The sequence below is a fragment of the Ailuropoda melanoleuca genome, chromosome 11, assembly GCF_002007445.2.
Source record: "Ailuropoda melanoleuca isolate Jingjing chromosome 11, ASM200744v2, whole genome shotgun sequence".
NCBI lineage: Eukaryota > Metazoa > Chordata > Mammalia > Carnivora > Ursidae > Ailuropoda > Ailuropoda melanoleuca.
Window position 1 is genome coordinate 6,529,055 of NC_048228.1, and position 69,875 is coordinate 6,598,929.

The 69,875-nt window shown below is 53.7% G+C and overlaps 1 protein-coding gene and 1 long non-coding RNA gene across 4 annotated transcripts in view; both read left to right on the forward strand.

Annotated features, from left to right (window-relative positions):
- Positions 1 to 1,945, forward strand: part of LOC117804445 — a 4,500-nt gene extending 2,555 nt beyond the window's left edge. For 2 of the 3 annotated variants that reach the window (XR_004628903.1, XR_004628904.1), the window contains one exon: positions 1,826 to 1,945. This is a non-coding gene — a long non-coding RNA (uncharacterized LOC117804445). Of the gene's footprint in view, positions 1 to 787; positions 866 to 1,825 lie in introns of those variants that run through there. The other variant, XR_004628905.1, reaches the window with a different exon arrangement.
- Positions 1,946 to 21,292: 19,347 nt separating this feature from the next.
- Positions 21,293 to 51,297, forward strand: H6PD (hexose-6-phosphate dehydrogenase/glucose 1-dehydrogenase). The gene is made up of 6 exons (XM_034671176.1): positions 21,293 to 21,548; positions 25,485 to 25,697; positions 29,260 to 29,896; positions 30,957 to 31,074; positions 43,352 to 43,621; positions 44,761 to 51,297. Exons 1-6 carry the CDS (start codon positions 21,544 to 21,546, stop codon positions 46,122 to 46,124), a joined length of 2,607 nt encoding a protein of 868 aa, XP_034527067.1. The 5' UTR covers positions 21,293 to 21,543; the 3' UTR covers positions 46,125 to 51,297.
- Positions 51,298 to 69,875: the final 18,578 nt, after the last annotated feature.

The window sequence follows — 69,875 nt, forward strand, 5'->3', positions numbered from 1 at the left end:
CCCTCCTCCTCCCCCTTCTTCCCCCTCCCCCCCCAGCTGCCTCCTCCCATTGCCGCTGAGCTTCCTGCAGTCACTTGAAGGAGAAAGATTTCGCAATACGGCATTCTTAAAGCTGCAGTGCCCAAATTCTCCTTCAAACCCCAAGTGTCATGGACATCAGCTCACTTACGGGGTCCTTTGCAGATGGTGGGTGGGCAAGGAGATGGGGGCCGGGGGGCTTATAGAAGCCAGGCAGGTGGGAGTCAGAGACTCAGACTCTAGCAAGGGTAAAGAGGAGAAGCAGATCGCACCATGAGAGCCTCTGCAGCGAAACCAGGTTGCTGGGACTGCAGCAGGACTGCAATGGAGTAGAATTTTTTTTTTTTTGTAACCGTAAAACCCCCACCAAAATTTCCTCCACAAACTTACATTCTTTGCAGCTTAATTAACACGCAAGGTACAAACATGAAACCAACACGAGAAAAAAACCCATGAAAAAATAATAATTCGAACAGGATTTTGAAATTGTTTTGAAAAATGTACCCCTGTGAGCGACTGACTCAGCTTTCCCTGCACGGCTCAGCTGGAGAGCCATGCGGGGAAGGACCTGGAAGAACTTCACTGAGCCCAGAGTTTCCGCAAAGTGCAGGGAGAGGGCTGAAGCTTCTCAGAGGAGAAAGCTTTCTAAAACCCAAAGGAAAGGGGATCTTCCTGCCGGCTGCCTAAAGAGCTTTTGAAATGAGCTGATCTAGCATCAAGAAACCAACACACCCCTCCCGGAAAGTTACCTCTTTCCTCTGCTCATCAGCTTTGCTGTGCTGCCCGGGGATGCCGGCAAGTTGCAGAATGCCGCTGGGGAGGCAGGACCCGAAATAAGAAGTGTCAGCTGGGTCCCTGCACCCGAAATGATGCCCGGAGTCAACGCTGCAGGCGGCAGGGATGGTCTCTCCTCCTCCCCTCCGTTTAATTTAAACCCCTGACACTGCAACATGCCCGTTCCTAGCTCCTACATCCCGAAGAGCCTCCTCCCTCCCCACTTGCTCACTACCAGGTCCAAGGCTTTGCTCCACCTCCCGCATTTGTTCACCTGAAGATGCTTTTCTTGAAAAAAAAAAAAAAAAAAGAACAAGAAGGAGAAGACTGGGACTGCAGAATCCCTTAATTCTTTCCTTTCTGGGACCACATTTTGGAGAAGGTGGAACTTATTCTGAAGTTTGGGAATTGGAGCCTGATGCCCGGGAGGGAGCCGAGGGATGGTCGGCTTTGCCTCCGACAAGTCCACACCATCACTTTAACAAAAAAGGACAGAGAAAGAATAGGAAAATTCCTCTCTGTCCACTGGCAAACTTTCAACAGTTTGGAAATGTCTATTTTTGCTTTCCTTCAAGAAAATCCCATTTAAGCAATTTGTGTTCACATGAAATGTACAAGATGGCCACAAAGTGTAAATTTTGTCCTGACGTGTCTGTGATTCTTAAAAGTTTTTGGTCCTGCCTCTGTGCAAGTTAGTATCATTTGAGACTGAGACAGGGATTTAACTGGGAAAATTCCATCAGAGAGAGGCACTTTAAATGCAGATATGGTTAAAATAGCGCATCCTGGTCTAATCCACAAGAGATCACGCAGGATAGATGAACCCAGAAGTTGAAGAGGGTGCGGGGAGAAGTAAGTATCCCCAGATTTTGAATTTAATGCCAACTCAGAGTCTGAGGAAGGACAATAAAGGAGAAAGTGGGGGAGGGCAACTCAGACTCATATATAGATAGTTCAGAGCGACCAATTGCATCAATTCCATGTACATTTCATTACTGAAGGAAGACGTGGTGTGTGACTTGTTTCTAAACAGACCAGGAGGGAAGGCTCTTCTGCCTGCGTCCTGCCTGGGACACACTCGGCCACGCTGCTGCAGTGCAACCACGGCCACCACGGGCACCGCATCGCACCCGCCGCCCTCACCCACCTTCTTTTTTTTTTTTTTTTTTTTTTTTTTTTTTTTTTTTTTTTTTTTTTTTTTTTTTTTATTTTTTTATTTTTTTATTTTTTTTTTTTTTTAAGATTTTATTGATTTATTTGACAGAGATAGAGACAGTCAGTGAGAGAGGGAACACAAGCAGGGGGAGTGGGAGAGGAAGAAGCAGGCTCATAGCAGAGGAGCCCGATGTGGGGCTCGATCCCGGAACGCCGGGATCACGCCCTGAGCCGAAGGCAGACGCTCAACCGCCGTGCCACCCAGGCGCCCCCCTCACCCACCTTCTTCGCGCAGGGGCCTTGGCAGGCAGGTAAGGCCGTGCTGGCAGACAGAGCCAAGGACCAGCCGCAGTCAGGCCGTTGGCACCGTCCTCCATGCTGAACCCCTGGCAGCCGCGGGGGGGGGGGTGGCCACAGAGTCAAGTCACGGAGTGTCACAGTGGAAGGGAGCCCAGATGGCACGGAGCCCAATCCTTCCATGTCACAGATAGGAAAGCCGAGACCCAAGAAACGGTGGGGCCTCCCCCACAGTCACCTGGCTAGTACAGCACCTGGGTTAGAATTTGGATCTGCAGGTTCTTTGTCCTGGGACCCTCCCCCTGCACCTGTCACCACCCTCCCTTTGGTGAGCCATCTGCCTCTGCCACTTTCTCACATGACCTTGAGGATTTCTCTCTGCTCTGCCCCATGATTTCCCCTCCCTCGATGATAGGCGGACTTAGGCCAAGGATTTCGTCTTTGAGGTGGTGGTGGGGGGAATATCGTCACTTTCTTGTTGCCAGAGGCAAGGCCGTGCATAAGGCTTAGAAAGCTCTTTCTTCGGCTTCCTCCGGTTTTGAGACCCAGAACATCATCTGCATTAGTCTGCTAGGGCTGCTGTAACAATTTACCATGAAATTGGTGGCTTAAAGCCATAGAAACGTATTGTCTCACAGTTCTAGAGACCCAAAGTCTGAAATCAAGATGTTGGCAGGATGGGTTCCTTCTGGAGGCTCTGAGAGAGCATCCACTGCATTTCTCTCTCTGTCGGCTTTTGGTGGCATCCCCGCAAGTCTTGGCATTCCTTGGTTTGTAGACACACCAGGCCAATCTCTGTCTCCTTCACATGGTCTCCTCTCTGGGCGTCTTCCCTTCTCTTTTTGTCTTTCCTCTGATAAGGACACTTGTTCTTGGCTTTTGGGCCCACCCTAACCCAGCACAGTCTCATCCTGCGATCCTTAATTACCCCTACAAACCCCCTTCTCCAAATAAGGTCATGTTCACGCATTTCAGCTGGACAAATCTTTGGGGGGCCCATTATTCAACCCACCTTGTCCGATGAAGGTTTTCCTACGAGAACCAATAGTGATGAGATGTGATGCCTGCCAATCCCATCTCAGTCTTTAAAGATGCTGTAACGTGGGCCCCTTTGGTTAGAAGAATTGAGTGGCTACATCTGCGGAATGTTCAGCCTCTTTCCAAGGGCTCTGCTTGTGTTGACCATCTTAATTCTTACACCAACCCTCTGAGGCAGGCACTGCATTATCACGCCCGTTTTACAGTCAAGGAAACTAAGGCACAAAGAGGTGTAGGTCACACAGGTACCAAGTGGCAGGAGGGAGGCCACCAGGCTGCAGAATGTGTGCTCTTAACCACACTTCTGCTTACTCGTGCTGGGGTGGCAGACCCCACTCTCTCAACCTGACACCATTGATATTCTACCCAGCCCACACCTCGGATTTGTTTCTTTTGCAGACACTTACTGGGCATTCTGGAATGTGCTGATCTATGGCCGGACACCGTTCTTTGCCATGCCTGCCTAGGGTGGCCTCTACAGCCTTTCCACACATGGGACTGTGCAGAGCGTGTGGGTCACCCTAAGAACGGAGGGGTGATGTCTCTGCACAACTCACCTCGTCACTAGTGATTAGCAGAACACCTGCCCCTCAGTAACTAACATGAAACGAGCATTCATTTTTAAATCAATAGGAAAGGAGCACCTGGGTGGCTCAGGGGGTTCAAGCATCTGCCTTTGGCTCCGGTCATGATCCTGGAGTCCTGGGATCGAGCCCCACATCGGGCTCCCTGCTCAGCAGAGCCTGCTTCTCCCTCCCTCTCTGCGGTTCATGCTCTCTCTCACTCTTTCAAAAAAGTAAATAAAAAATCTTTAAAAAAGTCAAATCAATCGGAAAGAAGAAACTTAGGAACCACGTAGTTTTTTGGAACTGCCGGCATTATGGGTCCCGTGTTTTACCTCATCTTTCCCATGCTGGTTTAGCAAATCCACCAATTCTTTCCTCTCTTCAGGAGCAAGCTCTAACACATCGTAGATTTCTCCTTAGCCCCTAAGTCCTCGTATCTTTGGCATACAAATGACCCTGTCAACTTAGACCTTGGAAAAAAATATGTGCGGTTCCTCGTTGGGTCTCCCACGCTGGCCTTGAACGGTTTGCACGCACGGGGGTGGAAGGCGGATGCAGCCTTATGGGAGGTTAATACGCGACAGTTCTCTTTTATGTCCCGTAACAACAGGAGAAGACTGGATGACGCCTAGGGAAAGTGTTCCCACCGGCCGTTGTTCTAAAATACTACTCGAGAGTTGATTTCAGGGTCTTTCCCTTTTTGGGATGAGGTAGAAACCTTGAAGGGCAGGGAGGGGTGTTGGCGGGAGATAAGCTCCAGATTGCCCTCTGACTCAGGAAGATTCCCTACATCTTAACTCATAAAAAGTCCCTCGGACCTTTGGATAGCAAAACATCTGGGTTGGGACCAGGGACGTCGAATGTGCCACAGTGGTTTTTCTTTCCGGATGAGTAAAGCCTTCTGTGATGACTTCCATGCACTTGGGCCCTTTTCTTTCCCAACACAAACCACCATCCCCAGCGAGGGGGTAACGAGAGGGCGGCTTCTGTTTTCCACGGGAGATCACGGTTTTTTCCGCCTTGACTCTCCCACCCCGTGTATGCTGATTACCGTGCCATGTGGAGTTCATTCCGCCCTGGGCAATGCCTGTGAGGGCCCCGGGATGACAAAGCCCAAGACGTTGTCTTCTGCTGATGAGCACCGAGCCTTCCACCCCATATAGTGGCGTTGTCTCTGCCTCCTGCTTCTTCCTTGTCAGCAACCTCCTACCCTTCCGATCCGCCTCTGGGTATGTTTGAGCAGATTCATAAATGCTCGAACATCAGATCTGCCGGCTTCCAGAGGCACTGTGTGGGCATTCGCATTTGTTCGTTTAAAAAGTGTTTGTTGGGGCGCCTGGGTGGCTCAGTCGGTGAAGCATCTGCCTTCAGCTCAGGTCATGACCTCAGGGTCCTGGGATTGAGCCCCGCATCAGGCTCCCTGCTCAGCGAGGAGCCTGCTTCTCCCTCTGCTCCCCCTTGTGTTCTCTCTCTCTCTCTCTCCCTCTGGTCTCTGACTCAAATAAATAAATAAAATATTTTTAAAAATTAAAAAAAAAATAAAAAGTGTTTGTTGAGCACCTACTGTGTGCAGAGCAAGGAGAGACACAACTTCTGTCCACCCTGGGCTGAAGGTGAGTTTGCACGGCATAGATAGGTAACCTGTCCCTGCTGGAGGTTCACTGGCTGAGGCTGAGACGCTTCCCAGGAGTGTCCGTGATGAACAGGAGAGTGAAAACCAGAGCTGCAGAGGGCTGACGGGCATTTCCAGGCCCCGGAAGCCCGAGGAAAAATATTTCCAGCACAAGGAAGCATTCCTGGGTTTCTTGAAATGACCACCTGGTTATGGAACCCACATCTTTTGGTTTGTGCCCAAATGTCCCCTATCGGAGAGTCCTTCCCTTCTTCCAGACAGTGCACTAGCCCCACCTCCTCACTCCATGCCTCGCCCCGCTTTACTTCTCTTCTGAGCTGGTATATGGCACCTGGCATCGTACGCTTGCTGATCTGTAATCACACTGCACTGGAATGCCACCGTCCCCAAAGCACAGAAGTTGGCTGTCCCCTTACTGCCGTGTCCTCAGCACCAGGGTCACGCCCCGCACGCGGGAGAAGCGCATACGTATCTTTTTCCGTCTGTGCCCGCTGGAATTCTTCATCAAGAAGAATTAATGAAGAATTCCAGGCAAACCTGTGACCTCCACCACTTGGGGACTTCCAGTGTTCCTGCGTATGTGAACACTGGCTGCCCAGAAGCCCGAATTCTGGCTGCTCAGATCATGCCCTTGGGAGTCACCCCTGCGGTTCCCAACACAGCCGGAAGAAGCTCTCCTTCTCTCCCGGCACAGCCGTTCGGAGCTGCCCCTCATCGTAGGGTACGTGCGAGCCTCCCTGGGGCCCAGGCCCACCTCACCCACCCCCAACCCCCTCTTGGCTACTCTTCTTCATGCGGGGCTCCAGCAGCACGGCCTCCTTTGGGTTTTTTTAAAATGTCCCTTGTAGGGATGCCTGGGTGGCTCAGTTGGTGAAGTGTCTGCCTTCAGCTCAGGTCATGATCCCAGGGGCCTGGGATGGAGTCCCGTGTCGAGCTCCCTGCTCACTGGGGACCCTGCTTCTCCCTCTGCTTGTGCTCCCTCTCTCTCTCTCTGACAAATGAGTAAATACAAATCTTTAAAAAATAAAATAAATATAGATAAAATGTCCCTTGCAGTTTCCTCACCTGGAACTTTCCCCAGCTGGCACCTTCTCACGTGCCCCCCACCCTCGGAGCCTCTTCCGACTGGTTCCCCAAACCAGCACCTGTGTCCCTGCCCCTCACCCCCTCCCGGACACTCCCCAGCCTGGCACTTGCCACTCTGGTCTGTCCTTCACTTAGGCTTCTGTCCCCCTCACGGGGAGGACGGTGGTCAGTGCTGAGCTCCCCGACATCAGGAAGGACAACAGTAACCATAATAATATCTATCGCAGAAAGGGACCCACCACTGCGTCCAGGCACTCGGCCTGCGGCTGTCTTTCCACAGCCTTCTGCTCTGACACCGCTGCTAGTTTGCAGGGGCTGCTGTAACAGGGCACTGCGGACGGCACCGCTCAAACACAGAAATTTATCTTCTCAGTTCCGGACGCTGGAAGTCTGAGATCAAGGCATTGGCAGGGTTGGTCTCTCCAGAGGCCTTTCTCCTTGGTGTGCAGATGGCTGTCCTCTCTCCGGGTCCTCGCGTGGTTGCCCCTCTTGCGAGTCTGTGTCCTGACCTCTCGTCTTCTAAGGTCACCAGTCAGATCGGATCAGGGTCCACCCTAATGACCTCCTTGTAACTTAATCACCCCTTGAAAACCCCCAACCCAAATATAGTCACATGCTGAGGTGCTGGAGGTCACATAACAACACCCACGCTCGCCACTGCCACCACCCGCCCTGGCCGGGTGTGCGTCCTCATGCTCTCCTGTGACCTCAGCCCGCAGACCCGGCTGCCCTCCTCCGCATCCTCGTTGCTCATAGTTTACTCATAGAAGCTTTCTCCTTAGATCTTTGCTTCTCCAGTCTGATAATCCCAATGCTCAGCCCACCGCACAGCAATGACTGCATTTGCTCAGGGCGTGCTAAGGCCCACATTGAAGCCTCACACAGCCCAGGAGGCAGCTCTAACAAGCCCCTGTTCTGTGGGCAGGCATCCAAGCTCACACAGGTCTGATGAGTTACCCAAGGTCAAAGGGCTGAAAGTGGGGGGACCTGGGGGAGAACCCAGACTTCCAGCTCCAGCAGCTCTGAAAGCTGCTTGTCCACAGGTTACTGGGGCAGGTCATCAAGGCGGGAGGGGTAGGACAGGCAGGCCTGCTCAGAGCAACAAACAAAGCTACTGACAGACTGACAACCAAAGTAGGTAAGGAAACGTTATGAAGACTGGAATAAGAATGAAAAGCACGCCATCTGGGTCCATTTCACAGAAGGGCTAATGGCCCTCCACGCCTCAGTAGGCCCCCAAAGCATCACCAGACACATCATCATGAGTAACAGCAGGAAAAAAGGCTGCTCCGTTAGCACTGGCAGGGTTAGCAAATAAAAATGCAGGACTCCCAGTTAAATTTGAATTTCAGATAAACAACGAATTATTTTTTTAGTATGAGTTGGGTCCTATGTGATATTTGGGACATGCTTATACCAAAAAATTATCTGTTGCTTATCTGAAATTCAAATTTCCTGGGTGTCCTGTATTTTGTCTAGCAACCCTCTATGTTCACTACCCGCTTGGTTTAAAAAGGCAAGAGAGCGTGCGATGCATTCTGGAAAGATTTTTTTCCAAAATGGGTAAAAATAAAAAGACTGATGCTTAAGTGATCCTTTAGGACAGATGTGACAGAAAAGAACTGTGTGAATGACAGAAGCTGTAAATAAAGAGACAAATAAAATGGAAATTTCTTTTTCACATAAAAAAAATCTAGAGGTCAAAGGTTGTGGGATATTTTGGTGGCTCCACTGGGTGACCAGGGATCCGAGCTCCTCCTATCTTTCTCTTCTTCCACTCTTAGCCTTCCAGTCTCACAGTTGCCTCATGAGCCAAAAGAGTTGCTGAAGACCCGCTTTTCACATCAGCATTCCAGGCAAGAAGCAAGGAGCTGGTGGAAGAATATGAAAAAAGCACATGTCAGCGGTCTGTCCCTCTTTTCATCAGTTCTGACAACTTCTGCTTACATCTCATAGGCTAGAACTTAGTCATGGGGCCATATTTAGCTGCACGCTTGAAATGCAGTATAACAACTGTGTACGTTGTCACAATGAATAAAATCAAGTGTCTGTTACTAAAAGGACGGGCGAATCGATACTGGGTAGGCAAGTAGGCTCAGTAGAACACTGTGTCCTCTTTCCTCGTTTATTAGGGCACCTGGCCTTCACTGAAGGAGGACGTGAAGGGCTCACTTTTTAAAAATATGGGCACTTGTAACATGCCTACTGTTTTGTTTGATAGACTTTTCTGGTTACAGTTCTAAGCCACCAAGGGCACACTTTAATATATCAGAAGAGTGATAATATAAAGCATCAGATTGACTTTTTTATATCTTAAATCTAATTTAAAAAGAATGTTTTTAAGGAAAAGAGTAAACTTCTTGAAGAATAAATACCTGGTCTCTGGATCTCCCCACTTCCCATCCTTAGACTGTAATCCCACTGGGGTGGTGTCTAGATCCTACCATGTGCTAGGCTGGATGTTAGGATGGGGGGGGGGTTAGAATGATGGGGGAGGGGCCCACCGTCGGGGTGCCTGGGTCGCCTTCTAATTAGGCTGCATGTGTGTGTCAGTACCTGGGAAGGAGGCGCTGGTGGAATTACTCATATTCCTGACAAAACCCATCCATCGGAGAATTCCAGTTTGCCGGTGCTCCGTGTGGGCCGTGAAGACCCTTCACAAGCTGCGAGAGCTCTTACCCGTGACTGGTGTTTTGGAGCAATTTTCTGGGACCCCCGAAGTCACTCAGTGGTTTGCATGGGTCTCTGAGGTTCTGCTGAGAATTTTCCACCTTTTAGATTCAGTATGAAGCAAAACTCTTAGGAGATGAGAGGAAGAAATCCTTGCTTTGCCTTCCATCTTTGGTCATGAAAAGCGAGTGTAGAGGGATGGTAAACGGGACCCGGGCTCCCCTCAGCCTCTAGAGGCCACGATTCCCCGTTCCAGAGTGAGGCGTGGACAGCTGGACCACTTTGCGTCCCCTGATTTGAGGAGGAAAAGCAGGCAGCACCTCAGGTCGGGGGATGAACGTTTTCAGCGGTCGGCGCCTTGTGAGTATCGCCCCCACGTGGAGGAGCGGGGGCTTGTTTTCCCTTCCCTGCGGCTGACTGGAAGGATTTTTCTGGAAGGCAGGCACAGATCCCCCACGACCAGGGAGGCAGCCCTCACCCGAGAAATCCAAAGGTGGGGAGGGGGCGCCTGGCTAAAGCAGCCCCTGGTGGTGACATTCTTTCCCTGACAGCGGGTCTGAGGAGGGAGCTTCTGCAGACCAGCCGTGGCTCTGTGGATCTGGGAGCGTCCTTCGATCTCCCCAGCCAGATGAGATGGGAAGGCCTGGAGGGGGAGCCAGAGGATGAGTTCGCATCTCGGGGCGGGGAGAGGAGATGCCAGCTGAACCCCGAGAGCAGTCATGCCGACCCATGACCTCCCAGTCCAGGTAAACCTCGCCTGTCCCCTTCTGTCGTCTTCCTGCCCGGACTGTGATTCTGGAGGAGAGAGGGACTACAGCTAGCAGGTGCAGGCAGGCACCAGCCCTTCCCCCCACCCCCAGGAGCTGGGGGATGGGGAGAAGCTGTAACTTTGGGCGTTTGACCAGTATATGGGACTGGACATTTAAAATCCTGGCTGGAGAGAGAGGCCAGGAAAGTCAGATTTCATCCTTGGATTCCGTCCCCAGGGCAGTTAGAGCATCCCCACAGGTTGGGAACAGGAAGTTGTTTTCTTCTGCACCCGGTAAGTCCCACTGTTCACCAGCTACACACAAAAGCTTTGAGACGTGTCAGGGTTGATGTCCCAATTGCAGGGAAACACAATTAGCACGTGCATTAAGTAGGGCTCCATTTACACGTCCCGACTCACCTCTAAAGACCTGTCTACGTGGCACCCCACTCAGTAGGGTTCTAGTTGCAATTTGGATTTCTTCAAGTACCTGAGAGCCTCGCTCTCACATTACCCATTGTCCTGGAACTTAACACAGATAAGCTCATTTGGGGGCCTCACCCACGTGGTGTTTAATTCTAGGAGAATAAGGAGAGCATCCTTGTCGACTTACCCGACTGCATGGGTTCTGGGAACATTGTGTTTCAGAGCCCCTGGCGTGTGTTTGAAGTCCATGCCTTTTTATTTACTGACAGGGGCTTACATGTCCTCAACACTGTCCCATACTGGACTGGTCGTCAAGGCAAAGTGTCTGACAAAGCTAATACTTAATTACCTTTTACAATAAAATCGCAGCCAGACAGGCATTGTTGGGGCATTGAGAGGGACGGGGAGCAGTGGGGACAGGGGTCTGGTCCCTTGAAGAAGTTCCTGTTTCTGCCACATGAACATTGGCTGCTGTCCCAGCCCTGGCAGATGTCAGCCTCCGGGATAAATCTCCATGTGTCCCACCCTCCCAGACAAAGGTTAAAGGATGACTGGCTTGTCTGAATCCTGGGGTGCAGCAGAGATACGTGGCCACCTGGTTAAATGATGCTACCCGAGCCAAGAGCCTCTCAGCAACTTGGCCACAAGATGCTGTCCTGGTGTGACTTAACGTTCCCTTTTGGTGATTTTTAAAATTGTGACAAAGTATACATAACATTTACCATTTTAATCATGTTGAGCGTACAATTCAGTGGAATCAAACATGCACGATGTTGAGGAACCATTACCACCATCCATCTCCAAAACTTTTTTTCATGTTCCCTTACAGAAACCCTGTCCCGATTAAACACTATCTCCGCATCTCCCCTTCCCCGGGTCCTGGCAACCATCATTCTGCTTTGTGTCCCCTTAAATGTGCCTGTTCTAGGTGTCACACGTAAGTGGAATCATACAATACTTGTCCTTTTGTGTCTGGCTTCTTTCACTAAACATAAACGTCTTCGGCATTCATCCGTGTTGCAGCAGGTGTCAGAATGTTCCTCCTTCTTGTGTCTGATACTGTTTCATTGTGTGGATGGACCACATTTCATTTATCTGTTCATCTGTTGACTGACACTTGGGTTGTTTCTACCTTTCGAGTGTTGTGACTAACACGGCCACGGACGTTGGTGTACACGTGTGTGAGTCCATGCTTCCAATTCTTTTGGGTATATACCTAGAAATGGAATTGCTGGATCATATGCTAATTCTTTTTTTTTTTTTTTTAAGATTTTGTTTATTTATTTGTCAGAGAGAGAGCGAGCTCAAGCACGGGGAGCAGCAGAGGGAAAGGGAGAAGCGGGAGTTGACCCCAGGGGATCATGGGGTCATGACCCGAGCCAAAGGCAGACGCTTAACCCTGAGCCACCCAGGCGCCCCCTCATTTGGGAATTCTATGTTGAACTTTTTGAGGAGCCTCTAGACTGTTCTCTGCAGCAGCTGTTCCATACCCGTAGGCATGGGCATCTGAGTTCCGCTTTCTCTACATCCTTACCAACACTTGTTTTCCCTTTTCTTGGTTGGTTTGTTTGATGATAGCCTTTCTAGTGGGTGTGAGTGGGCTCTCACTGTGGCTTTGGTTTGCATTTCCCTAAAGACTCATGGTGTTGAGCATTTTTTCATGTGTTTGTGGGCCATGGGATACCTCATCCCTGTCTTCTTTGGAGAAATGTCCATTCCTCGTCCTTTGCTCATGATTGAATTGGGTTATTTGGGTTTTTTGTTGATTGTAAGAGTTCTTTCTTTCCTCTGAATATTGATCCCATATCAGACATATGATTTGCAGAGTCTTGTCCCATTCTGCAGGTTGTCTTTTCACTCTCTTGGTAGTGTCCTTTGATACACAACCAAATTGACTTTTGGCGTATGTTAAAAAGAAAAGTTGATCTGACAAAGGTCTGCCAGAGGACAGCTATGTTATATTAATTAATTCACCCATTTATGCATGTATCATAGAGAGTATTTAACCCAAGTAGGCACTAAAGAGGGGCACCTGGGTGGCTCAGTTGGTGAAGTGTCTGCCTTTGGCTCAGGTAGTGATCGCAGGGTCCTGGGATCAAGCCGAGTTGGGGGGGGGTCCCTGCTCAGCGGGGAGCCTGCTTCTCCCTCTTGCTCTGCCTCTCTTGCCCTACTCATGCTCTTTCTCTCTCAAATAAATAAAATCTAAAAAAAACCCAAGTATGTGCTAAGGAGAGTTTGGCGCTGGGTGTTGCAGAGAGATTTGTGTCCGTAAGATAGAGCTGTCACCAGACAGTTCACTTTCAAAGCGCTTGTAGTGTGGTTGACAAGACAGTTCCCATAAAACAGAGGCCAAAAAACAAGAACCATAGATATTTGCAGGTGCTGTATGATCATTTCAAATGTGTGACTCCCAGTTGATGTGATGGGAGTGTTCCAGCGTCAGGGGGGGCTGGTCAGGGAAAGCTCTCAAGCCCTTCGTCACCTGCCCCAAACCACACAATCAAATTTCTCACCAGCAATCAATATCCCCACCCTCACAGTAGATGCCGTGTGACATCTAAATCAGCAAGCACTCGACAGTGTTAACTTAGATGTGATAACAGCCCCTGCCCCTCTGGTCCCTTACCAGGTCAAGGTTATATTCCAGGGAGAGACTTCTTCATAGCTCTGCGACAGATATAAATCTATCAGCAGTCCCACCTCTTGTGAAGCCCATACCATCAAATTGGACCACACAGAAATTGGTGTATGTCATGGGTGCTGTTGCTGAAGTCTTTTTTTTTTTAAAGATTTGAAGTCTTTTTTTTTTTAAAGATTTTATTTAAAGATTTTTTTTTAAAGATTTTATTTATTTAACAGAGAGAGACAGCCAGCCAGAGAGGGAACACAAGCAGGGGGAGTGGGAGAGGAAGAAGCAGGCTTCCAGCGGAAGAGCCTGACGTGGGGCTCGATCCCAGAACGCTGGGATCACACCCTGAGCCGAAGGCAGATGCTTAACGACTGCACCACCCAGGCGCCCCACTGAAATCTTTATTCACAGCAATAATAGAAGTTATTTACTGTTATACATAATTGGATTTAATGAAATACGATCTATACAAAATGTGTATATATTTTTTATTTTTATTATTTTTATTTTTTAAAAAGATTTCTTTATTTGAGAGGGAGAGAGAGAGGGCACAGTGGGTTGAGGGGCAGAGGGAGAAGCAGACTCCCCGCTGAGCAGTGAGCCGGATGAGGGGCTCGATCCCATGTCCCGGGATCATGACCTGAGTCTAAGGCAGACGCTTAAACGACTGAGCGGCCCAGCTGCCCCTGAAAGAGTGTATTTTTGAAAGGCTTCATCTTAAATTCCTATGAAGAGATTTTTGAAGACAGATAAGGTGGGTTTAGGGGAAGCATTGCATTCCTGGACCATGGCAGCAGAGCCCCTCATCACGGAAGTCATGGTTTCTGAAATGAATGTAAGTCCACGGAGAAGCAGGACTTCTAAATGGTTACTATGAATGTTTGTATTATGCAATACATTTTAGCAATACTTCTGTGATTTCAGGCAAGGTCCACTCATATTTTAGGGAGCCTAATGCCACTGACTTGACTTGCCAACCTTCCCTACTTGAAGCTCGTTTCCCCTACAAGAGTTGAAACTCTGTGTGGGGGGAGCTATGTCTCCTGGTCCCCGAAGACTTGCTTTGAGAGTGAGGGACCCAACTGCTTAAATCAAAACCCAGCCGGCATCCTTGGTGTTCCTCCTCCCTCGTCCCTATGTCTAACCCACCAACCAGTCCTGCCAGTGTCTTCGCCCAACCTTCTCTGCATGACATGCAGGAGCTCCCTGATGCTCTGCGGTCTGTGGCCTGGCTGGCTCTGGAGGGACTGCCCTCCAGTTTCTAGGGACCATAAATGATTCACCCTGGAGTGTACATTTCATACACAAACCAACCATTCAAGAGTCCACACTCCCAACCTCTTCTATGAGGCTGTCCCACTCAGAGCCACCTGCCTGAATCACCCAGAACCAGGGCCAGACAACTAGGGGGCAGCTCCCACGCCCCAGAGCCCCCCGAAACTCTCCAAACTAGCTAATCCTAAGCCTTCTTACCATGCCGTGCCCATGCTTTCCCATGGAAACCACAATAAAGGCCCTTGTGCACATTTTCCCTGGCTCCTTCTACCTTCTGGCTGACCCTGGGGCTTCCCCACGTGACCCTGTGTGGGTGGCGTGGCATGTCCTCCTTCCTGGCAAAGGTCACAAACTACCTTTCCAATGACAGTGTCTCCTCATCTGTTGGCCTTGCCATGCCTGAATAATAGTAACACATTCTAGAACACCCTGGAGTTGTACTTCTGCCTGTCTGGACCCTTTGATAGTTGCCCCACCCTGACTCTCTCAATGTACTTCTCCAGGAGCCCCCAGGACTTTCCCAAAATGAAAACTGACTGCATTGCTCTCTTACTTATAATCCCCCAGAGCCTTCCACTGTACCTTAGAATGAAAGCCCCACTCCTCACGGGTGCCTACAAGCCGTCTCGGGCCACTTCGGGCCTCCTCTCAGTCCCTCAGAGATGCCACATGCTTTCCTGCCTCGGGCACATTCCACCCCCCCCATTCTGTTTGGCTGTGGTCATTGCACTTGCACTCTGTCCTCATTCTTTCACACCTCCCCACCGCACCCCTCCACTTGGAGTTGAATGGAAACTCCTTGCGAACAGGGGCCTTGCCCACGGTTGTGTCTCCCGAGCTGACGCGGCCTGGCGTGGAGCACTGGAGTCGTGAATGAGGGCACCTTACCTGTATTTCCATGACTGAGGAGGGGAGGAGTGGAGGGGGCTGACGACTGTGGAGGTATCCCCTGCTGTGACCCCGCAGCCACCCGGGAGCTGCTGGCTCACCAGAGGCTCCCCAGCTCCCGGCCCCAGACAAGACTACTGCAGTGTCAGGGCTGGGAGAGGCAGACGGTGACTGCTTCCTGGAGAAGCCAATGGGAAGCCAGCCTCTGTCTCGTGAGGGCCTGCTGACCATCACATTTCCCCTGCAAGGGTGCCCTGTCCTTCCCCAGACCCCAGGCTCATCCGTCGACTGCCCCAGAAGCTTGGCTGTCCCCAGGCTGCATCTCCCCTTGGCGCGAAGGATGCGATGCAGATTGGCTGGTGCAGAGATGCTGGGGTGGCTGCCAGGACTTTCATCTTTTCATTTCATCTGCCAGCCGAGTGCTTTTCCCTGCTTTTGACTCTTGAGGCTTAAGGCAAGAAACACTGACCTTGACTACGGGAACCTCTTGCTTCGTTACTCGAGGTCCCCTGTCTGGGTTCACATTCCAGGCCGGCTGCTCCCCAATCCTCTCTTCCTTTCCCATGACTCCTGACCCCCAGGGCAGCCTCAGAACAAAATTTGGGATGTTTCCCCCCCTGATATCTGGCTCGGACAGTAGTGGCATTGCTGGTTTATTTCTCCTACCCAAGGGCACCAGGGCACCGCCTCAGACTGCTGCCAAGTGGCTGCTTGGAGAAAACACTCTCTGAGTGACTCACGGCCTTGGGCAACGCGAAGGGGACTCCAACACCTGAACCCAGTAACTCTGGCTCCCCACCTTCTACGCCATCCATTTGTCAGCATTTCTTCAGGGTCCATTATTTGCCGGGCATTGTTCTGCTAGGGTCTGTCTCACGGGACTGGGCAGGGATTTTGATCACGTCAGTGTTGCATAAGCTATCCAAACAGATGTTTTCAGAGCGTGTTCTGTAGACAGTCCAACGAAGCGTCCTGGGACAACCAGACAGCCGCGTGCAAAAGAGTGAAGTTAGACCTGCAGCCTCTCACATCATGTACAAAAATCAACGCAAAATGGGCCAAAAGTCTAAATGTAAGAGTTAAAACTGTTGAACTCATAGAAGAATGACACTAAAAGAACAAGCGACAACAACAAAAATAGATCAGCTGGACATCATTACAGAATTACTCCTTATGCTTCAAAGGACATCATCAAGCAAGTGAAAAGACAACCCACAGGATGGGAGAACAGTTTTGCAAACCATCCACCTGGGAAGGAACTTATACCTAGAATAGATAAAGAACTGTAACAACTCAATAATAAAAAGACAACCCAATTGAAAAATGGGCAAAGAATCTGACTCGACATTTTTCCAAAGAAGATAAACAAGCGGCCAACAAGCCCATGAAAAGATGCTCGATGTTAAAAGCCGCCAAGAAAACATAAATCAAAACCACAATTAGATCCCGATTCACACCCATGAGGATGGCCAGAAGCAAGAAGTCAGTTAATAACAAGTGTTGGCAAGAAGGTGGAGAAATAGGAAAGCTCAGACATTGTTGGTGGGAACACAGATTAGTGTAGCCACTGAGCCAAATAGTCTGGCCGTTCCTCAAAAAAAAAAAAGTCAACTGTAGAGTTACCATAAGACTGGCCAGTTCCACTGCTGGGTACATGTCCAAGAGAAATAAGAACAAGTCCACAGAAAAACATGTATGCATGTGTTTATAGCAGTGTTATTCACAATACCTCGAAGTGGAAATACCCCATAACACATGTCCATGAATTAATGAATGGAGAAACAAAACATTGCCTCTCCATCCAATCAAATATTATTTAACAATAAAAGGAATGAAGCACTGATACACACTACAACACGGAAGAACCTAGAAAACATTACGTAGGCACACACTATATGTGTGTGTGTATCTGACATATGTATACACAAAAGGTCACATGTTCCATGATTCCATGTATTTGAAATGTCCGGAATTGGCAAATCACAGAGATAGGAAGTAGATTAGAGGCTGCCTAGCGCTGAGATGGTTGGGGAGAAATGGGGAGTGAGTGCTAATAGGTACATGGTTTGGTTTTTTTTTTTTTAATATTTTATTTATTTATTCGACAGAGACAGAGACAGCCAGCGAGAGAGAGAACACAAGCAGGGGGAGTGGGAGAGGAAGAAGGGCTCCCAGCGGAGGAGCCTGATGTGGGGCTCGATCCCAGAACGCTGGGATCATGCCCTGAGCCGAAGGCAGATGCTTAACGACTGCGCCACCCAGGCGCCCCAGGTACATGGTTTCTTGTTGGGGTGATAAAAATGTTCTAAACTGATACTGGTGATGGTTGTACCACTTGGTGAACACACTAAAATCCAATGAATTTTGCACTTTAAATGGGTGAATTAGATAGTATGTGAATTATATTTTAGTGAAACTATTAGTAAAAAGTCCTCAAGATCCTGGACAATCAGGAGGGTTTGAGAGTTTGGAAAGTGATCGTTTGTGGTTTGCAGAATAAGGACTCCCGGAAGACGTCCAGGCCCTAACGTCTGGACCCTGTGAGAATGTCACCCTACGTGACAAAAGAGATTTTGCAGATGTGACTAAGGATAGGGACTCTAAAAATGAGAGATTATCCTGGATTATTCGAGTGTGCCCGGTCTAATCATGTGAGTTCTTGAAAGCACAGGCCTTGAACAAATGAGGCACCTGGATGGTTCCGTTGGTTCAGCATCTGACTCATGATTTCAGCTCAGGTCATGATATCAGAGTCATGGGTTCAAGCCCCACATCGGGCTTCATGCTCAGCAGGGAGTCTGCTTCTCTCTCTCTCTCTGCAAAATAAATATGGATCTAAAAAAAAAAAAAAAGCAGAGACCCTTTCTCAGAAGGGTCAGAGAGAGTTACCCAAAAAAGGAGAAGAGATCAAAACACTCAACCTTCTGTGGCTGGCTTTGAAGACTGAGGAAGGGGACCATAAGCCAGGGAATGTGGTAGCTTCTAGAAGCTGGGAGTGGCCCTCAGCTGACAGCCAGCAAGGGAACAGGGATCTCAGTCCTAAGACACAAGGAACTGACTTCTGGCAGCATCCACATGAGCAAGAAAAGGGCTGTCCTAGAAAGGAACACAGCCCTGCAGCCCCTGGGGTGTTAGCCCACTGAGACCCCTGCTGGACTTCTGATCTGTAGGGCTGTGAGATAACACGTTTGCATTGTTTAAGTCACTACATGTGGTAAATTGTCATGGCAGCAATAGGAAAACAACACTTCATGTAGACTTTATGAAGCCAATCTTTAGGGGAAAAAAGCGCTGAGCTTTCTCACGTCTGGGGATGAAAAGATCTACTCGTGGCTTAAAATCCACAACACCTGTTCTCCCCCTCCCCACCCGGTGCAAACACGGAGCGAGCAAGCAAAGCTGACTTAGTGAGTGCTTCTGAAAATAGAAACGGCAACGTGATTTTATTTCTAACTCCACAGACATCACTTGTGAGTCATTCATCTTTCTGGATCTCACTTTCCATGTCTGTGAAGCAGGCTGAGTTAACCCTGACTTCTGCCTACCCCTCAGTTTAGGAAGATGAAAAAAAATCTGCTTCGCAAAGAGAGCCGTAGGGTGCTCCTTGAGAGGGAGGAAGCCACAGACACAGTCTGGGTCACAGGGGGCCCCACCTGGCATTGCTCCTTTCTTCTGGCTTCCTTCAGAGGGTTTGGGGCACAGCCGGTCCCCCGTGATGGAGCTTGGAGTGCCTTGTAGCTGCTGGGAGCACACAAATGAGGCAAATGTGCAGAAGCCAGTCACAGGCCCAAATGGACAAGGTTCTAGAATTGTGCATTTGGGGGGGGCAATACTCTTGCACCTGGATGACACCAAATTGTTTTCATGATGGAAAGAAAGCAAAGCAATGGTCCAGATCAGATTAGAAGGTACAGAGTCAGGACGATCCTGGGAGAAGCACTTTGAAAGTGAGGGAGGAGGGTAGAGAAATGAAAATGTCTCTGTGATGTGCAGGAGTGGAAGGACCAATGGGGAGAACAGTTGTGACATCCTAAGCTCATTCCACGTCATTCCTCAGACCCCGCCCCACTGACACCTAAGTGGACACACGCATTTCCTTAATAAGCTGCTTACAATTGGGGCACCTGGGTGGCTCAGTGGGTTAAGCAGCCAACTTTTGCTTTCAGCTCGGGTCATGATCTTGGAATAGTTGGATCAAGTCCCTTGTGTGTGTGTGTGTGGGGGGGTCTATGCTCAGCAGGGAGTTGGCTTGAGGATTCTCTCTCCCTCTCCCTCTGCTCCTCCCTCTGCTTGCATGTGCATGAGCTCTCTCTTTCTCTCTCTCTCAGGTAAATTAATAAATAATTTTTAAAAAGCTGCTTATGATTGACTTGGCTATGGGATATTTTATTTATTTAAGATTTTATTTATTTATTAGAGAGAGAGAGAGAGAGAGTGCATGCGTGCACACAAGCAAGGGGAGTGGGAAAGGGAGAAGCAGGTTCCCCACTGAGCAGGGAGCTGGATACAGGGCTTGATCCCTGGACTCTGGGATCATGACCTGAGCTGAAGGCAGGTGCTTAACCGACTGAGTCACCCAGGTGTCTTCATGAGATATTTTTAAAGATGCCATCAAGGTACCCACAGATCACCCTTGTGACGGCTGTGTCAGTCTTTGAGCACCTGCCTTCTCTCATCTGTATCTCCCTTGGCCCCAGTTTATACAGTCATGCGAGGCATGGTGCACCCAGGGTTACAAAACATGGGAAGGCTCTTGGCCAAGAGTCCTAGCATCATCCAGACTGGTTTGGCTGGCTCCTACCCCAGACCCTCCTGCCTATTTCCAGCCCAGTGGGTACCTGGCTCCTTGACCTCCACCCAGGTCCCACCCAGTATGGCCTTAATTCCTCCTGAGGCCTGGCAGCTCCCTGCAGTCCCCCAGATGGCCCCCTGGCCTTGGTGATGGTGGGGCCCCACCCCCTTCAGCTTCCCAGCCTTCTTGGAACCCTCTTGCCCAATATCCTCTGTGGTAATCATGCCTGTTGGCCTCGCTTAGTTTTGCTGGCCACTGCCAACTTCCCTCTGCTAGTCCTCAATGCTCTACCTCTAATAGAGGCTTCATGAAATAAAAAAGCTGCTACAAGCTTTTCCTTTCCAGTCAGAACTCCTCTTCTGGGTGGTCTGCACTTTTCAACAGAGGTGACCATGCATTCTCCTGTCCCTGTGTTGGGAGGAAGGTGAGTCTGGGGAAGGGGCAGAGCTAAGATGCTCCAGGAGTAGGGATGGGGGCGGTGGTGTTTACGTCCAGGAAGTGGTCCTGGGTGGCCCTTCATTAACCCAAGGTCACTCAGGATCTTCACTCAGGAAGGAGCAGCTGCCTCTCTCATGGCTGGGGTGGGGGGGAGGGCGATAGCTCTATGGGGCTAGGAGAAAAGCAGGCACGAGGTTGCTACAGAGCGAGGGTCAGAGACTGCACGACATTGGTAAGGACAGGGGTAGAGGGCTGGCGTACCAGCCACTGAGTGCTGGAAGAGCAGCTGACCATGTCATCTCATGTGCGCACCCCGCCACCACCCTACAGCGAAGGCCTAGTCCCATTTACTGTCTTGCAAATAAAGCCACACAGGTGTGGGCCCCCATTTCCTGAGTACTTGTCACAGGCCGGGTCACCGCTGAGGCACACTGTCTCATTGTCCCCCTTGAACAGGTTTGGGTCTTCAAGGGCACGTGGGTGCAAGCAGAAATGGCCATAGCGTGCTCTGCGACCCCTAAATCACCACTTCGGGGCGAGCAGGATGAACCCAGCGGCTGATGGAGAAAAGCAAGGCCCGAGGAGCCCAGGTAACCCGTTCCAGGTCCCACAGCTCATGCCAGATCCCGGGGAGGACCCAGCCACCCGGGCTCCCGGCTTCCTTCACACCACCACTTCCCCCGGCCATTCGTGTGTCTCACAGGGAGCCCCTCAGATAGACAGCAGAGTCCTGGGCCGCTTGCCCGCCCACTTGGCTCTGAAGTCCCGCCCTATCCACGCTAACCAAGAAATCAGTCGGGAGGCCCCGCCTCCCCCCACCTCCGGGCGACCCCGACCGAGGGGGCGTGGCTTCGCCTGCGNACGCGGCTCGCGTGGGGCAGGGAAGGGGTGGCCGGGCCGACTTGGCCCCGCGCCCTCCGCGCCCGTCACCCCCGGCTCCTCTCGGCGAAACCCGAGCGCGCGTCCGACGCGGGGCCGCGTGACGCGCACCTGTCGGGCTGGGCCGCGCCTGCGAGAGAGGATGCGCGGAGCCCCCGCCTGGCCCGAGCCCGGCCCGCCACGCCGTGCGCTCCGCGCCGCCGCCGACGTTTCCCGGCTCTGACGGGCGAGATGAAGTAAGCTGCCTCCCCCGCTCGGTCTCCGGCTCCTAAGGCGCGGGCCTTGTTCGTAACCGGCCGGCGGCTGCGCGCTTGCGCGGGGCCGAGCCTGAGGTCGGTGGGCCCCGCTGCCCGGGAGGCTGGCCGCGCGCGGCGTGAGCTCCTCGGGCGTTTTGCTGGGAAGCGTCTCAAGTCTGTGCTCCGACTCCGGCGGGGGCCAGAGTCTGCCCGAGTTCCCTCCGAGCCCAACGCCCTCAAAATAAATCCTTCACTTCCTCCCCTGCAGATCCCTTGGCTGCAGGGGGCAGCCAGGCCCCTCAAGGCTAGTTTAGAAGGGCCGGGGGCGTCCTTTTTCCTAGGCTTTCTGGAAGTTAATTCAATGAGAGGAGGAACAACGGTGCTTTTTTCCTGGGATCAGCTTAATCTTTGGCATTAGCCCTCAGGTTTCAATCAAAGTTTGCAAGACTCCCATCCAGTGAATAGTTTTCCAGAAGTGAAGGAACCCGTATCTTTGAAAACCAGCTCACTTAAACTTGAATGTAGTCGTAAATGAGAACTTCTGGAAAGATCATAAACCTAAATTCTTTGCTCACCCAACCCCCTGTCCTCCCAACAGGGCCGGTGGCTCATGAAAGGGAGCAAATTAGGGGAGACTGATGTAGAGTGGCATATTTGAAATTATTTTCTACATTCTCTGCAGTGATGGATGGTGGATAGACTTTTTGAGCTTATAAGACTAATCTTTTGGTAAGTTTTAGGAGCACCTGAGATAAAAATGCTCCGTGTTTGGCATGAGCAGAGCTCATTCTTCAGGCAGTACTTTGTGTAACTTTTCTTTGAGGTACATGACTGCCCAGCAAACAACCACTCTAGGCAAACATTCAGGTTATTTTTATCCAAAGACTGGAGTTCACTAAGTTACTCTTACAGTCAGATGGTTTTAGGTCATCTAAAAGGGAAGCCAAGAGGCACCTCTGGTCATCAGTGGTCTAGGCTCTTCTCACTGTATTGGTGGAATTTGAACAAGGTAAGATGTCACTGATGCCAGATTTCCCACGTGGTTTCTGCCAGACCCTAACCCCGGGGCAGAGCAGGAAATCTGGTTTTGCTCTTTGCTTGCCTGAGTTGGGAGCCAGGTGGCTGTCTGTCTGGGAGAGCTCTTAACACCATTGCCCCCTAAAGTATTTTCACAGCCATGATCTGGGTTTTTTGGCCCAATGTTGAAATGAGGTGGCTGGGTCCCCGTTTCACAGCTGGAGAAGAGGCCCCGGGTAGTTGGGTGAAAGGCCTGTGGCCTTTGGCCTGTGGCTACAGAGTGAGGGGTTTATGCCCCTATTCTTTGGGCCAGATTATAAATCCCCTCAAGGGCTGGAGTGGAGACTTTGAACCTTTTTAGCACGATATTTCTTTGATTTTTCATCGGTATGACTGGAAGGTCATGAAGCTGTTGGTGAGCTGTTTCTTGGCATTTTTTCTATTGTGGGCTGCTTAATTCATCCTGTAGCAGTTCCAAGAAGCTAGCAAGAAAAGTTCCTTTACCCATGATGCTGTTGGTTTAATAATGATAGAAGCTAACATTTCTTGGGTGCTTGCTCTGTGCCAAGTATCCTGCCGCGTGCTTTATATGGATTGCCTCATTTTGTGCTTCTTATTGACTTGTTTTCCTACTCTGTGGTTGCGACACATGAGAGAAATAGACTGTTTACACCACTGTTGTTCCAGCCTCTTAGTGGAGCAGAATCGGTGTCCCCACCAATACAGTGTTTTAAATTTCACCACTGGGGGATGTGTCCTGCGTTTCCTGGGAGGTGGGAGGTCGGTGCTGAAGCCAGACTGCCTGTATTCACATCTGATCACCTCTGAGCTGCCTGCCCTTTGGTCAGTTATTTTCCCTTCTTTGTACCTTGGTTTCCTCTGTACTCATTCTAAAAACAGGCATAATAGTGGTACCTATCTCAGGTTGTGGCAAGAATTTAACTCCATTGATGAATATGACCGAAGCTCTCATATCCGGCGTACAGTGAAATACTCTGTAAGTGTTTCTTTTATTATTAATAGTGTTGTTACAGTTAGGAAGCTGCTGTTAGCGTGTACTGTGTCACAGCGCTTGGGGTCAGCAGTAGACAGGTCTTCCTTTGTGCCATCATTCAGATGCAGATAGCTCCTACACAGGGGACAGGGGTCTTCTGCAGATGGAATTTATTTGTTCGTTCAGCGCATACTTACAGCGCACCTTCTGCGTGCCAGGCCCTGTTTTGGATACTGAAGATAAGCACAAAACCCCCTGCCCTCATTGGCAATTACATTTTTGAGGGGAGGGGCACCAGAGAATAAGCCAAACAAATACACTTTCCACAGACAGCACATTAGAGACTGATGGGTACTGCGGAGAGAAAGCAGGGAGTGAGATGGAGGTGGGGGTTTGCAACTTTACAGAGTCGACTGAGAAAGCCTCACAGAGAAGGTGACATTTCAGCAAAGAATTCAAGTCAGTGTGGAAGTGAACCTTGTGGACAGCGGCAGGGAAAAGTAGGTCAGGCAGAGCAAACAGCAAGTACAAAGGTCCTGAGGCAGGAGGATGGGAGGCTGATGCCTAGAGGGGACAAGTGGCAGAAGAGATCAAAGAGGTGGTGTGTGGGAGGCCATAAAAAGGTGAGTATCATGTTCAGGGAAGGACAGAAATGGGAGGTCAGTTAGGTGGTTCCTACAGTAACCCAGACAGTGGTGATGGTGGCTAGAACCAGAGTGCGATGGTGGAAGGTGGTGACTAGTTGTGTTCTGGAAAAGTTTTGATGATAGAAATTACAGGATTTGCTAATAGATTGGGTGACTTACCCCTCCCCCCACAAAGTTTCTGCCCTCAGCACCTGGAAGAATAGAGTTGCCATTTGCTGAAGCTGGGGAAATCTGCATTTGGAGCAGGTTGGGGGAGAAGTCTGTTCAGTTTTGAACATAGTAAGTCTTGTAGGCGTCCAACTAATGGTGTCAGAGTAGCAGTTGATTGAGACGGAGTTGAGGGGAGAAAGCCCAGAATGGAGATGGAGGCCTGGTGGTGTATGCTGGTAAATGTGTGACAACTCTCCGGGGTGGGGGCTGGTGATGGGGAGCCTGATTTACAGCATCTGCCAATACCTGTGGTGCAGTAGTCCTGCACTGGCCGTCGCAAGCACCCCAGTATGGAATATCTTCACCTTACAGATACAGTAGATGTCAATGTCAAGAGTACAGGTGGAGAGTAAAATGCAGTCAAATAATTAGGAAATGATGAGCAGTAATTTATTAAGTATTAAAAGTATTTATTACTTTTATTTTTAATACAGTTTATTTGGTTATAAATTTGTGCGATTTGGTTTTTAATAATGGCTGTGTTTAACACCTGGCTTGAAAAGTTGCTGAAAATACAGCAGTTGAATCTTGTGGGCTGGTCCAAGGTGGCTCCAGCCCACCCCTGGGGTCACAGGGACCCAAGACACCTAAAGAGGTGATGGATGTAAGGATTCAGTGAGATCAGGGAGGGAAAAGGGCCCCAGAGCCTGATCTTGTAACTCTTGTCCCCAGTCTAGCCCCAAAGGGAACAAGTAGGGAAAGGGGTACAGGTCTCAAAGCAGCTGAAGGGCTTGACTTGCATGGCTATGTTTGGTGCCAATGGTCCCGAACAAGGAGAGCGCAGGAAAGACGCTTGAGTCAGTGATTATAGAGGGGACTGGGCATGTCCCCTCCCACTGTGGTTAAAAATGATCTTCAGTTTGAACTCTTGTTTTACTCCCACACATTCTTTCAGAAATTCCAAACTCCCAGGCTGTGATTTGAAGAAAACTTCCCTCCTTCCTGCTTGGCAAATAGAAGGTAGAGGTCAAAGGTGTCAGTGTGGCATTGGGAAAGGGAAGTGTTGCAGCAGCTACTGACCTTTACCTCCCTCGCTCCTTTCTCCCGCCCCTTGTCTGCCGGGAATAGAGGACCACAGCTGTTTCCTCCTGTGGTTTACCAGAAACCACCCTGCCCCTGGAGCGCCCGCACACGCTGGGTCCATGCTAGGGCAGGTCAGGCACGGCTGCAGGAGTGCTCCCCAGAAACAAAGACTGGAACCCTGATTCTGATCCAGACCCTCTGGCTGGCCAGGTCAGCACTCACGGCTTTGGGAATGTTGGCACAGCTGTACTTTAAAAGGTGAGTCCCCCAGGATGCCTGATGGGAACCCCTGCGGCTGGTGTGGGAGCCGTGGAAGATGCCCTGGACTGTGGCCATGTGCCCTGTCAGGCCTGCCGCTAAGATGAGCCTGTCCGAAGAAGGTCTCACCTCCTCCCCGAGGAGGCCCCCGCAGCACCGTCTTGCGCTTCCTAGTGTAGTGTGTTTCTGGCAAGTATCTTGAATAATATTTGTAGTAAATGAAATTGCATCCTCCACACGCTGAAGTTAAAGCTTCAGAGAGTGTTAACTTCTGAATGACACGTAGTTATCAGCTCCTCGTGTCCTTTTGAGTCCCCTTTCCGGGGCCTTGCTGCCCGGGTCTAAGGTGCCAAGCCCCTCACTGCTCCGTGGAAAGGCGGAGCACTGGCATCTCACTGGTAAGAGAGGGGATATCTCCTTTCCGTAGAAAACACAGAATCTGGGGTCAGGGAAGTGCAGTCCTCCGGCGAAGTCTCTTCCTATCGTGGACAAGGAAGGGAGACCTAGGCTGGGCCCGCTGTCCTTCCGGTGCCAGAGCTCTTCAAACTTTTCAACAACAGTTTTCTTATTTACTTTTTAATTAAAAATAGAAACCGTCCATGGCAGTTCCAGCTGTTGGAAGGCCACATCCATGCTTTGGGGCTCACTTCAAGTGTGTAACTTCAGGAGGTGTCCTCGGGCCCGTTCCTCTCCACGCAGGCGCAGAGGCAGGAGGCAGTGCTGCAGAACGCCCTTGGCGGGTAGAGCCTGGTGGCACGCGAGCCGTTGAAACCACCAGTGGATGGATCAGAGCCATCTGCTTTCCCTGTTGCCTCACCCCTGCTCCCGGGCTGGGGCCCCATTCTTGATTTGGGCGGGCGGCTTCTCTGAGCCTGTTTATGTCCCCGTCGGGGCAGCAGGGAGGACAGCTGTACCCGTCGCTGTCTGCCCCCTCTCAGGGCAGGGCATCGGGACGAAGCTGGGGAGTGGGACGTGAATGCCAGTGAGACAAGGGACATGCACATGTCCCTGACAGTGGCATTGTGCCCCCGTTAGGAGCCAGGAGGGGCCTTCCGTTTAGCTAAGGCAGTTAACGTCTGCATAGTGGTTTGTCACCTGTGTCACCTCAGCTCGTCGTTCCAACCCCCCCTTTGGTTTGGCGGTATTAGCCCTGTTTTATGGTGAGGCAATGTGGGCCCAAACTGAGCAGGTGACCTAAGTAGATCGCACAGCCGGAGGAGGTGGTCTCGAGCCTGGTGCTTGGACCCAAATGCCACATTCCTCCACTTGACCGAGGAAGCTGGCGAGCACAGTGACTGGGGGCTCCGGCTTTGGGACATGCCATTTCTGCAGTCTTCTGGGCTTGGGGTCAAGGTACTGGCCTTTGGGGCTCCTCACCTGCCTGTCCGGGCTCTCTGAGGTTCCTGAGCTCCTTCTCTTGTCCCCAGCACGTCCAGGGCCCTGGCTGCCCGTGTCGGATCAGGAGCTCGGAGATGCAGCTTGCCAGCTGGAGGCTCCTGCTTCTCCAGGCTGTTCTCTGGGCTTCAGGTTTCTCACCGCCTCTTTCCCGCACTGACCTTGCAGCTTTTTCTTCCCTCCAGACAGGGGCGATTGCCAGTTAAAAAAGAAATGCAGGAAAGGCCAAGAACGGGGATTGGGAAGCTGAAGAAAGTAGAATGGTCCTGCAGCCCATCTGATTTGGGAGTGAGTGTACAGGTGAAGGGAGTGGAAGGGGAAGCCTGGGAGGCCACTCAGCTGGTCCCTGGATCCTCCGGTTAAAGCCCCAGTAGTGGAAATGTCTGGTATGCAGATACTGCTGTTGGCCCCTCACCTTGGTTTGGCTGTTGACTGAGAGAGATGAGGAAGAGGCAGAAGGAAAAGTGGGGGGGGGTGCTGCTTTCAGTCAGAGGGCTGCTCCGGTCCCTCAGGATGGAGGACGGTATAGGGATGCAGGAAGGTAAGCTGGCCAGGTATCTCTTTAAACCTCAGTTTCCCTACCTGAACAACAGATTAGATCCTCATTGTTGACGTTTGTGTTACTCCCTCGTCTGGGAGCACCTGCTGTCAGTAATCTCGAATCCTCCTTCACTGCTCCAGCGCCCCAGGCTGGGCCCCATTGCCCTGCTATTTCTGAGAGCCGAGTTGCTGACCGTGATTACTTTCCCTGTCACCGCCTCTCCCTTTCCTTCAAAGCACTGGCCTTGCTGGGAAATTGGAACAGGAGATCCGTGGAGTACGAGTGGAGCCCACTGAGCCCCACAGCGTTGGTCAGAACAGAAGACAAGTGTATGCAAATCCTCTGGTGGCATTTGTGGCAGGTCCGCGGCCTCTGGCCTTTCCTACATGTCAGCTGCTTTAAATGAGGCTGGAAACCAGCCAAGATGTGAGGCTCCCTCAGGGAGGCTGAGGCGTGCATTTGCTGGGTGGCAGCTCAGGGGCCAGAGAGGTGCCTGTCTGGCTCCCCGCTTCCTCACCCAGGCTCCCTCACCACCCGGGCCTCAGCTTTGCTCTCTGCGGAAGGGAAACTCTCATAGTATCCACTCCACTGGTCTTTTTTCAGGGCTTTTCTCTGGACGCAGCGAGATCTTCTGCGCAGAAGGACTTAGTTCGGGGTTGCTGCTGTCAGTGGCAGACCATAGTAACAGCCACCACTTCTGTAGTGCTTCGTAGGTGGTCGGCAGTGTCCTGAGCATTTATAACTATTAACTCATCTGTCCTTATAACACCGTGTGACGTAGGTCACTATCACCCCCATTTCAGATGAGGAAACTGAGGTGTGGAGAGGTGAAATAATTGTCCAAGGTCCAACAGTAAGGAGTTGAGCTGGGATTCAACCTCATTTGGTTCCAGAGACTACATTTTTATTTTTTATTACTTTATTTTATTTTAATTAATTTACTTATTTAAAGTAGGTTTCACGCCCAGTGTGGAGCCCAGTGTAGGGCCTGAACTCACGACCCTGAGATCAAGACCTGAGCTGAGACCAGGTGTCATGCTTACACCTAACCGACTGAGCCACCAGGCGCCCCCAGAGTCTATGTTTTTAATCACTACACTGTAACAGTTACTAGTAATCATTTTGTGCTTGGAGCCCAGTGGACATGGGAGAAGCAAAGGGAGGAGTGGGAGCGGGTGATCATATCTTCTCGTAGTTCCAGCCATCACCTGAGGCCCTGCTACCTATTCCCGAGCTGTGCTGATGGTCCCGGTGCCCTGTGCTTGTGGATGAGACTGGCCGTGGTCAGAGAGTGGACAGCTCCAATCCCGTGGCCGCCCTGTGGGCCTCCCTGGTGCTTCCTGCAGCACAGAGGCCCGACTCTAGCAAGTGGCCTACCACCTTCCTGGGCATAGTCCCTGTTTACAGAATAGGCTTCCTACCCACCAGCTTCCTGACACAGAAGCCAAGCTGCTGTGGAGGGAGGGGCAAACTTTGGGATTATAACATTTTTCTGAGAAAACACGTGGTGGTTTTTTGCCAGGCAGGAAATGTTTGATAGCCTAGAAATGTGTTTACCTCCACATCCCAGCCACCTGAACCATGTCTGATCCTTCCTTGTTCCTTGTCTGTCTTACCTCTGCCCAGGCTCCCTGGCTGGTGGAAGATGCTCGTGGTGGCGATGTGCATGGCCCTTCTGGCTTGCCTGCAGGCCCAGGAGCTCCAGGGACATGTGTCCATCATCCTGCTGGGAGCGACTGGGGACCTGGCCAAAAAATACTTATGGCAGGGACTGTTCCAGCTGTACCTGGATGAGGTGGGGAAGGGCTACAGTTTCAGCTTCCATGGGGCTGCTCTGACGTCCACCAAGCAGGGCCAGGAGTTCATCGCCAAGGTCCTGGAGTCCCTCTCCTGCCCTGAAGACATGGCACCCGGGCGCTGTGCCGAACTCAGGGGCCAGTTCCAGCAGCTGAGCCAGTACCGCCACCTGAGGACGAGTGAGGACTATATGGCCCTGAGCAAGGACATTGAGGCACAGCTCCAACACAAAGGCCTCCAGGAGGCTGGCAGGATTTTCTACTTCTCAGTGCCACCCTTCGCCTATGCGGACATTGCCCGCAACATCAACAGCAGCTGCCGCCCGGGCCCAGGCGCCTGGCTGCGGGTTGTCCTGGAGAAGCCCTTTGGCCATGACCGCCTCTCAGCCCAGCAGCTGGCTACGGAACTTGGGAGCTTTTTCCAAGAGAAGGAGATGTACCGGGTGGACCATTACCTGGGCAAGCAGGTGAGTTTCAGCTGAGAGCTTGCCAGGGTTGAAGTGAGCCAGGCATGGGTAGACCCCATCAACAGAGCCATACTGCTACTTGTGGGATTAGGCCTGGAGCCATTGTGAAATCGGAGCTCCCATGGTTGTCCTGAAGGTGGGCAGGCGGTGAGAGGTTGAAGGAAAAACCGAGCAGCAAGGGCAGGATGGGTGGCCCTCGTCCACGTGGCCAGCACTTTGTTTCTCATTGCCCTGTGTCCTCTGTGCTGGCGTCCACCTGGTTTCCAGGGGGTCATGGTGTGGGAACTAAGGTATTCCACACCCATCTGCCTTTTTTCAGTATCTCTGTCTTCCTGAGTTCTGTTTTGAGCCAGAAGGCTGGAAACAAGATCTTACAGTGATCAGGGACCCTAAGTCCATGCTTTCCAGCCAGGTACTGTGGCAGAGGCTGGGGCTGAGCTCCTGGCTGATGAGGGCTGGCCGGCCACTTCACTCTGAGCATGCCCTCCGAGTGCCTCCAGAACATCTCTTCCTAGAAACAGCAGCAGAGAGCGCACAGCGTGGCCTTCTTTGGTACTGACCAGGCTGCTGAGCCCAGGGTCATGTATGTGGGCACCTCATAAGTCTTCCAGGACAGAGGCATCGCCTTCTAGCCAGCCCCATTTGGAGCTGCAACATTCCCAAAGAGTGCACCTCAGACCAGTGTCTGACCTGGTGAGGTTTTCGCTTGTTTCTGGGAAAATGAGAAAAGAGCACTTCCTGAATGTATCCAATCTAAAGTTTTTCTTGTTCTGTTTCTGGTGTTAAAATATCTCTCTTTTATTAAAAGCTGATGGTAATAGAAGATAAGTAATCTTAAATACTTTTTTCCTTGCAAAATAAAAAGCTGGCAACCCTTGCGGAGGTCACTTAACAGTTTTTGGAGTCCGTCTGGAGCTGTGAAGTCCTAAGGCCCAGGGACAATGGCTCCTGAGAGCATCTTCTCCGAGCAGGGAGTAGAGAAGTTGGGGCCCTTCCTTGGCGTCAGGATTCCTTCTTCACCGTGAGAACCAGCAGCATAACCGGTCTGCTTCCCCGGCAGGCTGTGGCTCAGATCCTGCCTTTCCGGGACCAGAACCGCAAGGCCTTGGATGGCCTCTGGAACCGGCACCACGTGGAGCGGGTGGAGATCATCATGAAGGAGACCGTGGATGCAGAAGGTGTGTGAATGGTCCCCCGCTCCGCGGCACCCACCTGCCCTGTGCCCGGTGAGGGGTTGGGTCGGGCAGGGCTGGAGGCTGTCTGCCCAGCCTCTGTGCCTTGGCTGCTGCTGCTCAGCGGGGTTTCTGCTGGCGTGTGGTCTCCTTCCGGGGCCTGCTGTGGGCCCAGCTCTGGACCGTGCCAAAGCCCGGCATGCCTGCAGGCAAAGCCCGCCTGTCCTTGCTGCCCTCAGGGAACGCAGACCTGGAAGTTAACCTGAGTTTTATGTGGATGTGGTGGAGACCTCAGAGCTGCTCGAGGGCTGCTCAGACTTGTGCCGGTGGCACCGTCGGCCTCGCTGCTCCTCGCCTCCCGTCCCTCCTGTGTGTCGGTTCCCAGCTCGGCTGCCGCGCTCTCGGGGAGCTTTGCTCAGGGCCCTTCTCGACAAGGTCCACTCCCATCAGGCTCTCAGGGCGCCACATGTCCCTCCCTTCTCTGCCTTCCAGGCTTTTCTGGGTCTTCTCCGGGCCCGATGTGCATCTCTCACCAGACCACGAGCGCCAGGCCTCTCCTTTCTGGCACCTGGCGCACGCGTCGGATGTGCCAAATGAATACAGAATGAATGAGCAGTGTTGACCTGGGAGTGTGGGACCTGTCCCTGCTGGGTGACCTCAGCACGTCACTTCCCTCATCAGGGAGGTGAGGTGACAGCAGCTCCCGAGGCTCCCCGGAGCTCTGGCATTCTGTGATTTCACCACCTGTTGGGAGCACGTTGTTACGTTCAAAGCGTCCGTTCTGACCCAAGACAGTAAAAGCGAATTCTTGTGTCAGTCCCCCCAGTGGCCGAATGAGGTGGGTCCTATTATTAGCCTCCACCTACTGATGCGGTTTGGTGGTGTGGCCAAGGTCACGGGGAAGGAAGTGGTGGGGCCAGGTCCTTGGGGTGCAGTCTGCCTCTGGCATGGCTGCATCCAGTCCATCCCGCTGGCTGCTTTCTGCGGTCTGAGCTGGAGTGTCCGAGGCCACTGTCCCCACCCCACACTGTGCCCCTGGGCAGACTGGAGGGCCCCAGACCCTTTGGGCCCAGGTGGGGGTCCCGTAGGTCTGTCTCCTGCTATTTGCCTGTTCCTCTTCTTTCTCCTTCCCTTGGTAACTCTCTGCAGCTTCCCTCCCTCCCTCTTCAAGTGTGTTTCCAGTGCCGGAGTTTCTGTGTGAGGGCTGTGGCCGTGCAGTCGGTGTGAGGCACAGCCTCTGCCCCCGACATCTCACAGGCTCACGGGGGAGAGGGTATCCTGGTACAGACTCCACAATGAATGACACAGGCAGACAATGGGAGGGGTGGGGGCCTGGGGCGGGGCTCCGGGAGCCAGGCCTCTGAGGGCTTTGCTGTCCTTGACAGGAGCTTGGTTTCTCCAGTCGGGAGCCCATACCAGCACAGAGGCCCTCTCCCCACTGCGTGGAGCCTTTGTGGGTTACAGGAACCCACCCCGACCCTTCCGTATTTCCCTCCTGTCCTCAGCAGAGGCCAAGGCGGTGGATTTCCTCCTCGTGCCTGTGTCCTTGTGGGGGTGAGTGCTGGGCCTTGCTTCATCTACAGAGAGATGAACCTCAGATCTGGCGCCGAGAGCGTGGGGTGGGATGGGAAGGTGCCGCTGTTACCCTTCTGTAGGCCAGCTCCAGTCTCTGCCTGGACTTGGCTCAGCCACCGGCAGGACTAGGACACCAGACTCCTCCCCCGTTTCTGGCAAGTCCTTCCTGTGCCCACACTGGGCTGGGGAAGAGCTGCGGTGTCTGGAGTTACTGGTTGCACTCTTGCCCCTTTTTCCTTCTAACCCTCCCACCGCATTGCCCTTTTGGTTTCTGATGTCAGTGTAGGTTTTTAGTGTTTTCGGTTTTGTTTTTGTTTTTGTTTTTTTGTGGGGTCCCTACGGAGCCAGGGGCTAGGCAAACTGCAGGCCTGCTTATCCCGGCAAAGGTACTTTTGGATTTTGGAGAAAGTAAAGGAGAAGGCAAGACGGAAAGGCAGGCAGAGGCCTGGGCAGGTCTATTTGCCCAGGCTTGGCCTGAGGCAGGGAGAATCTCAGGTTTGGATAGCAGTAGACAGCCGAGGTCAAGGAGGGAGGGCACAGTGGCTCTGCCTTCAAGGCTGCTGTGTGGGACCAAAGCAGAGGCCCAGTTGCCTTCAGGGTGTGGGTTCTGAGAGAAAGGTCTCACTGCTGCCGTGCCCCCCAGCACAAGGCTTTTTCACTCCAGCCCAGAGGCACAGGGAGACCCAGAGCAGGCAGGCAGCAGGGGACCCACTAGCCCCTGAGGGGCTTGGAACTAGTAGGGGTGTGGCCAGCGGGCTGATTCAGCTGCCTGTTCTTGTCAGAGAGGGCCAATGGGACTGCAGCTGTCCTGGGGTTTGGATCTCCTTGGTCATCCTCATAGCAAGTAGGAGCTCTGACAACAGTGAGTTCTCCCCGTCTCCTGGGCCTTGGGGACCCAGAAGGACAAGCATTCTCTGCATGCTGAGAAAGTGGCCTGGTGCAGCTCTGGAGGCCCGAACACCGATCCTCGCTGTCCCCTCTGGGTGCTGCTTTGGAGCCCGTCCCTCAGGGGGCCCCTTATAGACAGACTTTAGTTCAGGCTGGAGAGAGAGGACAGGAGATGTGGGGCCCTGCAGCACCCCCCCATAGCCAGGGAGCCCTGTGACCCACACATCAGGACCTGGGCTATGCCTTCTGGGGTTGGGGATGGGCAGTGGGCAGGAGGAAGGACTGCCCTCCTGCTGGAGGTCACGATGGCTTGCTGTGGTTGGGTGTGCTTAGTGGGCGCTCTGCTGCAGTGAGACTGAGCATGGCCTGGAAGTTTCTGAGGTGGGATTTAGAGCCCAGCAGCCTGACTTGAAGCTTCAGAAGGGTAGAGTGCAGCAGCAGTCACCTGGTGCCCCACCCCTGCCTGCGCAGCCCTTGCTGACTCCTGTGCGGGGAGGCTCCAGAGTGGCCCAGCTCCTGGTGGCATGCCAGGCCTGGGAAATGGAGCAGTCCTGGTCCTGAGCTGCCGCAGGCCCCGGGAAGGGGACTTCTGAGCGGCAAGGTCGTTTGGATGTCTTCCCTCACCCCCCAAACATCCGAGTGGGTGAGGCTGGCTGCCCGCCTTCCCTGGGTGAGCAGCTCTCCTCCTTGCCGCAGCCTGGGGCCCGGAGGAGTCTGCTGCAGTGTCTCGGCCACCACACAGCAGGAGGGGGAGAGGAGGAAGGGGGGAGGAAAGGAAGAGCATCCTTCCCTGGTCGCAGGGCCCCCCGCTCCTCTCAGTCTCGTCTGGGGCACCGCTCTCAGAGCCACAGAAACTCTGGGGGATCGGGGTCTCCTGAAGCTGCGACACCCTGGGCTGTAGGAGGAGTGACCTGGCTGGGCCACTCAGCCACCTTGTGGAGATGACCCCTGCTGGCCCTCATTGTGGCCACTGGGAGGCCCCGTGGGAAGGAGGGCTGCGTCACGGGTGGCCCGAGGGGCAGCCATCCAGGCTGGGCTGCCCTCTTTTCTGGGGGCGCAGGAGTGTGATCCAAGGTCTGTGGCACCTCAGAACCCCAGCTTCGGACCACTGCGCCTGCGGCCGCAGTGTCTGTCTAGGCCCTGGGCAGTTGGCCTTCCTGCCAGGATGTGCTTGGAGCGTCTCTGCGTCTCTTTGCTGCCCTACTTTCCCCTCTGGGTGGAAGGCTTTTTTTTGGTTTGTTTTTTGGCAGGAAGAAAGAGGGAGACTTCCCGAGGGTGGTGTAGCTGTCCCTGCCTGGGAGGGTCCCTGAGCCCACATGCTGGGGGAGGAGCGTGGTGCATACTGACCTCTGAGGGTCGGAATGGCTGGGTCGTGCCTCTCACACAGGGACCAGGGCAGCCCAGGTCCTCCCAGGTGCACACCAGCTGTCCCGCTGTCCAGCCTCGTGTGTCCCCTCCTGCAGGGCTGTCTGCAAGATGAGCTCAGGGCAGCTGCCAGGCCTCCTGACCAGAGAGAGCGCTGGGCTGCCAGCAGACCTGCTCTCTCCTTGGCCCTCACCGATTTTTATTTTTAGTTATCCCCGAAGGTATTGGGAAGAATCACAGATAGCTTTCAGTTTTGTTGTTCTTAACTCCGTGTTTTCCTGGGAAAATCCGGATCTCCCACAGTGTGGAGGCAATGGGGAGGGGGGTTCTGGTCCCAGTTCTGCGCCCCTCAGCACATCTCTGTATAATGATGGTAACCCCTGTTACCTCTCTTTTGCGGTCGTTTTAAGGATTAAATGAAATAACGTACATGGAAATACTTTACAAATGGGAATGCTGTTCTTCCAAACTGGCAAGGAGAGGCAGGGGCAGTGTTCTCGGCGGTTTCCGTGACTTCTCTGTGACTTGTGTTGGCTGACATATAGACCCTAGTTGGTCTGTAATACTCCTTTATGTCCATTCTTCACCTATATCATCTCTCTCTCTTTCTCATATATGTACGTGAATATGTATTTAAACTTCCACGTTTCGACAATCTATGTAACGTGTAAGTTCAGTATTTCTGTTCAATTGTATTCGTATCACAGAAAATGAATTGCCCTATCATGAGGCATTTTGGCTGTTTTCACTTTTTGCTATTTAAATAGTACGTTGCAAGCTTTTAAAAAATTAAGATGGGGCGCCTGGGTGGCACAGCGGTTAGGCGTCTGCCTTCGGCTCAGGGCGTGATCCCGGCGTTGTGGGATCGAGCCCCACATCAGGCTCCTCCGCTATGAGCCTGCTTCTTCCTCTCCCACTCCCCCTGCTTGTGTTCCCTCTCTCGCTGGCTGTCTCTATCTCTGTCAAATAAATAAAATCTTTAAAAAAAAATAAAATAAATAAAAGATTAAGATATAATTCACATATCCTAAAATTTACCCTTTTAAAGTGTACAAATCAGCAGTTTTTAACATATTCACAAAGTTGTTCAACCACTACCATTCTAGAACATTCATTACCATTTAAAAAAATATTTTTCCTTTGAGTATGCTTCCAAAGTGGAATTACTAGGCCACACGGTGGAAACGACTTTATAGCTCTTATTACATCTTATTAGATTGTTTTCTACAACATCTGCAACAGTGTGTCCATACCTAGTTCTCCTATAGCTTTGCCTGCATTGGGTGCTACTGTCCTTCCTGTCCTTGCCAGTTTGGTGGGTTTGTGGGAATCCTCTTTTTTTTTTTTTTTTTAAAGATTTTGTTTTTAAGTAATCTCTGCACCGATGTGGGGCTCAAACTCGTAACTGAGATGGAGAGTTGCATGCCTTACTGGCTGAGCCAGCCAGGAGCCCTGTGGGAGTCTTCGTCAAGCACGTGGGACACAGCTTCACTTGTCTTCCATGAGATTCTACTCCATGAAGGTTTGAGGGGCAGCACAGCCGAGGGGCAAAGCAATGGGTCTCCCATGCTGGTGATCTTGTGATCTTGGGTAGTGCTGGACTTGAGCCGTTTGGAAGCCAGATGTATGGGGGATCTTGCTTCCAGTTGTCCAACCTGGTCGAGTTTTTTTCTGTCCTTGTTTATACATCAGCGGGTTTTTCACCTTCAACTTTGAATCTAGGGAAGGATACCAGGAGTCAATATAGATCGTTTTCAGGAAAAATCAGTTCACAATAATTGGTGGTCACTAGGGGAAAAATGGAGCGGTTGGCATCCTCAGGAGACGCGGCCCCCTGACTTGACTTCCTGTCCTGTGGTTGGCTTCGTGACCCCTCCCGGAGAGGTGAAAAGGCAGAAGGAACTGAGAAGGGATGGAAGGCCACAAGTCTTCAGGCTGTGCTCAACCCAGGCGCTCCCTGAAGCTTGAAATTAAGGACTAAAGGAAGCTCTCTTTCACACAGGGGGTAGTAAACCTGTGAAGTGCGTTCTCCCCATGGATTGAGAGAGGATAAAAATAGAAAGAGGGCTGCTGGGGGATTTGCTAAACTAATGAATAGCAAACAGATAACAGAGCTTTTAAGGACTCTGCTGTGTTCTCTCCCTCAAAAATTCATCTGTTCTCAAAGCTTTAACTATCCCGTTTATACTCTTAAACCTGTAATTTGCTGATTCCAGGACACACTTTTTTTTTTTTTATTTGAACATCTCTGAAGTTGCTTGTACCACTGATGGGGCACCGTGGTTGACGTCGGTGGCAGCTTGTCTCTTTCTTAGTGGTTGTAAAGCAGTGATGCTTTCACCATCGGCATTTTGGATTTGATGAAATCCAGTATATCTGTGGCATTCATTGCCTATCCAAGCTCCAGTCCTACCTCTAGCCGGCCTTCTAGAGGTCGTCACTGGATGTCACACTGCAGGCTCAGCAGACTTCGAACGTAAACCGTCATTGATGTTCTCTCAGGAAACACCAGCTACGTTTTCTGGCTTCTCTATTTCCAGATGGTGACGGTGCCCTGCGTTGCCTGGCCGGTGGCCCCTCTCTTGCAGCTCTTGTAATAATACAGATCCTAGCCAGGGTCTACCAGCGGCTCCTGTGTGCCAGGCACTGCCCAGCCCCCATAGATGTGTTAACTCATTAATGCTCACGGCAGCCCTACAAGGGAGGGATGCCACTATCCCCTGTGTATATGTGAGTTAGAGCCGCTCACGTGGGGTCGCAGAGCTAAAGGCGGCGGAGTGGGTACTTGAACTCATACATCCTGGCTCCAGAGACCACACTCCAGGTCACGACTCCGAACGGCCCCTCAGATCCAGCCACACACCACCCAGCTTTTACTCTTCCCCTGACGAATGTCTTTCTTTGCGTTTCGCTGTTACTTCACTTGCTGTGGCCCTTGTTACTTCCCGTATTTGCCTGAATGCCGCCTTGCTGGTTACATCACCACCAGCCCCCTCTCTGTAAGCTCGTCTCGCCGGTAGATCGGAGATGGCCTCATTCCGTGGCATCTCTGTCGTGGTTCCCCTTCCTGCTCTAACGCTTGCTTTAAGAAGTCTTATTCGAGATAGAGTTCACATATCAGACAATTTACCCATTTAAAGCACGCAATCCAGTGGATTTTAGTGTATTCACGGCCATGCACCCACCACAGTCAATCTTAGAATGTTTTTATCATCCTCAAAAGATACCCTTACCCTCATCCACATTCCCTCCCAGCCCCGCGCAGCCGCCGACCCCCTCTATGTGTCTGTGGATCTGCCCCTGCCACGGCATCTAAGCGACCTCACGCGACGGGTGGCCTTTGTGTTTCGCTTTCTCGTTGAGCGCGCGATGTCGGGGTGCGTCCCTGTGCCAGCGCACACCAGGACTTGTTTTATTCTTGTGAATGATATTCAACAGAACATTGGATAGAGGGCGCCTGGGTGGCTCAGTTGTTAAGCGTCTGCCTTTGGCTCAGGGTGTGATCCCGGCGTTCTGGGATCAAGCCCTGCATCGGGCTCCCTGCTCCACTGGGAGCCTGCTTCTTCCTCTCCCACTCTCCACTGTTCCCTCTCTTGCTGGCTGGCTCTCTGTCAAGTAAATAAAATAAAAATCTTAAAAAAAAAATTGGATAGACCACATTTTATTCATCCATTCATCAGCTGACGGATGTTTGGGTTGTTTCTACTCCTCAGCTGTTGTGACTAGCTCGTGTACCGGTGGCTGCGTGCACGTATGTTTTCATTTCTCTCGGGCTGCACTTAGGCGTGCAATTGCTGGATCACATGGTAATTCTGTGTAACTGGTTGAGGTGAAGAACTTTTAATAGCCCCTCAGACTTCTCAGCCTCATTTCCAAGGCCCTTTCCATCCGTTCTTGATTTCTGCTGTTCTGAATCACAGACGGGCTGCTTCTGCCAGGCCAGGCTTACCATCGTCGGAAGAACTGGGTGTTGGGGCCTCTGCCCTCTGGTTCATGATACGCACCGCAGCAAGGATACGGCCCAGGGCAGAGTCCACTCACACATGTATTTCTTTGAGATATACAGCATTTTTAAAAAATCAGTTATTTGCGCACACTTAAAAATCATGAGATTCTGGGGCGCCTGGGTGGCACAGCGGTTAAGCGTCTGCCTTCGGCTCAGGGCGTGATCCCGGCGTTATGGGATCGAGCCCCACATCAGGCTCTTCTGCTATGAGCCTGCTTCTTCCTCTCCCACTCCCCCTGCTTGTGTTCCCTCTCTCGCTGGCTGTCTCTATCTCTGTCAAATAAATAAAATCTTTAAAAAAAAAATAAAAATAAAAATCATGAGATTCTGGGGCACCTGAGTGGCTCAGTCAGTTAAGCATCTGGCCCTTGGTTTCGGCTCAGGTCATGATCTCACGGTCGTGGGATCAAGCCCCACGTCGGGCTCTGTGCTCAGTGCAGAGTCTCCTTCAGATTCTCTCTCCCTTTCCCTCTCATTTGCTTTTTCTCTCTCAAATAAATAAATAAGTAAAATCTTAAAAAATCATGAGATTCTGCTTCATCCAAACTTTCATGTTCTCCTAAAAATTTGGAAGATTTGGTCACACTGGGCCCATCGTCCCGCGAGGCACCACCTGACTGCATCTGAGGCATATTTAATGGTCTTGACTAACACCAGCCCTGCCCCATCCTCCTCCCACATTTACTTGCCCCACTAGGCATTGCGGTCCCTGACCTTTGACCTAGATCCTCCCTCCAGAGCCCAGCTCTGCTTGCTTCTTGCAGCTACTGCCAGCTAAGTGGTGCTCATGCCATTCTGCTCCACTCCCAAGTTTAATGTTCACTTGTGTGGTTGTTTAGATGGGAGTGGTGGGAAGTTAAAAGGGGGGTCTTTGGGTGGTAAGAATGGCAGGCTCTGGGTTTAATCTCATTTTTACCCCTTTGCTGGCTGTGTGGCCCTGGGCAAGTTACCTGACTTCTCTGAACCTCAGTTTCCTTGTATTTTTAAAATTAAAATTTGTATTTTAAAAGTGAGACCTCTGGCCGGCACCATGGGGCTGGATTGTCCTGCTCTTTCAGGGTTTAGCATGGCTGGCCGAGCTGCATCCCCAGGTTCTGGCTGAGAACGAAAGAGTCAGACTCTTACCACTGAGGACAAAGGTGCCTTCCTACGAGCAGGCTCCTGGCTTCATTTCTTGCCCCACGACACAGGTGCTCCGTCAGGCATGGCATATTGGGCTGCATTCAGGGCATGTTCTGCCAGTCATGGCTGGTCCTGCTCGCCGTCCAGCTGGCGTGAGCGAGCACCACGGGTCTGGTTGGGGCAGGTGGCTCAGGACTGGTGCCGAGGGCCCTGGGTGGCCCCTGCAAGGGAGTGTGCGGGGCCAAGCAGGTCTGAACGAGGGGCTGCTTCTTTTTTGCTTGTTTGAGTTAAATATTGACTAGATAAAAAAAGAATTCTTACTAGATATGTGTGGCATGAAGAAGTACGATACAACAAATACCAGCGTACCTACCAAGCCATTTTTTTTTTAAAGATTTTATTTATTTATTTATTTGACAGAGATAGAGACAGCCAGTGAGAGAGGGAACACAAGCAGGGGGAGTGGGAGAGGAAGAAGCAGGCTCATAGCGGAGGAGCCTGATGTGGGGCTCGATCCCAGAATGCTGGGATCACGCCCTGAGCCGAAGGCAGGTGCTTAACCGCTGTGCCACCCAGGAGCCCCATACCAAGCCATTTTTAAAAAAGCTTTATTGTGTCCTTCCCCAAATTCTCTCCTATTTTCTCTTCTTTACTATTCCAGATTTTGGGTAGGTGACTCCCTTGCTTCTCTTTATTGTTTCTGTGTCGGCCTGATTCCCTAGACAATATATTGTTTAGTTTTGAAGAAGAGGCATACCGTGTGTGTGTGTGTGTGTGTTAGAGAGCGCGAGAGAGAGTGAGTGGGTCTTTTTGTCCCTTTATCCTGCATTCAGGATCATCTCTTCAGATCTGTCTTCTAATGACTGACTCTTCTCACCTGTTTCTAATCCATAAAACCCATCCATTGAATTCCTAATTTCCAACTGCATTTTTCATTTATCGAAGTTCTATGTACACTGGTCATTTTAGATCCTATTTTCAAAATTAGACTTTATGTTATCAAAGTGAGCATGTTTCTTTCTCTTGACATGGTGATTCTGCGAGTGTGGATGTTCCTGTTCTCTGCTGTCCGGTGTCCCGTGGCGTGGCCGTGGGCCTGCGTCAGGCGCGGGGCATGCGGCAGCGACAGACCCATGAGCTCCTCCTTGGCTGGAGCTTCGGGTATGGCAGGGAGAGGACAGACAGGCACCGAGTCCGTCGGCTGGGCTTGCGGAAGACAGGGCCCCCAGGAGTGCAGGCCAAGGGGTCAGTGACACCCTCTAGAAGCCGAGACCTGAAGGTCAGGTAGGAGTTAGTGGGTGAAAGAGCCAGTCCCGAGTTCCAGCAAATTCACACAAGGCCTTTGACGGAGGATTGCTCCTTCTGCCATGATGCCCGGCTCTCTCGGGGACGCTCTAAGTTGGCCTGGGTGTCGGCACGTGGGCTAAGTATGAACCCTACCCTGTGCGCTGTTGTGCACTGAAGCCTAAGCTGTGAGACTGTGGGGTTGTATGTGTGTGAGTCACTGGCAGTCAGACCTCATGCTGAGTTCTGGAGCATGCAGTGCAGTATCGTGGGTGCTGGCTCAGCTCCTGACTTTGCCTGTGCTGGCCTGACACATTTGGCCCTTCCCTCCGGAGCAAGGGTCATGGTGGGAGCTGCCCCGCAGGATCCTGGGAGGGCGAGCGGGAGGGGTGCGGTGAGCACTGAGCTGCCTTTGCGGGGCTCTGTGCTCTGTGTCCTCTGTGTTCTCCATTCTGGTCCACCTGCCAACCTGGTGTGTTCACCTGGATGTCTTCAGCTCAGACACACACAGAATGGAACTTGTGGTTTCCCCTCCATCAGATGGCCCTCTCCCGGGGTCCCCCACCACTGCCCATCCTTTGCGTAGGCCCTAATTCTAGCAGTTACCTTTGGCTCCTCCCCTTGGGCTCAGGCTTGCCGCCAGCGGGCAGCAGCCCAGTCACTTCTGATTCCACAGCAGATTGTCCACCCCCCCAGCTGTCTGCTGCCCCTTCAGCTCCGGCCCGGTTGCCTTTCCTAGGGCCCACCACATAGCCTCCTCCCCGGGCCACCGCATAGCCTCCTCCCTGGGCCACTGCATAGCCTCCTCCTTGGGCCCATTGCTTCTGTATCCGTTCTCTCCCCAGCAGGCCGGGATCTATTCTCAACACACACCAGATCTTGTCTTTTCCTGCCTCAGATCTCCACTGGCTTCCCTGAATGTAGACCCTAGTGCCCACAGCCCCTGCTCTCCTGGCCTGTCTTGCTCACCTTCCCGTAGACCCTCACAGCCGAGCTCTTTCCTGTCTCGGGGTGTCTGCATCCGAGGGCTCCTTCAGTGCAGTCTTACCCTGACTTTTTGCAGCACTGACTCTTCAGCCCTCAGAGGGCCCTCTTCTCTCTGTCTGTAATTTATTTTTTATTTTTTAAAAAATATTTTATTTATTTATTTGACAGAGAAAGAGAGAGCACAAACGGGGAGCAGCAGGGGGAGAGGGAGAAGCAGACGCCCTGCTGATCAGGGAGCCCGATATGGGGCTCGATCCCAGGACTCCTGGATCATGACCTGAGTTGAAGGCAGATGCTTAAGTGACTAAGCCACCCAGGTGCCCCTCTTTTATTTTTTTAAGTAGGCCCCACATTTAGCGTGGAGCCCAATGCGGAGCTTGAACTCATGACCCTGAGATCAAGACCTGAGCTAAGACCAAAAGTCAGATACCCAACCAAATGAGCCACCCAGGCACCCCTGTAATTTCCTTACTTTGTTTTCTCTCCCACTGAAAGCCGAGGGCAGGGACCTCCTTACCTGCTTGCTGCCTGCACAGTTGTGCGCTTGGTGATGGGGTGACTGTTGTTAACAGTTAATTGAATGGCGGGGTGCAGAAACAGACCCAGACGTCAGGGAACGCCCAGGATCACACAGTACGAAGTGGCACCCAGACCCCAGAGCCCGGGCCCTCACCGTGGTGATGCCACCGCCTCCTGCGGCACCACACCTGCTGACGGATGCCTGCGCGGGGCGCAGGGGTCTGGCCACACGTCTGCAAATAAATCCCTCTGGCTTTTGCTGGCACCAGACCCTTCCCCATGCAGATTCCTGGGAAGGCCCAAGGAGTTTGACAGCTTCACTCAGAATGCTCAAAGACACCCTCCTTCCTTCTCTCGTTGAGGTTTGCTCTGGCATAAATCAGTTTTGTAAGCTCTCTGGCCTGGGGGATGAGGACACCGGTGGCAGGGTTGGCGTGAAGGGCGTGGGTGCAGGGTGGGGGTCCAGGTGTGCCTCGGGGAGGTCGGGCATGTTGCCGATTCTTCAAAGCCTCTGCTTTCCTTCCTTCTCTCACGTAGGCCGCACCAGCTTCTACGAGGAGTACGGCGTCATTCGCGATGTGCTCCAGAACCACCTGACGGAGGTCCTCACCCTCGTGGCCATGGAGCTGCCCCACAACATCAGCAGCTCAGAGGCTGTGCTGCGGCACAAGCTTCAGGCCTTCCGGGCCCTGCGGGGCCTGCAGAAGGGCAGTGCCGTCCTGGGCCAGTACCAGGCGTACAGCGAGCAGGTGCGCAGAGAGCAGCGGAAGCCAGACAGCTTCCGCAGCCTGACGCCGACCTTCGCAGGTGGGCCCTGGGGCCACGCAAGGGCTGCCCCCCACTGGAAGCAGCTTTCCAAGTCCAGACACCCTTTGGTTTGGGTTGGAAGAGACCTCAGGGGGGTTATTCACAAGGGTGCTCGTCGGCAAGGAGGAAGGTCCTTCACTTCTCTGGCCTTCCACTGTCTTTCAGCAGCAGGTCACCTGTTGGGTCATTCTGGGTGAAGGGCACCCCAGTGGTGGTCTCAGCTCTGTCCGCATCCACCCACACTTCCAGAGCTCTCTGAGCCGGGTTCAGACCTGGCTCCCACTTATAACCAGCCCCCCAGTGAGGCTGCAGATCTGTCCGGCCACAGCCCAAGGCACCTCCAGCAGGCAGTCTTGCTGCTGCTCACACATCCTCTCGAGCCACGCTGTGGACAGTTCCCCGGGCCCAGAGCGTTCCTGGAGAGGGCTGGCCCCCCAAGGCTGCAGGTGATGAACTCCACTACAAGAGCAGCGGCCGTTTACGGGGCACTTACCGTGTGCCACGTGCTTGCTACGTGCTCCCTCATATGACCCTCGGGGACACAAACCTGTGGTGCAGGCATGGTCACTACCCCCACTCAAAGGTCAGGAAACCAGAGGCTCCTGAAGTTCCAAAACTTGCTCCAGGTCATGTGGAGATAGTATGGGAAAACCAGGCTTGGAACTCGAGTCAGGAGTGCACTCAACCCCTGGCTCCTACCACCGTGCCCCGCCAGCTACAGGCCCCCTTACCTGCGCACCACCCTGCTGTGGCTCGGAGCCCCGGCCTGCCCCTTCTTCGCTGTCTGGCCTTGCCTCAGGCACAACCCCGGGGGAGGGAAGCATCCCCCTCTCCCCCACCATGAGACTTCAGATCTCTTTGCTCGGAGCAGGGGAAGGCCAGGACTCTAAGGCGTCTCATGGAGGTGGGTGTCTGAGCTGGCCCTGAGGCTGCATTTTGAGCACTGACTGCGGGGAGAAGATGCTAGAAAGGCTGAGCATAGCAAGGCCGGGGGTGCCCCAAAGGCAGCGGTCTGCCCAGAGGAGGGGCTCAGAGAGGAGAAGGGCTGACAGGGAGGTAGGGAAGGGAAGGCAGGTGCACTGGGAAGTCCTGGGTTCTCTGTGCCCAAGTGTCACTTCTGCTGTCCCCTGTCACCTCAGGCATCCTCGTTCACATGGACAACCTTCGCTGGGAGGGCGTCCCTTTCCTCCTGATGTCTGGCAAAGCCTTGGATGAGAGAGTGGGCTACGTGCGGATCTTGTTCCGGAACCAGGCTTACTGTGCCCAGAACGAGAAGCGCTGGGTGGCGGACCAGAGCCAGTGCCTGCCTCGGCAGATCGTCTTCTACATTGGACACGGTGAGCTGGGCAGCCCGGCTGTGCTGGTCAGCCGGAACCTGTTCAGGCCCTCCCTGCCCTCCAAGAGCTGGAAGGAAGTGGAGGGCCGGCCCAGACTCCACCTTTTTGGCCGCCCTCTGTCGGATTACTATGCCTACAGCCCCGTGAGGGAGCAGGACGCCTATTCTGTCCTCATCTCTCATATCTTCCACGGCCGCAAGGACTCCTTCATCACCACGGAGAACTTGCTGGCCTCCTGGGTTTTCTGGACCCCCTTGCTGGACAGCCTGGCCCACGAAGTCCCGCGCCTCTACCCGGGAGGAGCCGAGAACGGGCACCTGTTGGACTTTGAGTTCAGTGGCACCCAGTTGCGCTTTTCCCAGCAGCAGCTGGAGCAGCTGGTGCCCGGGCCAGGTTCCGCTCCGAAGCCCAGCGACTTCCAGGTTCTCCAGGCCAAGTACCGAGAGAGCCCGCTGATCTCGGCCTGGCCTGAGGAGCTGATCGCGAAGCTGGCCGAGGACATCGAGGCCACAGCTGTGCGGGCGGTGCAGCGCTTTGGCGAGTTCCACCTGGCGCTGTCCGGCGGCTCCAGCCCCGTGCCCCTGTTCGAGCAGCTGGCTACCCGGCACTACGGCTTCCCCTGGGCCCACACGCACCTGTGGCTGGTGGACGAGCGCTGCGTCCCACTTCGGGACCCCGAGTCGAACTTCCAGGGCCTGCAGGCTCACCTGCTGCAGCACGTCAGGGTCCCCCACTACAACGTCCACCCCATGCCGGTGCACCTGCACCAGCGCCTCTGTGCCGAGGAGGACCGGGGCGCCCAGATGTACGCCAGCGAGATCTCGGCCCTGGTGACCAATAGCAGCTTTGACCTGGTGCTGCTGGGCATGGGCATGGACGGACACACGGCCTCCCTGTTCCCGCAGTCGCCCGCCGGTCTGGAGGGCACGCAGCTGGTGGTGCTGACCAGGAGCCCCTCCAAGCCGCACGAGCGCATGAGCCTGAGCCTGCCGCTCATCAACCGTGCCCACAAGGTGGCGGTCCTGGTCATGGGCAGGATGAAGCGTGAGATCACCATGCTGGTGAGCCGCGTGGGCCATGAGCCCAAGAAGTGGCCCATTTCGGGTGTCCTGCCTAGTTCCGGCCAGCTGGTTTGGTATATGGACTATGAGGCTTTTCTGGGATGATGGTGCCTTTGGCCTTTGCTCGCTCCCCCGCTTGCTTTCCCCTGTCCTGTCCCTATCCCCTTAGTCCTGCCACCTGCCCTTGCTCTCTGGAACCTGACACCTCAGGGTTAAGCCCCCAGAGAGGAAAGAAGGAGGCCTTATCCCGACCCCTTTGATAGTCTGTATCTAGTTGTGGTGGGTAGACACAGACACAAGGAAGAAAAAGAGTCTCTGCTTTTGAGAAGCTTCCAGTCCAAGTCAGGAAAGAAATATCCACCTTAACATACCAGCAGCAGTTACACAGTAACACCAGCCAGCACAAAATAGGACGTTTTGCAAGCTCCCGACTTCAGTAGAGTGGCTAGGGTTAATTGGGGAAGGCTTCCTGGAGGGGGCGATCCTTGAACTGGCTTCTGTGAGAAAGAAAACTATGGAGAGTAGAGAGAAGGGAGCACGGGTGTCCATCAGGTACAGAGTCCACGTGAAGTAGAAAGCTAGAAACTCCGGAATCTTGAGTTGGCAATTCTTCCATCCCTCCCCTTCTTCCTGAGCCTCTGACATTTAGCCTACTGTCCTGGCCTCTTTATGGTTGCCTTCTCCTGCTCTGTCTCTTTAAGTTCCCTTTCCCTCTGTCTCCCTGCTGTCCCCCAGACAGATGAAGGACGGTAGCAGTAACACCACAAGAAACACTAGGAAGTTCAGAGGTCCCAGAAATCTTGGAACTGTTGTTTGGAGCTCCCTTTCTCTGTAGATGAACTTATCTGTGTCTGTGTGTGTCTGTGTGTGTGTGTGTGTGTGTGTGTGTGTGTGTGTGTGTGTGTGTGTGGCGGGGGGGGAGGGGCTGCCCACTCTCCCTTCTCTAGCCAAGCCCCTTCGTGATACATAGTGGGCATGGATGATTCGGCCATTCCAGGGATCCCTCACTCCAGAGGGTCCTTTACACCTCAGGGGACTTCCGGTGGGCGTTTCCACTCTCAGTATACCCTCTTGCTTTACCAGGAAAGATCCAGTGAAGTCTTTCTGTGATGGGGACACGTCATTTGTGGGGAGAGCTGTGATGGAAATGGTCCAGACCATCCAGGTGCTCTGATCTGAGCAGACAGGAGCCGGGCCTCCTCCTGGCTGCCCACCAGCTTCTCAGGGACTAGACCCGCTTGCAGCCCCCGGGGGCAGGCGGCAGCCCAGCCTCCTCGCACTACCTCTCGGGGTGGGGGCGTGGAGCCCGCCTGCTGGCTGCTTGCTGGCCCCTCCTGCCGCCTCTCATGTCACCGCTGACACACTGACCGCCTGGGAAAGCAAACGGGTAGTTCTGTTCAGAGGAGGTTGGTGCTCTGTTCCCGATTAGCGCTGGGCCAGTAATGGTGTGTGGGGGGTGTCTCTGAAATTCTCTTAAAAAATATTCTCACACATTTAATTAGTATTTCAGCTGCCCACGTAGTCATGCTCCCGCGACCGACCGTGAAGGAATGAGACTGATTTTCCCGTGTGACTGCTCTCTTGTTTAAAGTCGCACCTTGTGGCAGGTGTTGATGTCGCCCGGAGGGCTTTCCTTGGTGAGGGGGAGCATTGCCAGATGTACTTCTCTGCTTTTGATTGTTTACACTTTCTTCAAGGCTATGGATTTAAAGGAATTCTGGTGCCTGAGTGGGGGTTCTCTCTGTGAAAGGCACTTGTGGTTAAAGTCCCCTGGCCTCCCACGACCCGCCTGGACAGGGCATCTCTCCTGACACCGAGAGAGCTCACTTGGCAAAGCAGAGCCCCAGTGCGGGGTCGCGAAGTCTCTGTCTGGGGGGTCTGCATTTTGCATTTTAGCTTTTTTTTTTTTTTTTTTTTGGCGCTTTCGGCCTGTGCTCCTGAGGGGACGCGGATGCTTGCGGGCCGGGTGCCGACTGTGGCCACAGGGGGGCGCCCTCGCACCATCCCTGCGCCGAGCCCGGCCTCGAGCATTCCCCGACTGTTCCTCAGGAGCGTCACCCTCTGGTTGCAACTCCGAGCGGGTCCTGCACGCGGTGGAGAATCATGGCAGGATGTAGGGCCGGCCGGCTCTTGATGTCACCGTTTCTGGATAAGAGTGAGTCAGTGCGGCCTGAGCTCAGGACCTCCCGTCTGAGAGGAGGGCCTTGCCTGGGAAGGCGCCGTGCGGCGGGGGCGGGGCGGAGGGGCCGCGTGCTGTCCTGAAAGCACACCACGAAACCGCGGGAGACAGGCCTCTGTTCGCCCGCGTCCGCTTGCTCCCCTGTCCGGTCCTGGGGAGGATGGCGTTGCACCTTTCTGGACCAGGTGCACGGCCGGAAGCACGCTTCCTTCTGGAATCTGATCGCATTTGTGTGTGAGTCTTCCTCACGCACAGTTCCATGAAGGAATTCTCTGCCTTAGAACGTGAGAGGCCCTCCATTTCCTACTTTTCATGTTTGAGAAATGCTGCTTAGAACCTACTAGATTGAGTTGATCCATCGTTTGAAAAATGCTGCCCTAAACTTCACCCCGTCTGCGAGCCGAGGGCCCCGAGGTGCCGAAGGGAGCACGTTGCGACGCGAGCCGGGGCGGGCCGTCCCGCAGCTCCCGCCCCTGTGGCACCGCGAGACACGCTGTGCGGCTTGGTCCGCTCTACGCGGCCGAGCCGCCTGTGAGGGAGGTGGAGGGGACTTGTGTACGGACGACTCTGACACTGGAGCTGAAGTCTTCGGACAGCGGGCCCGGCTGCCGGCCCCGGGGCGCCCCCTCCCTCCCAGGGAGCTCTCGGTGCCCGGAGGGGCGGTCACCGGCGGGGGGCCGAAGGCCGTGAGCCCTGGCAGACCTGGGAGAGGCGGGCACCGCGCATCACCGTTCCTTGGGGGGAAGGAGCCGAGGGAGTCTCCAGCTTGCTGTGAGCTGGACTCCGAGTTTGATCTGGGAGCACCGTTCCCTGCAACCGCAGGTTAAAGTAGTCGTGTCGTGTGGACCTTCCCTGCTTCTTGCTTCCGTGCAGACAGCTTCATTCCCACGCGGGCCCCCGGTTAGCGCAGTGCGGCTCTGGCCGCGGCCTGGCGGTGCGCAGCGCTCCCCCGGGCTCTGTCCCCCGAAGGCCGGCCGTCCCCGGCCCAGAGCTGCTCCTGCTTGGCCTCGCTCCCTCCTTCCCCCGTTTGGACAGAGAGCTGAAGGCAGCGTGACAGAGAAAGGAGGGGAGAAGCTTCCACAAGACTTTAAGGGGTGGTTTCCTGCAATTTGGTTTTTAGGAACAACAAAAACTTTTTTTTCAACAGAAACACACGCAGTAGTCTCCCAGAAGCAGACTGTGGCAGTTTTATCCAGTTAGATTTTTATCCTGAGCAGACGGGGCCCTGCAGACCGTAGTCCACTTGCGGAGAAGCTGCCTGGTGCCGTATTCGAGAACGAACAAGGCCCAGGGAAAGGCCTGTGGTGGCCGTGGTGGCCAACGCCATCCGCGCCCATCTGCCCCTTGAAAGACAAACCCAGGGGGGCCGAGGGCCTTGGGAGGGCTGCTGCCGCCCAGTGTCGCCAGCTGTCCCCTGCTGTCAGCCTCTGTTGCTCATACCCTGCCTCCCACTACCCTCTGCTGGGCCCACAGCTGCAGCCCGGGCTGGTGGCACTCGAGGGGCTGCTCGTGTCCTTCCGGTGACCTCTCCTCTCCTCGAGCAAAGGGGCCCTTCCTCCAGCTGCACCAGCATGGGGCCGGTGTTGGGAACCCGAGGGGGCGTCTGGACGGATCGCAGGGAAGAACGTCTCAGTCGGTCCCTGCGGCCTCAGAGTCTCTGGGTGTATGACGGCTGTCACCTGGTTGGAAGTGTGGATTTCTTCCCCTGGGGGCCCTGCCTGCCCTCTTTTCCCTCAGCTGAGCGGGAGCCCACCCGCGCCACCGTCTCTGTCCCGCTTCCGTCGTGTGTTTCCGGCCCGGGCTGGCGTGTGCTGTGGAGTGGCCTGTGTCACACCTTGTGCAGTCTCCATCCGGTCCCTTCGTGCCCTGTCAACGCTAGGGCAGAACTTCGTCCCCGTTCAGGGCAGTCTTCCCGCCACACGTGTCTTCAGCCGATGCAGCGAGCAGGAGCCCAGACCGGCCTGTGTTTCTGGGGCCGTGCGGTGGCAGATGTCTTCTTGGGGTGGGGTGTGAGCACGGCTTCCATGGCTCGTTGCTAAGTGAGGTGCCAACTCCCGAGTGCTGTCACCAGCACGAGACAGAAACAGCAAGAGATCGGAGGTGGCACTTCCGAAATTCTAGCGAGCTGGAGGAATGATCCCTTCGGGGAAAGTTCCTCCCCAGGAGGCTTCAGAGAGCTTCCGTTTGCAAAGCGGACACGTGGGGGCCGTGTCTGTGTGACCCGAAGGTGGGCAGGGCAGAGGTCTGGATGAATTATGCTTCTGCTTGTGTGTTGATTCCCAAGGATGGTCTCTGTCTAAACCCTTACCCTGCTCTCGGGTGCTTTACAGGAAGTCTCTGCGTCTTCTCTGTCCCTCTGGTGTGGGGCCAGGTAAACACACTTTCGTTTGCTGAGAGCCCAGGGGAGCATACTAAATGGCTAGTCGTTCGCTTTGAAAGTGGAAGTGTAAACAGATGCTACATAAACTTGTCAGTTTGGGCCTTTAGCTGTACCGCTACGGAAGTCTAGAAAGGTCAGTTATAAAATGTCATGAGATACCTAACTAGGAAAGGACAGGACCGGACCCTGGGTTAGCTCCAGCTGAGGGCCCAGAGCCCATCCAGCTCTCAGAGGTGTGACCTGTACAGTCTCCTCCTCCCGGTCCCGAAACCAGCGGGGCCTCTGCGGGGCCTTGTCTCCAGCCGGGAAGGCCGAGCTGATCTGGTGACAGCAAGAGACCTAGATGGGGGGGTGGGGCCAGCGTGGAAACCAGGGTGTGTTGCAATCGGGACCGTGTCCGGGCGTTCTCTGTCCGGTGCTGGGACACTCCGTACTGGGCTTCTGCCCGGCGAGCAGAGAGACAGGGAAGCTCCTTTCTCAGAGGGACTGTGTCCTTTGTGCGGTGGGGAGACCGTAGGCGTGAAAACCCCTCTCTGCCAAGCAGCAGGAATGTGCCTTGTCTTCTCGCACAGAGAAACTGCCCCTGGTTTTTATGGAAGCGGTGGACACTTAAAGATGTCTCAGACAGTGAGACACATTCAGAACAGAGTTTTTAAAATGACTTTTTGTATGTCAAATGTAACATTTATTTTTTAAACAATAAAGTTGTTTTGCCAAAATCCGTGCCCTCCTTTTTTCCTCTGGGAGACGGGGTGCGTGGGTTACGGACCTGGTCGTTGTGCTGTGTGTGGGGCTTGGCGGAGGGGAAGGGACAGTGAGGTCCTGAAGGGAGGACCTGCGTCCGTCCCTGCTGCACATGCAGGTGTGTCTGGGCAGACCAGCCGCATCCCATTGCTTGAGGCCCACAGGCCTCCCGGGAGAGACCGCCGTGGGCCAGGTGACCGGACTTCATGGGCCCCGCAGCTGTTCCCCCAGCATTGCTGGCAGCCCACCAGCTAGGGAAGCCATTGGCCAGAGGGAGACGCCAGGAGGGAGCACCGCTGAAAGCCGTAGGGCCTGATTCCATTGTTGGTCTTCTCTGTGTCCTCTGCCCGATTCTCACCTCCCACCTGTGTCATGTTCCCAGGAACATAAATATTTGGGGGGGAGTCAAATAAAACTGCAGAACCCCTGGGGGTAGAGGAGCCAGAGATTTGCTGGTTGTGGGACCCAAGCAGAGGTGGTGACCTCACAAGGCAGTGACAGGAGCCACAGGTTCACCCAGAAGGGGCGATGTCCCCAGGGACCAAGAGGCATGGGGGACAGACACATGCCAGAGTCCCCAGGGGAAGAAGGGAAGACCGCGGGCAGTAATGAAGGCTGGAAACCAGAGACTGCAGTCAGCTCTTGGCCGTGCCTCTGCCTGGGAAGCACGTGGAGAACAGGCTTCATGGGGGAGGCGACCCGGAGCTGGGAGAAACCAGTGTGGGTTTCCCACTCTCCGCTGGGACAGTGGTGCTGTCCTTACAGAGACCTGGGGAGGCAGGCTCTCTGCCCACCGACACTGAGACTACGGGGCCCCGCTGGCATCTGTGAAGGCAGCCCCAGCGAGTCACGGGTACCTGCTCCCCCTCCCCCCGCCCCGGCCTGGGGGGCCTCCAGGTACTTGTGTCCAGGCGTCCTGGTGGGTCAAGACACCCAATGCCCACAGCTGCAGCGACTGGTTTAGGGGGACCTGTGGCCCAAGTTGGTCAAATCGGGCTCCACCACAGGGAGCCTGAGGGACATGGCAGGAGCAGAGCCCAGGAGCTGTGTCTAGGCCCAGAGTCCAGTCAGGCCAGGATTCCGCCTGCTGACCATTCATTTGCAGGGGCTTCAGTGAGTGGAAACAGGGGTGTCCCCTGTGGTGGGGAATGCGCACGAGGCACTGTAGCTGGGGGCGGGGGAGGGTTGTTGGGTGTTGCAGGAGGCCCAGCAGAAACCCGGCGCTGACCCGAGATGGGGCTGCAGCCAGTCGGGAGGACCGATCTCTCCGTTTGGGGCCAGGCTCGCGTCAGGCCACGGCGGCCTCGGTGGCCCCGCCGGCGCCGGCTTGGCCCAGGGCTATACCGCTTCGGCTGTTGCTTATTGCTTCATCTGGACCATTTTCCTGATTGACCGACGTTTTGGCAAAGCAAGTCAGAAGGGCAGAAGGCAGGGATGTGCAGACGAAGGAGCTCTTGCTGGACAAGCTCAGAAAGCTCTGGCCTCCATGTCTTTTCCAGAGTCTGCTCGCAGCTCTGCAGAGCCACAGCCAGAGCCCTGGAGGGTGTCCGCTCGCCTGCCGGGCCTGCCGGGCCCCCGACAGAAGGGGCTAGTGTGGCTGGGCGCTGCTGGCTGCCCTCTGTTCTCTCCCCAATCTGCCCAGCTGTCTGCTGAGGACCAAGACCACAGAGGCTCCGCGTGTCTCCGGGCAGTAAACGGTACACGACGGGCTGGAGGGCGATCGTGAGAGCAGGGCACGAATCATCAGCTACGGCTGCAAGAGTTCAGGGACAGTCCGGATGTCACTGTTCACAGGACGCCCAGACATTTGTGCCTCCTTCTGGAGGAGCTACTGAGCAGGGCCATCTCAGTAACGCAGGGAGGCCACCCCAGCAGGGGCCTGGGGGTGAGTCACTGAGAGAGATTCCCGGTCTGCTGTGGGCCCAGAGGCAGGTGTCTGTGGGTGAGGAGAGGAGAACAGGGCCGGCACCTGGGACCGCGAGGCTTCCTCAGGGCACAGTTGGCAGACTTTCTCGAAGCCAGGGCAGCCGATGCGAGGCCTGATGGGTAGAGGACGAGGCAGGTGTGGCTGAGGGGAGCGTGGCATGTGTCATCACCTCCAGGGGAGACTGCATCTCTCCCACGTTCACAGCGGGCTGGAGCGGCTGCAACAGGGCCCAGCACTTGTGTTGGGATGACAGGGATGGGGGCAGGACAGAAGCGAGGCAAGGTCTGCCCCCCACGCCTGGGCCTTTGTCGCTTACTGCAGGCAGAGAGCAAGGCCAAGAGGTCAGTGTGGCAACTGAACATTGGCATGTGTGACACTCCTGCTGGGACTTGCCCCTTCCCACCATCCCGAGGGACATGGGACAGCCCCTCCCCTCTTTTGTCCCAAGCCCCGGCGGCCCTGTGGACACTGTCATCATATTTTTGTTTGAAGAGGGATCGTTGGAAATAAAAATCCCAAAACTAGGCTCATGCTACCAGTTATGCCCTCCCTGCTGCTCCGTATGCATTTATTTTTAACTGAAAGAAAAAAATAATAGAGAAAAGCAAAGGTAAGAAGACTCATCCACGCAGATCACCTCCACTCAGCATTAACCACTGTAAGATCTTTGCATATTGGCTTTTTTTGGAGAGAAAAACAAAATCACACATGTTTTTGTAAAAATGACGCATGCTTATTATAACTGAAATGTAAAAAAACATTTTTAAGAATTCCTTGTGGTTCAATCCCCTGGAAATGAGCAACAGTGGCATTAGGTGAACTTCTTGCAAGACATGGACACCGATAGAAGAGATAAAAAATATTTTGTAAAGATAGGATCCTTCTCTTAAAGCTCGTTTCAATTTCATTAGCACATTAATAATTTTACTTGAAATTGAAGGTGTTGCTGAACTCCACATAAATTCTTGGTCACATGAGGCATACTGTTTCCAAAAACGTCTCTTGAACATGAAAAGTTTCTGAAAACATTAAGACGCTGGAGTCCTCATTGGGTTTTAACGTGGCTTTTTAACTCCGTGCCCCAATTTCAATTTGGGGGTCTGCTGACTTCGACAGGTAGAGACACCAGCTCTCACACAGCTTCCCATCGCCTGCCCCCCGCCACCCCCCGCCCCCGCCGGCTCTGGATTTTGGTAGCTCTATGATTCTTATCTTGCTATGGTCCAGGGTCTCTGTTTCTGTCAGTTGGCTCCTGTCTGATGTTGCCTCCTGTGGGCTCCTTCCCAAGCTATGCCACACTTCTGACGCCCAAACTCCCCTTCTCCTGTCCATCCAGGAACACGGAGGCATAACTGTGTCTCCTTTGTCTCCTGAATGTGCAACCTCCCTCTCTGTGCCCCCTCTCATCGAGGCCGGGGCCCCACGGTGTGCTGGCTGCATGCAACCCTCCACCTGTACTTTTGGGGGGCGCAGGCTGACCACGCAGCCCTGCACCGCCCAGCCTCAGGGGGCCAGGCCCCCGAGAAGGGGCGCTCGGCTTAGATACTGAGCAGCTGCTGGCTCAAGGCCGGGCTCTGTTCCAGCCCAGGGCATCCCGCAGGGACCAAAGACCCTGTCTTCATGGAGCCCGTGCTCCTCGCACTCTCGAGTCTCTCCTTTATTTGCAGTTCCCACCCCATCTTCAGGAAGCACCTTCTCCTCCTCGGTCCCCTTTGCCAGTTCCCACCATCCACACACCGAGACCGTTTTGCACAAATGCCCTCCGCACTAGCAGATTCCTTAGTGGCCTCCTGGCTACGTCTGCCGGCACCGCTCCCAACTCAGACCAGATCCGAAAGAACACGGAAGTGGCCGGCTCCTGTCCGTGGAAGGCCCCGGAGCGGAAGCAGCCTCAGCACGACCGATTCAGGGAAGTCGGGGCCGGTGTCTCCCGGAAGCCCACCGAGCTCCGCTCGCTTTCATTAAGGTCTAGCAGGGACACCTACAGGACATGGAGGCAAACTGGAGTTTCAGATAAAGAACGAAAATACAGTTTTAGTAGACATGTCCCATGCAACATTTGGGACACAGTATACTAAAGCATTATCTGTTGTTTATTTGAAATTCTGAGTTACCTGGGTGTCTTGGGTCTAACCTGGCCAACCCTTCTGTGTGTGCCGACAGGTTGTCCTGGGAGGACAGGTGGCTGCCTGCCTGTCACAGCATCTGGACAGCCTGAGACGCCAGAGGAAGAGAGGGTGTGGGGCTCATGGCTCTGCCTGGGGGCCCGGGGATGACTTCAGTGTGTCCAGCGTGGGTCATCGTGGTGGCCCCACCCGGAGGTGCCTGGAGAACGCTCTCACTCTCCTGACGCCATCGTCAGCCTCCCCCCTGCACCCTCTCTTGGATGTGGTGAGTTGAGACATTCTCAGTCTTTGTCAAGTCCTGCGTGGATGTCACTTCAAGGCAAAGCCCGCGCTCCCTCTCCCAGTCAGATTCCTGCCCCATCTCTCCTCATGGGGCTTTGAGTCGGGCCCCTCTCTGAATAGCCGGCTGGATGGGGGTGGGGGGGTGTGGAGAACGTGCTGGCCCCAGACCCACACGGATCTGTCACATGCTGGAAAGCTTTCCACGTCTTACTCGGTGCCTGTCGGTCCTTAGAAATCAGGGCAGTCTGGTTAATAGAAATAATAATTTCAGCAATTTTTCCATGTTCCAGAGAACGAAACAGCTCCCTGAAAGGTTTTCTAATTATAAAGTTATTTCAGAAGCTGTCATCCCCCGAGAAACCCAAACTGAGGGCCGTGTCTAGAGGCCCAGTCCTGCGGGTGGCCTGCCCTGATGCCCACCGGCGCCGAGAGCAGAGTTACGGGCCGACACCCGGGAGTGGCCTCCGGTCTCCCACACAGACATGGCTCTCCCCACTCAACTGCTAAAATTACCCTCAGTGCCTCCAACACGCGCCCCCGCTGCCTCTCCCTTCTCGGTCGCAGCTTGATCCTTGCAGACGTTGGGACCCCGTGCGCTGCCAGGGTGGATTTTCACAAACCCCGAGACGCGGCGAGGGGGCCAGGACCCAGGAGGTGCAGCTGCTGTCTCTCGAACCAGGTGACATTCCCAGCTCAGATGGCTGGTCCCCTGAGGCAGGGAGCTCCCTGGGCTGGACCTCAGGGGACACGGAGGCAGCCGTGGGCTGGGCTGGGGCTGCGGCCTCCCCTCTGAGGGCCATGGCCAAGGGCCGCTCGGTGGAAAGCTTCCCGAGAACCAGCGCTCAGGTGACTCTTCCAGAAACAGGCTTCCTTCGTCCCGACAAGGGACTCCTTTGTTGCCCTCCCTCCTCTCTCAGCGGGCTCCAGGCCACCCTGTCCTCCTGCTCCCATTCCAGAATTCACTCAGCAGCTCCCCTCCAGGAGGCAGGTACCTCAGGGGGCTCGGCCCAGCCCAGCAGAGCGACCCCAGGCCCCTTCTCAGGGCCCAATCTTCAGGACACCGGGGCCTGCCCCACACCCTGGGGAAAGGCCTCCCACGAGGCAGCCGGACATGTCCGCGCTCAGCTCTGCCCCCGCTGCCAGGCTTTGCTGTAGCCTTGCCCAGGGTGTGTTTATCTGTGCTAAAGCCCGAAGGGAGGCGGGCCACCCACAGGCCCTGACCCCAGCGGCCCAGTGTGTGCCGAGGGGCTGTGGGACTGTGGTGTCGACCTTCCCAGCGCCCCTTCCTTCCTGCTCCAGAAGGAGGGCACATGTCTGAGGCGGGGCCCAGCAGGCCCCCTTGGCAGCCCCGGGGAGGCCCCGAGGGGAGGCTGGTGCAGCAGGGTGCCTTTTGCTCCCCCACCCTCCACCTGTTTGCTCCCACCTCCATCAGCTTGCTGGCCTCCTCCCACCCAATCCAGGCCCTGAGAGGTTGGTCTGCACAGGCCGCAGCTCCGGCTCCAGCCGGGTCCATTCATAGGACAGGAGCAGGGTGGGTCATTTATCACCCCAGCTGCAAAGGGTGGCCGCGTCCTTGAAGGAAGGTCCTGGTGCTGGTGCAGCAAGGGCTCCCTGTGTGTCCCTCCCTTTCAGGCCTGGGGGGTGGGAACAGTCCTCCTCCCCGACCCATAGCCCAGGCCTGCCCCAGCCCCCGAGGTTTGCACAATGGGCCCAGACCTTCTTTCACAGCCCTGCTAAGATTACCCGAATGTGCGTGCACCCAAAGCCTGGCCCCTGGGCCGAGACACCGTCCCTGGAATTTTTCTACCTGGAGCCGGTAGAAACAGTGTTTTCTCCTGTGACTAGGAGCTGTTTGTCTGTCTGCCTGGGGAACAGGCAGCCAGGGCTGCTGGCCCAGAGAAAGAAGCCAGTTAGACAAGAGGCACAGAAGGGTCCTAACATCCCTGTTGCCCTGAGGCTTGTTCCTCCCATGCCTTCCCCAGTTTTGCGAGCCATCAGATCTCATCTTTTTTCCAGCTTAAACTACTCAGATTAGATTTTCGTCATTTGCAATGAAAGAGTCCTGGATAATACAGTGTGGACAGATAGGAACATCATTGTAAACAAGCCCAATACTAGAGGGCATTATGGAAGATACAGGCAGCGCACTGAGCCCTACCTGGGGGTTGAGAGGGCTTCCTGCAGGAGGGGGTGCTGAGTTGAGACTTGAAGGATGAGTAGACATGGGCCTGGAGAGGAGGTAGGGGGCCATCCGGGGAACCAGGCAGGGGCCTAAAGCAGCCTGAATTGGGTGAGGGGCCGCATGTGGTCCTGTGCTGCGGGAGAGGACCGTCCCAGTGGTGCATGCGGACAGCAGAGGTGACAGAGGCCAGACCTCAGGCCTTGAAGCCAGCCAAGGAGCACGGACATTTTCCCAGATTGGTCCCAGCTTCTCCAACTGGGTCACCACCACAGTTGGGAAGACTTGAAGACACAGGACCAATGAAGCACTGTGTCCTAGGGGGAAACAACAAACCTGCTGCAAGAGTTGAACAAAAATATTATTTTTATGCTAAAACAACCAACCCTGGGCAAAAAGCAAAATTCCATCCGTTTCCAATATAAAACACAAGACTTCAAAAATATTCCCACTGGAGGTGGGTGGGGGTGGTTTGGGGGGAAAGTTTGAGCATCACTTCCGGGGCAGTGGGGCTCATCAGGGAGCTTCTCACTCGGGAGGGGTCCCGCCAGGTCTGGCCATGGTGTGAGGGCTCAGAGAGAAGGGGGTCGGCCCAGCTGCCAAACCAGCTCATCCCCGGAGTCATTCATTCCACAAATGGCGATGGGTGTCGGGACTCGGCTGGGAAGGAGGAGGCCGGGCCTCCCTTTCCACACCAAGCTGTCATCTGTCACTTGGCTCCCTCCCCATCAGCCCAGCAAGGGCCAACTCCTCATCGCTATGGCCCCCCATGCCTGGTACACAGCTGACGCCCAGTAGGTGCTTGTTGACTCTCAGTGACTGGATCGGTAGCAGGTCGTCAGGCCGTGCGGCCGTGCGTTTGTATCAGCGGTAGAGGCCAGTGTTTGCGGCTCTGTCCACACTGCCGGCTCCCGCTCTCAGAGGGGCTGCTGCCAACAACGGTTTCCTTTCAGACCTGAGGCTGCGCCCGGCAGCCGGAGAGGCTCCACGCCGCCCGCGCTCATCTCTGGCCCCTCAGTAGGATGTTGGGAGCGAGGACACGGGATTCCCACTGTCCTTGGCCTTTCCAAGATGCCTGGGAGGAGACAGCACGTTGGGAGGTGAAGGATTGGCCCCTGGAGTCAGAAAGATTTGGGTTCAAATCCGGACCCTGCTGTTCGGCTATGGAGCCATGGGGCTGACTGGACCACCGTGAGCCCGGTGTCCTCCTCTGTTAACCAGGACGACAAGCCCTGCTTTCTGGAAAGGAGGTGCAGAGCCGGCTTTCCCCCCATGGGGCCCTCACCACAAAAGACCCATAGTATGTCTGGGGGGCCAGAGGCACAGCCACAGGAAAGCGGGGGCCCCGTGCCCACACATCAAGCCTGTTCCTCTAATGCTTGCAGATCTCCCTCGTGCAGGGATTTGTCTCCTACGGGGGCGACTGGGACGTGGCCCTGCATTCAGGAGACTCGAACCCCCTGAACAGAATGTTCTCGGGTGCTGTGGGTGGGGCGGGGGACTGCAGGGCTCCAGGGACAGGTGGCCCGGTGGCCACCAATCAGCTGTTTGGATTTCACACTACCCACAAGCATGTGTTGGGCCCTTGGAGGACACAGTCTTCTCAGTGTCCCCATAATGGCCACAGTGGTAGCCGTGGACCCAGTTCAGCAGCAAAGTTGTCCATCTGGCAGCCCAGCCCGGACAGGCCGCTCAGCCTCTCCCCTGCCCTCGCTTTGCCCATGTGCCTTCCCTCAGCACAACTGAGGCTCTACCCCCCTATCTGTTGCCCAGAACCTTCTGGGGGGGCGGGCACAGAGCTTCTGTCTGGGTCTTTGCTATCCCTGTGTCCTTCCCAGCTGCCCTGGGAGACAGAGCTGACCTCACCACCCCCCCCCCCCCCCCCCCCCAAATACACACAACCACCTTCTTGCAGCCCGCCCCGCTGGGCGCGGAAAACACAGGTTGACAATCCTACAGATGGCCCTGGATTCAGGCATCCGCTGCGGAGTGTCTCCCAGATGTGGCTTCCAGACAGGGCTCAGCCCACTCTCACTAAGTGCCAGCCGCCTGGGTGGTCTGGTATCTGAAGGAAATCCAGAGGCTAGAAGGAGCCTGGGTTCGAAATTGCCACCAATTTCCTGAAGGTTTCTTCTGGAGCTCCAGGCAAACCCACTGGTGGAGTGAGGGAAAAACAGAGCCCTCACTTAAAACCAGATGTCAGCATCTGTCCTGAACCGCTCAGGAAGACGGAAACCCCCACCCCCGCCTGCTCCCTCCCTCTCCCCCCCCCCAAACTCTGCAGGCTGGGTCAGCTACCGCCAGGCCACGCCACAGAGGAAGACCCTGTGCAAAGGAAGCTATTTCTTAGCTGGCACCTAAAAATATTGACTTGGGTTTTTTTCTTTAAATAGAAAGGAAATTCAGCTCACTCCACCCCGGTCCTCCTCCTTCTGGGTTCTGAGTGGGCACCCTGGGGACCTTACCCAGACTTCCTGGATCCTGAGCAGATGCGGCTCCCTCGCTCTCTCCGGGGGGGATGGAGCAATGACAGGGCAGAGGACAGGGAGGGGACTCCCTCGCTCCTGAGGGGAGTCCTGGGGGCAGCTGGGAGGACCAGACTGGCATTTGGCAGACCCAATATCCCAGAGCACCACTCATCCAGAGAGGCGCTGGGCATCCGTAGCACACAGAAATCCCAGGACAAGGGCAGCCAGATGACCCATGAAACAAGAAGGGGGCAGGGAAGCTCTGATGCTCAGGGACACCTGGTTTACTGACTTAGATCCCATTGTGGGCTTGTGCCAACAGTGGCCAGTGGCTGAACAGCACTCTCCCCGGGTCTGAACTCTGCCTGGGACGAAAGGCCACCAGGCTTGATGGCTCTGCTCCCGACTTGGTGGCTGACTCCATACAGGTCCTCAGGCACCAGGGCCCCCTGCGGCTGGCAGACCTGGGTAGCTGTGCAGCCAGGACAATACAGTGGGACGCTGGAGAGACCCTGGTGCCCGGATGGGAGCCATCTCCAAGACAGACAAGGAGAGAGATGCAGGAGGGGGACCTGGGTGCATGTGGCGTGCCGGCCCCATGTTAGCAGAAGGCAGGTCTGGAGGACACACAGGAAGCTGGCCAGGTCTGGGCTTGTCTCTGGGGGAAGGTGGGGGAGACTGGAGATCCCTTTTGTGCCGTTTGAAGCTCCTTTTCTTGATTTGATTTGTATTTGAATCAAAATAATACATGCAAATAGTTTTTAAAATACCAGAAGGCTACAAGTAAAACCAAACACCCCAGCAATTTCCTGCCCCACCCCCCACGCCCAGTGGTAACACCCAAGAGGTGACTACTTGCAACTCTTTTAGCCATTATTTTGAATATTTATTGCCATATTTCTCAATACCCTGCCTATACTCCTGTTTCATTTTTTTTTTCATTTTTGACCTTAGCTAAATATCTCAAGTCTAAGAAACTACACAGAATAATGGTTAAGATGCAGACTTTTGAGCCAGATCACCGGGGTCCAAAACCAGACTCCGTCACTTACAACATTCAACCCCCAACCAAGTTCTTTGCCTCAGCCGTGCTCAGTTTCCTTATCTGGAGTGTGGGCAGTAGTCCTCCCCCCTCCTCCGGGCCCACGTGAGCCCAGCACGTGCACTTGGGGCTTGGCATGCAGGCTCTCAGTAAGTGCTGGCCATTAATATTATTATAACCTCGTTTTGATGAGAACCCGCATTCTCCTCCCAACTTCAGAACAGAGTTAAATCACAGTGTCGGAGTAAGCCAGGTAGTCATTGCCTCCAGTATTATGGTTCTCTGAATGTTGTTACAGCTGAGCCCTGTAGTGTACTGTGGTTATATTTCCTTTCCGGTATTTGCATGTGTGTGTATGTGTGTGTATTTTCTGTAGTTAAGTATTACCTTGTCTTTTCATTTCCAATTAATAATTCTTCCCTCCAAATCTCTCTCTCTCTTTTAAAAGATTTTATTTATTTATTTGAGAGGAGAGAGAGAGAGAGCGCGAGAGAGCATGAGCAGGGGGAGGGGCAAAGGGAGAGAGAGAGAAGCAGGGCGGGGAGTCTGATGCAGGGATCCATCCAGGACCCTGAGATCATGACCTGAGTCCAAGGCAGAAACTTAACCGACTGACCCACCCAGGCACCCCTTCCCTCCAAATCTCTTGGACAGGTCCGTTTCCCAAGACAGTTCCCGGGGGGGGGGGGTCTTTTGTTGGTGGGGGAAAGGCAGCCCTGGGAAGTGGGGAAGGGGGAGGGGTTGAGGTGTCTGTTCAAAGGGCAGACTTAGGCTTCAGTTGGTAGGTTTCCGGAGGCATGCCCCTCGCCCACACCCCTGCACTCTCCCTGGTGAACGAGCGCAGGACACCTGCGGTTGGTTACCGGCTTCCCCGGGGTGGGTGGGGAAACAGCCTGGCTGCTGCCGGTCAGGAGGGATTTGTGAATCCAGGTCCTTCACGTGCACTTTCAACCAGGGATCCCCCTTCTCTTCAGCCTCCTGCCGCTTGCAGAGAGAGGGACCTGATCGCAGCTCCTGAGCCCCTGAGCCCCCAGCCCCAGCCCCGCAGGGTGTGGCCGGTGGCTTCTAGGTGCTCCCTCTGCCCCCCCCCGCCCCCGCAGGCACTGGCTCTGCTCCGCCCGCCCACCACCGCTTGCCCACTCTGAAATGCTGTGGCCGTCCCCCATCGGTTGTCTTGGTGCCCATCCGCTTCGTCCTCATGCACTCGTGCTTGAAAAACCCCATTCTGCGGGGGAGACAGAGAAGTATGAGTGTGTGGTCAGCCATGGGTCCTCAGAAGTCCCCTTCTTTAAAGTACCCCTAGAATTGCATTTTAGAAACAAGGACTTCTCCTTTGGCCCCCATGTCCCATTAGGCCAAGGTTTGCCCCTACGGGCAGTGACCATCTGCACCTCTGGGCTGTCCACACGCACACCAGCCAGCATCCCGCGATTTCCCAAGCCCCACGCAGGAGGTCAGAGGAGCGTGCAGGGTCCGGCTAGCTTACGGGCTGGGAGCCTGCCAGCGCACCTGCAGAGCAGGTTGGGTTAGTGTCACAGGGATGCCTGGGTCTGGAGACGGAAGAGACAAAGGCGGGGGTGGGGGAGGCTCTGCTGGAACACTCACGTGATCTCCCTCATTATCCCCCTTCCACAGATGAGGACCCTAAAGCCCAGGGATCAGGTGATTCTCCTCAAGTCGTGGTTGGGCTAGGATTCAACCCTGGTGGTCGGGGGCCTCAGTCTACTTGGCCACCCTGCCTTTCTGACTTACCTGTACAACAACAACAACAACAACAAATAATAATAATAATAATAATGATAATAATAGTCCCCTATACAGGGGACTGGGGCTAAGCTTGGGGCTCACTCTGGAGGATGGAAGAGTGCTCCCCAAGGTGACTTCCGACTGGTACAAAGAGAGACTTAACAAATCTTTTCTCTTCCAGTTTTGGAATTTAAATCTAAAGCTCTGGGGTTAACCTCTGGCTTTTGCACCAGCTAGTTTTGGGACTTTGAGCTAGTCATTTATGTCTGTACGCCTCAGTTTCCCCACCGAGCCATCATGGTGTTCAAGGATCTTCCCTTCCCGCCGTGCTGACCTTGGGGGATGCTGCAAGCCAAAAGCTCCCAGCTAATTTTCCAGGTGACAAAGGAAAGCGTTGACCTGTCTACCTCCCGCCACATGAGGTCGCTTCTGGGGAGGGGGTCTCTGAGGTGGGGAACACGGGGCTCTCTCACCACAAGGCGAGGGAAGGTGAGCAGGTCACACTGCTGGGTGCAGGTGGGGTGGGGGACAGCGGCCACAGGCTGGAGGCACGAAGGGCCGGGTTACTGAGGGATGGGCCATGGGAGGGAAGTGAGGACAGGTTCCTCTCCCAGTGCGTCTCTCAGTGCCTGGCAGGACCAGAGTTTCTCTCCCTGCGGGGAAGGTGGTGGGCGCCCTGTGTTCTCCCACAGGAGCATAATGCTGATGGTTGTGGGATCTCTGGGAGACATTTTCCTGAAAGTCAGCACCAGAGCCAGGACACGGCAACGGAGCAGAGCATCCAGGACCCTCCCAAGAATTCTGGAATTCTCTGTCCCTTGTCCCTTTCTTTCTAGTGACATCCCTTTCTTTCTGTATGACTAATCTTGCTCAAACAATTGCATTTAGTCAACGAATAGCGATTGAGGACTATAGGAGTTTAGGTTACTGTTTTGTAAACATTTACTGTCCCCCACTCCACTCACTGCAGAAGCTGCTTCCACACCCCGCGACCGGGCTCAGCCAGGTGACTAGTTTTGACCCATGGGGGTGAGCAGACACGACTCAAGCAGAGATTGCAATGTGTTCCTTCTTGGCATCTCTGCCATTGCCAGGAGAGGTGCTTCCCCGGGGGTTTCCAGGGCCCCTGCAGCCTGAGCCCCAGGATGAACAGACAGAGCAGATCGAAGAGCCAAGCCAGGCAGCCCTAGAGTCCGAAGCAGCATCACCCAGTCAGGTCCAGCAGGACCCGCCCAAGAAATGTGAGCGAGCATAAATGATCGCGGTTGGAGGCCACTGAGTTCTGGGCTGGTTTGTTATGCAGCGATGGCTGACTGTTACAAGGGCCCACTGTATGCCCTTGGTCGGAGATGAGTAAGTGTAAAATTCTCCCCGTGACAAGTGCAGGGTTGGGGGGGTGCACGCATGGGGGAGTGTGCAGTAGGAGGCAATGACCAGGTCGGGTAGGATGGGAGCTGGGAGCAGAAGGAGGAGCCAGGAAATGGACAGAACTCCAGGCGCAGAGGCTGCAGGGCAATGCTTCTCAGCAGGAGAGAGCATGGGACTCCGAGGAAAGCAGTGGAGCCAGGAGAGGTGGGACAGAGTGCCAGGCAGGGCTGGCTGGTGGGGCCGCAGAAGCCAGACCACCTAGAGCCTGGGGGCGCAGCAAGAATCCTGGACGCTGTTTGAAGAGTGTGAGTGGGGTCCATGTGCCATAGGCATCTTGCAAAGACCACTTTCACTGCTGAGTGGGAAATGGATTGGAGGAGCCGTGGGTGCCAGCGGGAAGGTGGGTGAGGAGACTGTGGCAGCCATCCAGGGGACAGAGGATGCGGACAGGTAATGAGGGCATGTGTGTCAGTTCCCGAGGGCAGCTTCAACAAAATCCCACAAACCGAGCAGCTTAAAACAACAGGAATGCATTCTTTCACAGTTCTGGAGGCTGGAAGTTCAAGATCGGGGTGTCAGCTGGGCCATGCTCCCTCGGAAAGCTCTAGGAGAGAATCCTTGGCCTCTGCTGCTTGTCGTGGCTGTCGGCGATCCTTGGCTTGTAGACGGATCCCTCCGATCCTGGACATCACATCACGTTCTTGTCAGGACACTTGCCATTGATTAGGACCCGCCCTCATCCAGGATGACCTCATCTTCACTGGACAACATTCCGGACCTCTTTCCAAGTAAGGTCATGTTCACAATATGTGGGTGAGCAAGGATTTGGGGGACAGGCCCTTCAACCCAGTGCACACGGCATAGGGTGGGTGTGTTGAAGAGGGGACAAGGAACAGATGGTCTGGGGGGTCACTTAGGGGGTAAAATGGACCGTGGAGCTGGGCCCACTGCTGGCCATCTGGGCCTTCACTCTTCTCTCGATCACCCTGCCGACCCTCCACCTGGCTGCAGAGCCACCCCTGGAGATGCTGTCCACTCACTTGGCTGTTGTTCTGTACCTGACCCTTCCGCAGGCTGACAGGGCAGCACTTACCCTTCTCTCCACCACGTGGTGCTCGTGGCGCCCTGGATTCACAGACATCGATCTGACCTGGGCCAACATACACCTGGGGCTTTGGAAGTCACTCCGGGTTCATGTCCTGGCTCTGCCACTTACTGGCCAGGCAACTCTGGGTGATCTGCTTAAGCTCTTTGCTTCCAGGCTTCCCCCTTTGTAAAACGCAGGCAATCATAGCGCATACTTCATAGGAGGGTCATAGGAAATGATCCCTAGGAGGTATAGAGCACAAGGCACAGTTCCTGGCATAGTGTAAGCATTCAATAAATGTTTACTTTTATAAATAGATACAAAAATATATATACATTTATATATAGTATACATATGGCCATCGTATGGGTTTGGATACATTAATTTTTCCTTCTTCCAACCTGATGTCCCCTGGAGAGAAAGATTCGGGACTTCCCTGATGAGGAAACAGCCCAGCCAGAGCAGGCATCACCAATCCCAGCCAGAACGTGCCGGGCTCTGTGCAGAAGGGTGGCAGGACCAATGTTCCAAGCTCTTGGAGATGCTTTTCTAGGAGTGCCGCAGAATGGAAACTGGTCTTCATACTGGTCCCCGTGGGATCAAGGCTAACTTCACAAGCTCCTGGCACAGAGCAGCACACAGCTCCTTCCCCATAAGTGCTTGCTGAGGGAGTGAGGCGGCTGAGCCCCTGGCTGGGGACTGGGGCACCCTGACATGAGGATGGAACAGACAGCCTGGACCAGGGGGTTTGGACTCATTCCCAAGGTGTCTACCAAACACAGCAAGCCCTGCTGTGGGGGACAGGAAGAAAAAACGACTCCTTGACTACTGGAGGCCTCTGCTCTGTCATCTGGGAACAGACGGATGACCTTTCTAGAATCTTTAGGTAGAGTCTGAAAGTACGAACTGAGGTCACTGAATACAGATCTCGGTCTAAAGAAAAACAGACCACGGAGCAAATTTACCAAAAGTGATTATTGATTATCACTTGTTACTATCTGAAATGATCTCACTTACTGTTTATTGTCTGTCTCTCCCATTTACCTTGAAATTCTCTGAGGTCGGGAACCTGGTCTGTTTTGTTTACTCTTCTCCCTCCAGCATGCAGAAAAGCGCTGTGCTGTGCAGCGTTTGTTCATTCAGTCCCTCACTGTTTCAATCCAAAAAATACTGAAGGACCAAATGAATAAACACTTGGAGGGGCGCTTCACTTCTCTTGTGGAGTTTTATAATTCTTTAATATTGAGGATGTTGTCCCACAGGAAAAAAATACGCTGATAGACTCTGGTAAAGAGTTCAGACAGGCTGGGGCGCCTGGGTGGTGCAGTCGTTAAGTGTCTGCCTTCGGCTCAGGGTGTGATCCTGGCGTTCTGGGATCAAGCCCCACATCAGGCTCCTCCGCTATGAGCCTGCTTCTTCCTCTCCCACTCCCCATGCTTGTGTTCCCTCTCTCGCTGGTTGTCTCTATCTCTTCAAATAAATAAAAAATAAAATCTTTAAAATAAAAAAAAAAAAAGTTCAGACAGGCCAAGACCACAGCGGGCTCACTTATACTTCTCTTTTTGAAGGTGTTTTTGAAGAACTTTGCAATGATTAGTGTCACAAGCCCAAGATCATCTCTTCTCGAGGTCACAGGAAGTCTCTTCAATCTTGGTTATCACCTAGCGTCTCATTTAAAGCTACGGAACCTCAGCTCTGCATCTTTCCCTTTATTCTGATGATTAATAATGTCTGATAGAGCTACACTGCAATATCACACGCTGCCAGCAGGTGTCGCTGTCTAACAATACATGACCTTGGGTGCTACCCACCGTCTTTTAAGGCCAAGAGTCTATGAAATGAACCAGTGTACTAATTCACGAAGGCTGTAAGATAAAATTCTGTAAGATAAGGTCCCCTCTATTTCAATTTCACTTCATGAGATAAGTATATCTTATGTTAGGGGTGCAGAATGGGCCCCTAATTAATTTTATTAATATGCTTCAGTGTTCTCCCAGTTCTGGTGGATCTTGCCACACTTGCATGTTATGGATCTCATGCTTTTACCAGGAAAGTTCTTTTTTTTTAATTGCCAATAATAGTAATACCTAAAATGCATTTATTATTTGAAATTCCTCAAAAACCTCTGATTTCATTCTAACACATTGCCCCGCACCTGTTGTACTCAGTATTTGTTGGATGATTGCCCCTCCCCTCCCCAGCAAATCCTGGGGGACACATAGAGCTGTCCTGCAGATGGAGAAACTGAGTCTCAGAAAGGTTAAGTCACTTGCTCAAAGTCCTACAGGCAGTGAATGACAGGGCTGGGGTTTGTCTAATTCCAAATCCCTTGTCCGTCCATTCACTCCAGGCGGCAAAAGGGACCCAGAGAAGATGGGTGCCCCGGGAGACAAGAGCTTGGGGGGCTCAAAAGGTATCCAAGCCATCTCTGGACAGATCTTCCATCATCAGAAAAAGCAGCTGATGTTAATTGGCTCTCTACTAATTTCTTCCCGTCATTTTCCTGAAACAGATTACAGAAGGGAACAAATTGTGTGTGCCGATGCTAGTGATGAAATATGTGTGGGGAGTGGGGGTGGGGTGGAGTGGGGTGATGGCATCACCAGGAGCCCTGACCCAACCCCCCCTCCCTACTCACCCCTGTGGAGCAGAGATACTTAGTTTAAGACTTGAGTCAGTCTTCAAATTCCTGGATGTTTATCAGCTGACATCACAATATTTCAAAGGTTTTGTATCTTTGTAGCAAACAATAGTATCAGCATTGATAGGGTGAGTACACGCCCCTTTCTCACAATCTGGTTTCCACGGTTGCTCAACAATGCTCCATGCTGCAGTGGGTCCCTGCTGGATGACCAGCTGTCTAGCATGGTCCTGCCTACCTGCCCAGAGTCCTGGTGGAGAGGAAGTCTCACTCCCCAGAGATTCCTTTGGGAAATTTAGGTCAGCAGGATCTAATTACCCGACTGGCTCAGAGCTGTGATTTCAAGATTAATGCTGAAGGAGGGTGGAGTGGGAGCGCTGAGGACTCCTAATTGGGAACCATCTGTTTCAGGGCCCTCACATCAAAGGTGGGGTCTCTGGCCCTCAGTGAACAGACGCCGCCACTTGAATTACACGCAGTCGGCCCCAGTCTGCCCCAGAAGGTCTCCTCCAGGATAAGAGGTGAAGCCTGGAGGAGTCCCACTCAGGAGGCGGACTACAGCCCCAGCCCCAGGAGAGGACAGCGCCCGGGGAGGGGCATACACTTCCTGCATAACACACCCCACCACGCTTACTCCTCCAAGGGAGAGATCCAACGCACAGAAGTGGCTGTACTTTTTAGGAATTAGACGACTCCGAGGTATACCAGTCACTTGGAAAGATCCCCTTGCCATCCTGGATGTTTTCTTCACAGTTCTCCCATGCGCTATTACATTCTGGGACAACTAACAGTTCTCACGTTGCAAAGTGGCTGAAGGGAGCCCTGGGCTCTCTCTAAATCCCAACCGCCCCTGCGTTGCTGACAATGGCTGCCCACTGGAGCAGCCTGGGTTCCTAGACAACTGGCATCAGGAGTACTAACCGAGCCACCAGAACGTCCACTGAGGCAGCCAGTCCCATGGCAGCCAGTGAGCCTCAGTAATTTTTTTTTCTTTTAGATTTTATGTATTTATTTGACAGAGAGAGAGCAAGCAAGCGTAAGCAGGGGGAGCAACAGAGGGGGAGGCAGAAGCAGGCTCTCCACTGAGCAAGGAGCCCAACGTGGGGCTCGATCCCAGGACCCCAAGATCATGACCTGAGCCGAAGGCAGATGCCCAACTGAATGAGCCCCCCGGGTGCCCCAGCCTTAGCAAGTTTTTAATTCAAAACAAAACAAAACCGATTTTCAGCGCAGGGAAGTGAGAAAGTGGAAACCATATCAGAGTCCAGAGGCTCTGATCCAGCAGCCCACAGGTAGGGCTCTCTCACTTTAGGAGTGTAACAGCAGTCCTGCCCCATAGAGTCATGGTAAAGATGAAATAACAGGAAAGCACTTTACCTGTTACAGCTCTAATAATGCTAATTCCCCACCCCCTTCAGTGGACACTACACACAGAAGTGGAGAAGTACAGGGAGATTTTGCTCTTAAAACATTAATGTCTTTTTTTAAATTTATTTTTATTAAACATTTTATTTATTTGAGAGAGGGAACACGAGCAGAGGGGTGGGGGAGAGGGAGAGTAAGAAGCAGACTCCCCACTGGGCAGGGAGCCCAGGGATCATGACCTGAGCTGAAGGCAGAGGCTTAACCCACCGAGCCACCCAGGCGCCTCAACACTAATTTCTTTAAAACGTTCCGTTTCTAGGGC

Bases quoted from the DNA above. Each gene is read 5' to 3' on its own strand.
- H6PD (XM_034671176.1), top strand. The intron at 25,698-29,259 runs GTGAGTCCCCCA...ACCTCTGCCCAG, and splicing joins GCACAGCTGTACTTTAAAAG to GCTCCCTGGCTGGTGGAAGA. The intron at 31,075-43,351 runs GTGTGTGAATGG...TCTCTCACGTAG, and splicing joins GGAGACCGTGGATGCAGAAG to GCCGCACCAGCTTCTACGAG.